Source organism: Dermacentor andersoni, chromosome 4, assembly GCF_023375885.2.
Source record: "Dermacentor andersoni chromosome 4, qqDerAnde1_hic_scaffold, whole genome shotgun sequence".
NCBI classification, from domain to species: Eukaryota; Metazoa; Arthropoda; class Arachnida; order Ixodida; family Ixodidae; genus Dermacentor; species Dermacentor andersoni.
The window spans coordinates 47,598,163-47,659,110 of NC_092817.1; the positions used below are offsets into that span (position 1 = coordinate 47,598,163).

General features: G+C 43.4%; 2 protein-coding genes across 3 annotated transcripts in view; both read left to right on the forward strand.

Moving 5' to 3' along the window:
• Positions 1–19,711, forward strand: part of LOC126537076 (cytochrome P450 3A14-like) — a 25,882-nt gene extending 6,171 nt beyond the window's left edge. Inside the window, exons 5-14 of one of the 2 annotated variants that reach the window (XM_050184214.2) lie at positions 548–673; positions 3,520–3,757; positions 4,448–4,578; positions 9,046–9,133; positions 10,747–10,816; positions 11,168–11,276; positions 11,970–12,061; positions 13,435–13,575; positions 18,223–18,385; positions 19,477–19,711. In XM_050184214.2, the coding sequence (XP_050040171.1) occupies positions 548–673; positions 3,520–3,757; positions 4,448–4,578; positions 9,046–9,133; positions 10,747–10,816; positions 11,168–11,276; positions 11,970–12,061; positions 13,435–13,575; positions 18,223–18,385; positions 19,477–19,566 (1,248 nt within the window). In that variant the 3' untranslated portion in view covers positions 19,567–19,711. The remainder of the gene's footprint in view (positions 1–547; positions 674–3,519; positions 3,758–4,447; positions 4,579–9,045; positions 9,134–10,746; positions 10,817–11,167; positions 11,277–11,969; positions 12,062–13,434; positions 13,576–18,222; positions 18,386–19,476) is intronic. The other variant, XM_072287817.1, reaches the window with a different exon arrangement.
• An 11,916-nt stretch (positions 19,712–31,627) lies between these two features.
• LOC129386305 (cytochrome P450 3A14-like) lies at positions 31,628–60,656 on the forward strand. The gene is made up of 12 exons (XM_055074130.2): positions 31,628–31,725; positions 38,195–38,291; positions 41,366–41,491; positions 44,323–44,560; positions 45,252–45,382; positions 50,125–50,212; positions 51,618–51,687; positions 52,039–52,147; positions 52,858–52,949; positions 54,326–54,466; positions 59,151–59,313; positions 60,427–60,656. The coding sequence occupies exons 1-12, from the start codon at positions 31,628–31,630 to the stop codon at positions 60,514–60,516; spliced, it is 1,443 nt and encodes a 480-aa protein (XP_054930105.2). The 3' UTR covers positions 60,517–60,656.
• The last annotated feature ends 292 nt before the right edge of the window (positions 60,657–60,948 follow it).

The window sequence follows — 60,948 nt, forward strand, 5'->3', positions numbered from 1 at the left end:
CTTGGGTTACTATAGACATTAAGGAGAAATAGACTTTGATTGTTTTTTCTGGTAGGTATTGACTTGATTAATATAATATCTACATCCGCAATGCCTGTATCATGCTGAACGACCGTGTAGGCACGTTTGACTAGAGTGCTGACAGCTCTCGTCTCCGCGTCGGCACTACAGAATGATCTATACCCGGATAATTTAGCCTTACAGTGTGGCTCCTGTAGCATTATGACATCAGGATGTTCCTTATTAATTGTGTTGACTCCTTAACATAACCTCTTGCCTTGAAAATCTTATGCCATAACAATATGTGTATGTTTTACAGTAACAGACGACTACGACGATGATGAGGATGGAGATGACTAGGGAGGCTACTTCCGGTTTTACTAGGGCGCTTCGTGGGTGCTGTTTAACAAGCTGAAGATATCTAATCAGTCATAATGCAGCAGGGGCAAGTAGTAGTAATAGATGCTGCCCTGGTTGGGTAATGCGTTCAAATAAAACGTTTCGTTCGACAATAACAGAGGTGTAACGAATGTTCTCGTTTTTACAGAACACAATGGTGACCGACAAAAATCACCCTGTGTTGAAGAACTCCATCTTGCACGCTGGCGGCCTCCCGTGGAAAAGTATCCGGTCATGTGTTGCGCAGGGCTTCAGTAGCAGCAAGCTGAAACAGGTGTCCTGTCAAGTTTTTCAGTAAACATTTTCGCTAGGTGTACAGATGTGTTTTCACAGACAGACATGTTACCTTGTGTGCCTCATTTATACTGTCACAGCCATCTAAAACAGCAACACTTAGGAGCTATCCCTCGTCAGTGAAATTTTCATTGGAATTTCGTGAAACTTCGATAGCTCTGTGGTTATTGCATTGCGCTGCTGAGGTCGAGGTCACGGTTGCCATCTCGGCAGCGGCAGGTGCATTGTGATGGAGGAAGAATGCAAAAACACTCTTGTACCGTGCATTGTATGCAAGTTAAGGAGCCACAGGCGGTCGCAAAAAGAATCCGGAATCCTCCGCTATGGAATGCCTCATAATCACACCACAGTTTGGTACGTAAAATCCTAGAAAGGTTATTTTTTTTATGAGATAAGTGATCGGAATGCAGCCGCCACAGCCGGGATTGAAGCTGCAATTAGTATCGAAACTACGACCTCGAACTCAGCAGTGCGATGCCATAGGCACTCAGCTACCGAGGCTAGTTGTTGATAGCATAGATATTGTAAGTGGATTGGGAATCTAATCTACCTGCAAAAAGGGTCCTTGGTACTCATCTCGTACGTACGGTTCATGTGCCTCTCACAGATACCTCTCTATGGATTTGGCGAAGCTTCAAGTTGAGTGGAAGGCAGTACGGGGCAATTTGTCAAACGTTGATTCAACTCAATTCCCTAAATTCCAACTCACGGTGAAAATAAGGGCGAACTTGATAAGCGAACGATGAAGCCATATCAGCAAACAGTTAACCTGCTCCTGAGATATTTCTCAGCGGACAAAGGGTCTATGCTGGATTATGCGAGGTGTCGCTGATGTTTTATGGCAACCATATATGGTAACCATTGCTTTTGTTATCAACGCACGTGGCTGTGAGTCACTGACGATACGCCTTTGGCCTGCGCTTCACCAAAGCACTGCGCTAAAGGTGTGTGGTGGCCGAAATATGTATACAGGATGGTAAATTAAACTAATCGAAATAGAAATCAGGGCCAATTTTTAAAGCAAACATGGCAAAACTATGAACTTAGAGCTTACGAGAATGTATAGAGTCGCGTGCGATATGACTTGCAACAGCCTTGTTCGTGGTCGAAGCGGCTCCAGGGCTGCACGGCCGCTCTGACGTGTGAAATAGCAGTTTCATAAATACCACTAATTGAAGCTGTGTTTCAGTATGGAACCTGCCCTGTGTCTGTGCAGCCGTACAGTCTTGGAGCCCCTTCAACCATGGGCGCCGATGTCGCATGTAGGGGAGTACAGCGTATACTAGTATAGTAAGTATAGAGGCTTTAGTTATAGGATAGCTGCTTCACGTAGTCTATTTTCGCCTCAGAAGCTAGAGAAAAACCGCAACCTTGATATTCCTTGTCGGATGTCGCGCATAGAAATACCGGATGTTTCACATATGTTGAATCAATATTTGAAACATGGTACATCTTAAGGGATTACCATTTGTCGTCGTGATTCACTCACAGTGTTTTTTTGAAGTGCTATAATACTTAACAAAGTGTATTAAACAAGGTTTTGAAAATCAGCTTTAAACGATAAGTTTGAATAAATATTTGTGGAGGAGAATCAGAAATTCACAATGAAGTTGTTTTCATGACGGATTTTTTTACGTGTTCGCCTTACCGGGCTCTTAAGAAAACTGAGGAATATGAAAAAAAAAAAAACGTATCTTCAGATTTGTGCGTTCGGTTTGCAGTACTTTCACCCTCGTTTCCAAAGAACGAAGTGCGCATGCCCGCATTAAGAGAAACGAAATCATTACGCTTCCAGGCCCTGTCAGCACTGGCCTATCGTTTTTCATTAGTACGATCGCGACGAGGGCTAGTTGGTTCATATATAGAACTGAGTTTGAACAGTGCGAATCAAACAAGGTGACGAAGATACAAATAGTCTGAGTTTCATAAATGCAATCAATACAAGGTCGGCTGGACAATACGTGTTAGGAATGTACATAGGTACATTCTGGTACAATGAAAGACTGAATGAATGAATCAAACCTTTATTTAAAGCAGTGACTTGTCAGTCGAGGTGGGAGGGTCCCTTATTCCAGGAACACTCTGGCTTGGATCACCCTTCGGGCCCGGGCGACGAGTTCGCGCTGGTGAACCAGGTCCGGCTTGGAGATCGCAGCCTCCCACGTTTCAGCGTGAAACGTGGGAGGCTGCGATCTGCAATGAAAGAGAGAACAGAAACAGCGCAACGGTATTGAGCCCGGTGTCAACACGCTTGTCTATGGTATTTATTTCTTTGTGTCCTTGTTTTAGTCGTTCTGTTCGACCTCAGCTATAAATATCGCTTGTCATTTTGGACCATGGCAGATCTATATATTTACAACTACGGACTGACTCATCCTGGCTGGTCATGGTCGACCGCTTCTTTCTACCGTGGAGACGCAGCCTTAGGACTTTTATTTTTTTGGAAACACAATTGAGAACGCTACAAAGTAGACGTGCAGGCCCGCTATTTCATGGAATTTCTTCAGAGCCAGCGCATAAGCTGGCATACGGAAAGAACTTCATGGCGCGTTTCAGAGCACGCGCGAAAGCTTTTCTATTCAAACGCGTGCCCTTAAACACATATTCAAAATTTTACATCAATAAACTCAGCTAACAATTTAAGTAAGCACCGCAATAAATATTCTGGGTAACTTAGCACGACTTGGAACGGTACGCCGTTTGTCTTAATGACTTATGGTGTGTCTCCTTCAAGTTCGGTTATCTTGATTACGAAGCCAAAACAAGTGCGCCATTCTAGATAAGTAGTGAATGCACCACATACAGTGCAAGCGTTCTCAACTCTAGATGATGCCACACATTGAAGAAGATGCAAGCATCTTCCTCAAGTCTCTTGAGCAGTACGCGGACACTGGAAAAGAGGTGCACATGCTTCGCAAGTTTGAAGAACTCTCCATGGACTACATAGCCCGAGGATCATTCGGCATCGACGAACGCTTTCAAGGGAAGCCTGACCATCCACTCATGGCCATCGCCAAGGGTACCCTAAGGGGTCTCATGAAGGGACCTTTTCATATCGTCGCACGTGAGTTCATACTTTGCCCAAGACAAATATTTACCCTTCTGCAATTCATTATGTATGACCAAGGTGTTGTGTAGTGTCACTTGGTGCCGTTTTTCGCACTATTTTACGCTTGACAATGGTACGCCAACTGGCCTACGCATCTACACTTCTGAAGGAATTCAGGATCACATATATTTATCGTTCAATTAACGGTCTGCAGTAGAACGTTCTCAAAATCGAAAGCCATTAGCTTGACTTTCGACGAAAAGGACGCTATCGCAGGGGCGAGTCTAAATGGTCGCGAGGGGCAGGGCACCCAAAATTTCTTCCAGCTCCCACCATCATCCCCTCCTAACGCTATAAATTGACAGTAACTAGAGGCCTGGAAAATCATGCTGAGTGAACTCCCCCACCCTATCCATTCAATAAAACAGTCTCTCGTATAACGCATCACTTTCCCATCCCCTCATACAGGGTAGCCCAACCGGAGAAAATCTCTGGTTAAACCTCGCCTTTCGCTTGCCTTGGTCTATCTGCGGCACTGCCCCTGCCATATCATGCTGCAGACACTGAGTTTCCCTGAAGGCTGATATATTAACCATTGTGTAGCAGGGATCTCAAATAAATGTTTACTAAAAAATTCCTCTGAATGAGCTGAACCGTTGTGAACACTCACTGGAACGCAGCTTTTCATAAATGTTTTCTCTTTAGAGAGCACGACCTCATTTGGGGCGCTCATGAAGCCTCTCTACTGGCTTTCACTTGCCCTTGGAGAATTTTCATTTGAAGACCTGAATGAACAGACAGCCAAGGTGATTCAGCTGAGAAAAAGTGATCCCTCGGTGAGTGCAAAGTTTGCGCCATTCGTGAATTAGGAATTGCATCTGTAGGTGGAAGGAATAATGTTGCCTACTCGTGTGCACCGTGTGTATCGGGTAACTAAAACGAGAATTTAAAATTCAAGTGATATACCTGATTAGACGAATGAGTCTAGCAGGATATTGTTTGCAGTTGTCTTGAGTTACGCAACATAATTTTTGAGGTGCTTTCACTTAACTTATTAGTCCCATTTTTGTCTGCAAAATTTTAAATATTCATTTTTTATTCATTTTTGGGCAGAAGTCGTATTTGAAAAGTCCTAGAGCGTGCTCAGAAACACTCAATAAAGTGGTTTTCATGACGTTACCTTTCACGCAGTTCTTTATTTTTTACGGGGCGCCCAAGAAAGCCCACGAAATATGTAGAATAATAACCTCACTGAGCGCTTGTGGATCTGGGTAGCACCGCTCTGTATCGTGTTTCAATGAAGCTACGGCCGGACGTCTATCAAAAGCCTACGAGTGTGTTAGCACCAAAGAGTTGCCTGCAATAAGTAATAGGGGGAAACATTGGTGGCGTGATCGTTAAGCCACCAAGAGAATGGTGGTTCGCGCATGGACTTCTGAAGTTCTTGCGGCTTCGTTTATTACGCTTTATATGGCTTCATTGACCTAAACTTCAATGCAATTTATGCTTTTCTTAAAATACAGAAGGCAATAAGACTCTGCGAGCAAGCATAACCGCTGCTAATTGCAGTGGTGCTGCTTGTGTATGGGTCCGTTCCGTATTGGTTTATATATCGGTATATTGTGCTACAGGTCCCGTTTTCGAATCCTGCTGTCGGACAGTTTCAATAATGTTTATTAATGCGCTAGCATTCTTTGTATTTTTCACGTTCTTTCCGATGGCGGTCTATCTATGTTTATATGTTGATATCTAACCGTTTTTTTCACCTACTTGAGTCACTGGGTATTCTGTTATCGAATGGGCAGCTCATTAGGCTGCTTTGTGGGTTCGTAAAGCAACCTTCATACGAACTTGGGTCCATGGGTATGTGGCACCATGCACACACGCGCCGCTCTTCGCCGAACATCTTTCCCACCGACATAGGTCACCGCAGACGCGGGGCTGGGTAGGTGCCCCTGTTCGAATAAAACTCTTTGCCGCCCACATGGAGCACTGGGTATGTACCAGTTGGTCAGTGCCAGTCGCCCATAAACTCCTTGAAAGCCAACCTGAGTCACTGGTTATCTGCCAGGAGGTGCGTGCCGTTCTTCATTAAAAGTTTTTGACGCCAAGTTGGCGAACTAGGTGTATGTGCCACTGGGAATGTCGCGCTCTACAATGACGGAAAAGATCGATTAAATTTCTCCAATGCTTAGCGGAAACGAGCCCACGTAAGAAGCGTTGCTCAAGGACAGCAACCCGATAAATTAGCAGGCTGCGCCGCAAATGCAATTCGTATGTTGGGCTTTGCAACGAACGCCTTGGATGGCAATGCTTTAGCGAACTGCGCCATGAATTCAATGGATATGTGCGGCTCTTCAATTAACCTCTTGCCAACTTGATCACTATGTGCCACTGTGTGTGCGGCAAGCGAGAGAACGATTCTCTGCGTTCGCACGCAGAGAATCATGCATTTAGGAGGCCACTTTGCAGGCTTTGCGGTGGCGGCGCTACATGGCGCTGAATGTTGTTAGAGATGCGTGAAATAAGGATCCCGCTGCAGTATGCGCCTAATATATAACTCGTCTCGATGGTGGCAGTACACCCGAATCGCTATATTGAATCCATGCTAACGCATTACCACCTACAGTCATCGTGTGATGGGTACTGCCGCAATTTATTAGTCATTTATGATGGAGTACTTTGTCGAAAATAATCCATATGCAAAGCAAGAAGGACGAAGTTTAGGCGAATCCATGTGCTAATCATTATTCCCATGCTGGCTGAACCACTCTACTTGCAGCTCCAGCAAGTGCTAGCGCTACAGTTGGCTCTATAGTTAATTGCATGGAACTCCATAGTTTGCGTCAGTGTTCGGCGCTGCCTTATCATTAGGTCGGTAGCGGATTTAGATCTTCACAACCATGGTCGGGATGTACACTGGACAACCTGACAAGTACTTTTCTTTTGCGATTGGCAAGCGGGCTTCGTTCTTTCGAAACACGATTGAGAGCGCTGCAATCCAGATGCGCAAGCACGCTCTGAAATGTTTTGACATTTTTCTTTATTTTTCATATTTCGTGGGCCCATATTCAGCACTCAGGAAAAAAAATACGTAAATTATAGCGTAACAGCCGGAACAACAGCTTCATTAGGTATTTCTGAGTACGCTCTACAACATTTCAAGTACAACCTGCGCTCTAAAACACGCTTGTAAAATTTTGCATGTATAAATGTAACTGATTAGATAACTCATTGCGTTTCAACAAATGGTTTGAGTAACTGAAGATGACTATAGACAATATACTGTCGGCATTTTTGTCAAACGCATATTACTACATATTTAAAGCTCGGTTCTAGCTACGCAAAATGGCCGTCGTATATTCATACTGCGTCCATTCGCAGGTGATAAACCAACTGTTGCGGCTAGTATAATTCCTCGCTGGGCTTATAGTGAAGCCAACATGAGCAAACCAGTGTGAAAATGGGGAAGGAAAAAATTGAAGCCATAGGAGCGTTCCGCAAGGGTGTTGTAATAGCGGCAAGGCATGTCGCTTCCCTTTTTGTTTCCAAATTTTAGCGCTGAATTTCGTCAACGCTAATATATGATAGAGAGCATGATGGGAAGATTAGCGGATAATAACGTTAGATTGTGATGCGCTTGATCATACTTGCACTTGAGAATGACCTCGTCAGTGTGTCTTAATAATTACTTTTGCTGGATAGCATGATACTTAACTTTACGAAAACAATACGTGGCTGTTAACGACTGCATCTCTGATACACTAGATGCACACTCAGGATCACCACAAGGGTCAGTGCTCGGTCCATTGCTGTTTTTGGTTTATATCAGTGATGTCTATTTATCAGTGCAACTACCTGTAAAGATCCTACTTTTTGCGGACGATTGTGTTCTTTATACCAGAATAAATGAACACGCTGATCAAGTCAGACTAAATGATGAATTGCATTCAACCAGTGCATAGTGGAGTCAATGGGGCTAGAAGCTCAATACTTCGAAAACGGCAAGCATAACATTTAGTAACAAAAACGAACCTTTAGTATTTGCTTACACCATTGAAAATGCTGAAGTTAAAAAAAGAACTAGGCAGGTGAATTGTTTGAGCATTACACTGACTAGTAATTTAAGTTGAGAAAATGATTTACATAATATGTGTAGTAACGCACTGAAAAAGCTGGCATTTTTAAAAGAAAGACTGCGTCATGTGTCACCTGCTGTAAAGTTAACTCAGATAAAAAGTTCTCATTAGGCCAAAATTAGAATATGCGGACCTAATTTGGAGTCCGTATCAACAATATTTAATTTAAAAAAATATAAAAAGGGTGCAGAACTTGGCCTTGAGATTCATCTATTCTACCTATTCGCATTTCTCGAGCGTATCAGTTCTTCGTGATAGGGCAAAGATGAAAAAACTCGATCATCGCAGCATGGTATTCAGATGAAACTTCATCTGTCAACTTAACCAAGACGGCAATGCGCTTTGCGTACACAACAGAACAAAAGAGTCACGAAACCATTCGGTCAACTTAGCATGCATCGATATTCCCTGTTTCCTCTTGCTATTTCACTATGGAATAAATTACTACAAGAAGTAGTTAACGCTAATACAACACAATCGTTCGTTCATCTTGTGAATGGTTTTCCTTTCGATTAATAGCATCCTACACACAGGGAAGGAAATTAATTAATTCTCCTCTGGGCGTAGTACCAAAATGAGGTACAATGATGAATTTAGCCATCTGTTGTGTGTTCATGGTTTATCACTACTTTACTGTTGAGTTGCGAACTACAACTATTGTTCCTAATTCGTATTTATTGTTGATATATCTAAATTACAAAGGGTGATGTCCCTGTGTATAATCTTAAATTGTTTATTGTCCTGTATTTTCTATTTTTCGATTTCTAGCCTTGTTTATTACTATTGATGTAACCACTTCTGCTTGGGCCCGAATAGGGCCTGCAGTATTTGTAAATAAATAAATAAATTAATAAATTAAGAAATAATTTCTCCAATTATTACCTGAGAAGCCCATGTGCTGTCGGGCGTCCAGAAGCATGTGCTTTAATTCACTAGTGACCTGACGATCTGTTGAATTATTAAGATCTTAGATGCAATTAGTCCACCGCGTGTATCGAGAATTCAAGGAACGCCCCAGTAATACGTACAACAAAAAGCAGGCTTCACATTCTTTCTTCAGTGAAAGCAGCCAGATCACTGGCACCAAGCAAAAATTTTCAACGTGATCCGTTGCCTTGTGGAAAACGAGGTTATGCAAACTTTTTTTTTTCAATCCCATGACAGCTACGAAAGCATGACGTCTTGCAAAATCTCCTCGACGCGGAGTACATCGAGGCAGAAGAGGAACGTGACGATAACAAAGTTGCAAATGGTGACTCTGTAAATTCGTTTCCCTTTGATAGCCTGTTCTATCATTCTGCGTAACTGTTCAAATTGAGGAATATAAATAACGATGTCCTCAAGGGGAAATTTCAAGATAAAGCACGTATATATATATATATATATATATAGCTATAGTGACATTTCTGACATTTGCGTGTTGTCGAATAATATGCAGCATGCTGAGTACAAATGGTGCAAAACACAAACTTCCTCAGCCGCTCAGCAAGCTACATCTAGCATAAATTATGTAATCTTTGGAAGAGCTATAGTGGAAGAGGTAACAGAATACGACTGGGCATGAGAAAACACATTTCGCCATATACCAACGCAAATCTTTAATTAAATACTGTTCGTCAAAAGAGACTTAAAGGCGTTGTTCATAACACAAAACGTAAGGTCAATCATTAAAAAATGGTTTGCCTCAAGAAGGAAATGACTGATATGATATTAAAACCAGTATCTCAAGTGGTAGATAGTCGCGAAGCATTTGTTCTTAATAGGAACACAGGACGTTATGGAGCAAGAAAAATAACTTATAAAGCTGATTCTCAAACCACCTCTTGTAGCAACGGCACTTTTCGGGAACTGAAAATAACCTTTCACTCAAACTAATGTATAGAAATAGCTAAGCACATCTGGGGGTGCGAAGCGGGGTATTGTAGTGGCTATCAGATAGTCACGAATTTCACCGCACCTAACTCCATTAGGGATCAAGTGGTTTGAAGGATTATCGTGGTTTCTAATAGAGAAACCACGGTCATACAATTAGGTCATCAAAAATGTGTAGAAAACAAAGAATTTAAATTACTACATCACATGCGTATTAACCAGCATACTGTAATTCATTATATTCGAATTTTTCCTAATGCTTGAGGACCCTTGTCGCCCCTAACACTCGCAAAGTTATTCTGACTGTCGCAATACACAGAGCGCAGGACGAAATTCACCTGCAGCCTTCGCTGTACTTCAAGCAATCAACTTGTTACCTTCAGAAAATGCGTTGTCTATAACCAGGCTGAGAGGGCTGATGCTATTTAACAATTATTAGCTGGGACATAATACCACTGTCTGCTTGCCTAGGTGTCGAGCGCAAGTCGTTTTACTAGAACCATCTAGCTATTAAAAATGCAAGAAAATAAAAGGGATCACGATGTCCTCGCGATTGTCAGGGCTTACGATTGTGACCGTGAGGTGCTTGCGACTCCTAATAGAATCAATATTTTCATGGTTTGTACTCTTCTATTGTGAGTCTTCTCTGTAACGAACTGCCATTAAACAGTCCTGTGGCAGCCACTGTTGCGTGCGCTACGTTAGTTTCCTTGCATACACATTTATGAAATTCCAGAGACTCGTCTTCTCATATTTTAGATTTATTTATTTACTTATAGATACATCACAGGTTACAATCGGAGCACTGCTTGATGAGAGGGGAAGTACAGCAAAATTACATAAAGCATAAAAAGGGAAATAAGCGACGTCATTCATGACTGCAATAAATAGCACACAACATTGAACACAGAACTTTAAAAGAAGTGAGAGTATAAATTCTTTCGGAATGTTACGACGAACGGGTTAAAAGAAATTGTTCGTGCTCTCTTTCAGGAAGTGCCAGAAAGAGGGTGCTGACCACCGAAGAAATTATAACGAGCGCTGCAGTGCTTTTCATTGGCGGGTAAGAATTAAAAGCGCACCTGACGTTACGCGTAAAGAACGAGTAATTGAATTCCGGTTGCCACTCATGCTAATCACCATCATGAAAATTTACTTGTACAGATGTGGTTTCAAGACACAATCAAATCCTGAATTGAGAAATGCGGTGATGCCTAGATTAGTTCATAAAAAAGAATAAGCAACGTAGTTCGTAAAAAGAACGAGCGTCTGATATAGACTAACGCAAACACTTTGATTATAGATACAGCGCCAAGCAACATTGTGATTCAGCGTAGTTTCTTTGCAGAATGTAAATTTCCTGCGTTAAATGATGATACATTAGATGAAACTAACGCAGCTTGAATAAATGCAGGTTTGAAACTACAGCAACGGCCTTGAGTTACGTAGCCTACTGCCTCGCGAAACACCCGGATGTCCAAGAGAAGCTTCGGCGAGAAGTCGTCGATGCCATCGGTACAGACGTAAGTGACGCTGGTTTTATGACGAGATGGAGGTCGGGCTCTTCGATCTTCTTAAAGTTGGGGATAAAAAATACTTTTTTCGGACATGGAAATATATGTGCGTTTCTTATGTCAGAAAGGTGATCGCTTATTTTGAAACAAGATTTCGTTGTTTACAAAGTGATGAGATCCCGCGCAATGAAGTCACATTTCGGCTGGCTTTTCCAAGCATAAAGAACAGTCCACCTCTTTGAACAATCACCAAGTATCGCTGTGTTGACTTGATAAGCGGTGAGGAAAGTTAATGTGCGACCGATGCTGTATTCGTGCGGGGACGTACGCACACTTTTTCTCTCATTCCGCGCTATTTCCGAAGTGGGGACAAATATTTACTACTTTTTTTCTGAAAATTGTACTTAAAATAGCACCACTAATGGATGCTTTGAGATTGCTCCCAGACACTCACTGTTTTGCACTTAATTTGGACGCCAAGGATGCTTAGCTACTTAGTTTTTCTATCCGCCTTGCTGAGCACAGAAAATAAGGCTTTCAGCCAGAACTAAGTTAAATACTCTTCCTGACTGCCACCCATTATTCTATGTGAAGGTAAACGAAATGAAGTTTCGGTTCCAGATTAAGTTTTCAATGGTATAGTTATGTGATACTTGTGAAACCTTGAATACTGTGCGAAATTACTCATATTCTCGTTTTTAGGGCTCCCCGGACTATGAAACAATCATGAAAAAGTTGAAATACCTGGAACACGTAGTGGATGAAACACTACGACTTTATCCTCCATCAGTATCGTGAGTATACTCAGTGTGAAAAACTGCGAACAACTCATACCGACGAACTAGGTTTGGTATCAAATTACGCGCTTATTATCTGCTGAGCAGGATCCTAGACAGCAGCTTGATTAGTTGACTCAATGGTAACCCTCTACCGCTGGTTTGAAAAGCAAAATAATACACACCTACTCACAATATGGTCCGTTCTCTATAAATGGTGAGGAATTGTGTTATCCAGTTGGCCCTTGCATTAAAAAAAGAGAAATTCTGCAGTTTCAGGTGGCAAAACAAAAGAAATATTATGAAGATGCACGCCGTAGCGCAAGACTCCAGAACAATTTTTCGCTGCCTCGGTTTCATTAACGTGCACACAATGCACGGTACACGGACGTTTTCGCATTCAACCCCGTCACAATGCGGCGACTGTGGCCGGTGTTGAGCCCGCACCCGCAAGCTGAGCAGCGTAACGCCATAGGCACTCGGCTACCATGGTGGGCGTTGACCGTTGCACAAGTGCTTTCTGCTGAACCGCTGACACAAATGTTGCTTGCACCCGGAACAATAGCAAATCTCCAACAACTTTCCTGCATTTCATTCAGACCTCGTATTGAAAAGCTACTGTCAAAATATTTGCTTGACAGGAAAGATTTTCGTGTACATTACGTGTAAATATATTTGCATGTAAATAAATAGCTTGACTGAGGATCAACAGGGCAATAAAAACATGTGGTCCAATTCGACGTAAATACGTTTATGATGTGGCGGTTTTCTCAAATAGGACGATTAAATTGATCTGATTTTTTTACTAAAGCAGCGCATCGCTCAGAAGTAAAATAATAATGATTAATTGCAAAGAATTACGTTAAGCAATTTTTTAACCCAGTGACGGAGCGTTTTACAATCGTAGTATTGGACTGCGATGCCTTAGACTCCCTAGATCCCCAATGTTGCAACCACAGCTCACCTATTGTACGTAAACATAAGCACCTCGGTGAACCATTTCTGCAATTATTCAGCGACATCTTGTTTTGAATGCTAAATTTATTTCTGAGCTAAGTGTCGCAAAACTGGTAGCTTGCTCTGGTTAATGCATTTGTATCATAATACATTCCCTTCTATTGAATGAATAATAGTTCAGAACGGGTGTAAAAGCCCATGTCTCCTGACTTACGAAATAAAGTACGTTTTTACAATTTTAATAGTTGTTCAAGCTGTCAGAGCCTTTTTGAAGCATTGTTTATGCTGGTAACGGAGCTGGAAAATGATTCCCCAAGAAGTTACTTTATATAGTTAAAGACTTAGCGGTAAATTCATGATTCGTTTTTTCTGCAGAAAGGTACATGATATAAAGATCTACTGCATCTGTTATCCCATGAAATGTTCGTTTGCAGGGGTGTGAATCGACAGGCCAAAGAAGACTTCGAATACAATGGCATCAAGTACAAGGCAGGTACAAACGTCATGGCAGCGTTGTACCAGATACATAGAGACCCACGATATTTTTCGAACCCTCTGGAGTTTAATCCCGACAGGTGAGGGAACTTACTACTTACTCTTCTGACACTCCTTCTAAAGCAAGCTTGTGGACCGCATTCAATATATTGGCAAAGAAAGTGCACTACTCAGGGAATAAAGTTCAGAATAAGTGAAACACAATAAGTGATTTAATTGCTTATTTGAAAAAGAAGCGCATGCTACACTTTACCGCTTGAAAGGAACGAAAGCATTAGGGAGAAATTGAAACATTTTGATATTTCGAAGGAGACACGTTTTAAGCTTATTTAAGATAATAGTTTTTACATGAAACCAAGAATTGTCCTTTGGCTGCTCAGTTCGGAGCCAGAGGGGCTCAGAGTAAGGCTGTGTTCCAATATCCTTTTTTCCTATAGGCGTCTCAATATATGGTTAAGTGGACAGCGACCGTCTTGACTGAAACTGTAATTGTGACGAAATCGGCTAGAAAAGCAGCTTCCCGGAGAGAGCGTCGAGATAAAAAATAAAAATAAAGGAAGAAATGCAAGGCCATTCAGACCTTCGACGGTGGATGACTAGTGGAGCTGTAAACATCGTGGTTAGAAAAGTTTTGGTAAATGCTTTATCGCATGACTCATTCACACTTAGTGACAATGGTCCCAATGGCTTTGTGGTCGGTATGATATGCACTGATCGGTATGCTCGTAACAGTGGACACATTCTTTGATAATGTCAAATCGATGCACGCAAAATGAGTAGCCATGGACCTTTCGACACCGCATGTCGAAATCGATGAAACTTTTGCAGCTCTTCGCCACATTCTCCGATTCCCGACACACATCGTCCCGTCTTGCCTGCGCTTACGTTCACCCTCTCGGGCACGATCTTCGGCGGTGTTTGCCGAGTACCCCCGTCGATTGTGCTCTCATCTAAGTTAGCGTCGTTGCGCTTCGTAAGCGAGATGCTCTTCGGGAGTCCTAACCAAGCATGGCCTCCCCATGGCAACTCATACTCAACACTGCCAAACTAGGTTCTTTACAGAGTCGCAACAGAGCTTAGACGAGAACAAGCATTGTTTTCTCCGAGGCAGCCGATGGCAGTTTTCGACATTCTGTTCTGTATGCTGTTTGCGGGATTCGAAAGAATGTAAGCACTGTTCGCTTCACTTTGCTGAATTCTTGTAGCGTCTGCTTTAAGGGGCTATGAACCACACACTGTACGTGTGCTTACAAGGGTATGAGCCATCACTCACGATAGCTTTGTGTGCGGATACGAAAGTTCTATGGTACCCTATCCACATGCGCGTATGAGCAATTGATGATGATATTTTTTGTGTGCGGACAAGAACATTCTATGGTACCCTAGGTAGGCAGCATGTTACGCTGATGTAGCACGTGAAGACGAAAGCCTGCTGCCGATTTGGTAATGCATTAATTTATATGATCGGAGCGCTCAGACTAGTTGCGAGACATAACGAACGGCACTGTGAAGTAAATGTACGAGAAGTCGTTGTCTGCGAGCTTCGGCCTGCTCTCTACATGCCATCTCACGTCGTGTTGCTGCTTTCACAGCTCGCCTTCTTCGACTCGTTTTCGACCTTTAGTTGCGGCTTCGCGGGTTCGTATAGCGGGGTCAGACTCGTACCAAGGACGTTTCTCTTCGACTTTATGTTGCATCGCCTCAGAAGGGGAAAGCAGCACTCGCGGTCGAGCGCCTTGCTCCCGCCACTACGCACTGCTCACCTCGTTTCTCGATTGGCGGCCGTAGCGTACTTCCGAGAGGGGTATGCAATGTTTTATTGATGGTTCAGATGCTTGTTTTGGGCCTGTTCTTTATTGAAACGTATGCTGCTTTGCGTTGTGTATGGGTGAGTTCAACAAATGTATGCTCTGTTTGCTTCACCTAGCTGAGTGTTTGTACTCTGTGCCTTAAGGGGGTATGAGCCATTGCTGCTGATGATAATTTTTGTACCACTCGACTAGACACCGCGTTTTTTGGATATGAGCCATTGCAACGAGCAACTTCCTGTTCTCGCTTGAAAAGAACGAAGCGAGCTACTTTGGTGTCCGAACAAACCCCCATCGTGGGTAGGAGCCACACGTGATAGGCTACAACGCCAACAAGATGGCGGCGTCCCGGAATGCTTGGAAACTCGACGGGAAGGTAGCCTGTGCACAACAAAACGTATACTCACGCTTTTCACTGCGCTGATTGTAAATTACGTTCTTTTTTTCGAAGGTTTGCAGAAGCAAAGCCTTTAAATACAGCTGTGATATATGTATTTCTTAGGTCTTACTTGTCAACGCGAGGTGGCGCCTATAGTCGCAGAGACGTTTGCGAGATCACGCACCTATAAGCGAGATATAAGAAGGAAAAAGAAGCATGGGCTTGCTGTGGTAAAGCTAAGGAAACGACGGAGCACGTTTTATTAGAATGTGTAGATGTCTGCCCAGCGGTCGAATTAGGCACCACTGGCCTCCTTGAAGCCCTTGGGCTCAGCGTGAGCAAGGGGAAAGTAAACATGTACGAAATAGATATTAGTAAGAGGTGATTTGAAAATTGGAGGAAGAAAAGTAGGGAAAGGACAAAAAACGGAGACCTAGAAAAACAAAGTTCACAATTGGGGATCAGAAAATTTGGTTATGGGAATTCAGCGTCGTTTTGTTTCGTTTTCTTGTTTTTCTGCTTTAACCTAGGTATGACGTTAGGCAGCATAATTGCAAGAGATTGGTGGCGCAACCCACCGCCCCGTTCCAGAGGGGACGCTCATAACACACACACACACACACACACACACACACACACACACACACACACACACACACATGCCTGCATGCATGCATGCATGCATGCATACATACATACACACACACACACACACACACATACATACATACATACATACATACATACATACATACATACATACATACATACATACATACATACATACATACATACGTCCGTCCGTCCGTCCATCCATCCATCCATCCATCCATCCATCCATCCATCCATCCATCCATCCATCCATCCGTCCATCCATCTATCCATCCATCCATCCATCCATCCATCCATCCGTTTTCCAAACGCATTCCATTACTTGTAATCGAAGCTGTTTTCTTAGATATCAACTTAGACTACCTCCAGTGCTGGTCAAAATTAGAGCACACTCTAAAATGAAGAACAAGAGTTCCTTCTGTGTCACACAAACGTTACCTCCAGCCATATGATGGCTTTCTGAACACGTCTATGGGCTTTTGTAACTTTAAACCTAAAATGGCCTTGCAACGTTTTCCTCAGAACAATTGTTATTGTTTATAGGTTTATATATTTCATAATTCTTGACTGATTAAGATGCGTCCAACGCAGAAGTGATAATGCTTAAGAGAGGGCATAAACGGGCCTATCGAGAGAGAACAACGGTGATGTGTTGTTAGCGATGGCGCAATCATGACTGGAATGATGAGTGGATGTGACTGAATAAATTGAGTCAGTCCCTGCTTGGTAGAATAACTCCAACAAGTTAGGTTAGCCGAAGCACCCAGCTTCGTGCCTTATTAAAAGTGAGACTGCGATAAGAATACAGATTTTAAGTGCATTAATTTCACAAACACGCCTTTCCCAAACGATAAAGGCTTAGCTGTTTTGTTAGGTTCTTAATATAGCATTATAAAAGAATGGGGAAATTGATATGGCTTCATGAGAAAAAAAAAAAAAGCCAACTGGAAAATTTTGCACGGACTATAACTTCTAGCCCCACTACTAAGAAGTGCGCTTTTTAGTTTGTTGTGCTACGAACTTAAAACCGCCAGTGCAATCCAACGTATGGGACAAGTTCAAGCTACCTTTAAGAAATTGCAGGTACAAGACCTGATAAAATTGACCTAAGAAGGAAATGTCCTAGAAATATTACCTCGCTGTTATTTTCACTTTAGAGTCAGGTACCCCATTTAGGTGTACACAGATTGCTTGCACCAGAATGAAAGTTCCACATCCGCCTGATGCGCAGCCGGCACTTGGATTGTTAGCGCAAGGATGAAATGAAACAAAAAGAGTGAGAATGAGGATAACACAAAGATAGTGGACATGGTCAAGCGCTTACATCAAATGATTTAAGAGACAGAACGATGCAAGAAGACAACCAAATGCGCACGCGTGCAGCGCTTACGTCATAAACATAATGTCATGTCAGAAAACTAGAATTCACTACCAAAGAGATACACTTGTCACTAATATAATCCGTGCCTTTTTTTCACAATGTGATCAGCTTCCAAAATTTCCTGTCCCAACGTATCATCACTTGTGCCTGGTATTAGTCTTGTGAAGCAGTGGTTAACATTTGAAAACGCTTAAATGCCTTATGTCGGATGTAACTAACTCGTACAACTGCAAGTGTTATTCTACACAGCCACTATGATAGATCCAGAAGTGCTCAAATAACCTTACTGTACGTCTTCCCCGACCTTTCTTCTACGTTCTATCTTGTGGCTAGCTTTTTGAAGCAGGTCTATGTTTCTATGTATGGGCACCACTCATGACGCCAACGTGCCCTATACATATTGAACGAAATAAACAGAACACAAACAAAGAAACAAACAAACAAACAAACAAACAAACAAATAAAAGGACGTTGCTAAAAAATATGCAACGTTTGTAAACGTTACTTTGCAGCTTCATCGTGCACATTTTCGTTTCATGCCGCGCAGGTTTTCCCCGGGAAATGAAGCCTCGTTTACGAAAGCAGCATTCATGCCCTTTGGCGTGGGGCCTCGCAACTGCGTCGCAATGAGGCTGGCGTTGCTAAAAGTGAGGTACACTGTTGCCAAGATGGTGCAGAAGTACCGCATGGAACTAGGCCCCTCTCAGAAGGTGACGATCATTTCACTGCACTACCGAGACTGAGTCTGCCAACCTCACTGCTTCACCTTACTTTTATTATGTCAGTCAAGGGTTTATACGGAACTCTGCGTTTGTAGTTTTCGATCGACTTCAGTCGATGTTCAGCGTGAGACCAATATATACCGTCTACACTTGTACATTCTAGTCACTGAGTATGCACTGCATGGCGGGACTGAGGACGGGCAGTGCAACGGGGTTACGGTAGCATGGCTCAGCTTAGGAATTTGCCAGCTCGAGCTGTTTATCTATAGCGCGTTTAATGCGTGTGCTATTTGCCCCTTCGCGTCGCAAAGAGCAGGTAAACAAAAACGGCAGAACGCGGCCATTACTTATTTGTTTATGTATATATATATATATATATTAAATAATTTCAATATAGCTTACCGGCCTAATGAGGAGCATTGAGTAAGGAGGGCAAGACAGGTTGACACGTGTATACCGCAAACATGAGTAGGAATCATGGGCACAAGACAGGGTTACAGATAAAGAATATTCGGTAACGATCAAAGCATCTCATAAATTTTACTACGTACATTGCTCGCGCACGTAATGAAACGTCGTTTATAGCATGAAAAAAATACTAACAATCATTAGAATGAATGTTAAATCTCTACAGCTTTCACAATTGTAATAACTTCAGAAAGTCAGAAACCTCTTGATTAGTATAGGGCAAAGGCAGCATGACAAGTACTATTGAGCAATGTTGATTCACTGAAGCCCTCAAAGGTTGCCAAAGCAGTCTTTTGTAGGGTTCTTGCAGCTCCTTATCATTCACCTTCAAGAAGATTGTATCCGTACGGAGCTGCACATTGATAAAGATGCTAAAGAACTGGTAAAGAAAGCTACTGCTGAGTATGAGGCCACGTCTTTCGATTCAACGGGGCGGGCCACCACATTCCGATAGAGGTGGAGTGCGAAAACAAGCGCATACGATTTAGGAGCACGTTCGAAAGCGCAAGCTTGTTAGAATTAATTAGGAGCCCAAGCTGAGGTTTTTTTTTGTGTTGTGTTTGTGCTGTTTCCATAAAATGGTATGCGATGCCTATTCTACAACCTTTTAGGGAACCATGGAGCTGGGCCAATATGCGATGGTATCAACGCCAGCAAGAGGGCCCTGGATTGTCCTACACAGTTTGGCGAATGAACGCTGAGAAAATTCATTCTCTGAGTGGGCGTTCAGATGGCCTCCCCATGGCATACATATGGAGTTGTTCATTTCTATCCCTTGTCCTCACTACGTATGTGGCTTTGTCATGTGCATAATTATGAGCTCTCTAATAAATATTCTTGAGTGTGTGTTCTATATTCTTTATGGACCGCAGGAGTTGCCATACGGCATGTTATAAATAAATATTAGTGATGTGCGTTGCTTTAAAGTTGTGTGCGCTCAGGACTTGCGGCCAACCTAAATGTGCAGTAACACAAAATTTCCTCCTTCATGTTTTCTTTAATGCAGATGAAAGGCCGAGCGCTGAAGATAATTGAAAGATGCAGACAAACCGCGGTATATTGTTTTTCAAAAAAGTAGTACAGAACTTTGATTACGATAACATCATATGGACCAAAAAAGGGCGCTCAGCTTTCATGGTTATCATCGAAGCTACTTAGGAGGCGAGGAAGGATAATCGAGATGTATCGGGGCACAGGCCGAGAATAGACCAAAGGGTACCGGAAAGGGCTGGTAGAAGCGATCATGTCATTCGGCTCGTTTGGTTGCACCGTCCCTGTAAGCAAATGACTCACCCTCTTCTCTACCCGTAAGCGGTGTGAGTGGTGTAATCGCATAATGTCGTCGATACGGACAATGTCTCTTTACATGGGATTAGCTGGAAAACATGGCTGCAAACTCATCAACGATACGAAGAAGCCAGTCTCTCGACAGCGGGCATGCTTTAATTGGTCGTTTTGCGGAAATGAGTTTGTGGGGTTCTGGCTTCCCTTCAGTTGTACTACTTGTTCATCTCCATGCAGCCCGGTGTCATTATCAATATTATCAAACTTGATCTGACCCATACAAATTCTTATCGGTCGTCATCAAACAGATCAGAATAGAGCTGACGCCGATCAATCTTTATCATTTGTTATCGTCCTTATCGACTCAATGCACCCTTTATCAACGCTTACTGGTCTTCATCGACCTTATAAGAATTGCTCCGATCATTGTAAGCCCTTATGGCTCTTTAGCACCTTATCTATCCGCGTCGAACCATTGTCAACCGTGCTGAGGCTCATATAACTCATTCCTTTTTATCATCCTTATCAACTGATTGACTGCTTATCTCTGTGTGTCTCGCCCTCATCCGATCTCTGAGACCTTATAGATCAGTGGCGTTTCGACCGGTGGTAGGATGGCCCAATGGAACACCCCTACGGAACGTGTATCCTCCGACCACATCAACGCATTGAGGAGGTGGCGTGTTTGGTATTAAATTTTCGCTAAGTGGGAATTTTTCGGATGTCTACAATGCTCCAAGTCGGCTCTGCATGTGGTCCTACAGATGGCTTTTATTCTACCATCACAAAATCTTTAAACAAACTCTTCATAAGAAATCTTCTCCTTTGACATTTGATTTGTACCCCCGGCACAGCAAATTCATGTGGGTTAGATATATTCACCCTCTGCAAGCGTGGGACTTGAGCCCATTGTGTAAGACACTTAGCTTCTGAGCGCCTAGGGTCTTAAGTTCGAAACTCACTACGGCTAACGTATTTCCTTTCGGAATTTTTTTATACATTGATTTCTTTATCGTGATTCGTCTAATGTGACAGGCGAATGGACGGACGTGTTATCGCGTTGGACCGGCATAGACATGCTTACGCATTTAAAACCAATAGAACATGTTGTCTGCCTGTCTTGTCTACGTCTTTGTCCTTTCGTGCTTCAGCAAAATTCTTACTTTACCAACTCGCCTAACTTTCGCTCATGTTGCAATACCTATCCTTTTAGCCGATAAAATGGTCCAAGTTGACTACCAGCTTCGGCGACTAGCTAAGTGCTCGGGTCATGATGCTATCGTCATCGTTTTACTGTCGTTATTCCAGCTTCGTAATCTGACTCTCGTCATGCCGTCATCTTCACACCTGCTACGGCGACCCAGTGGCCCAAGTTGCCTTATTGCTTTGGTTACTAGGTATGTGATGGTCGAGATGCCGTCGTGGTGGTCGTATTGTCGTCATTCAAGCTTTTAACTGCGACATACTTCTTGGCAAGCTTTTACCACTTTAACAGTGTCTGTCTGTCTGTCTGTCTGTCTGTCTGTCTGTCTGTCTGTCTGTCTGTCTGTCTGTCTTGTGAATACTTGTGATCTTTCAAGATTTGAAAGCCAGATGCATTTCAATGCAAAAGAAGGTCTCTAAAACTTATGTTCATATCAGTGAGAAGCGCAATAAACCCTGTTGGTAAACATGTAGTGATAAATGTTGTTGTGGAGTTAATAAATAAATAAATAAATAGATAGACAAATAAATAAATAAATATGAGATTCTGTAAGCATATGTCGTAGGCTTTCACCAGTGTTATTATCCCGATGAAGCCATTTTTTGATATCAATGGGGTCCCCGCTAAAAAAAAAAAAAACATCTCAGTTTCATATTGCTTTCCGTGCCACTTGAACGGAAAGCACACTTGATTACTAGAATGTGTTATTTCTATACAAAAAGTACGATGCACGGTGTGTGACAGATGCTGCGTGTATGGGTCTCTCATTCGCGGACCTTGACACCTAGCACAATGCCTAATGCTTTGATCAAATCGTTCTCGCTTTAATATAGTGGTCAGGTCAACTCAATTTAGTGTAACTCGTTATCTCAAGACGTTTCCAGAAGTTATCTTTGGGAAAAAAGCATGTATCATGAATTCATAAGCTATTGAAAAAGAAAGCGAATAAGCAAACCATTGAGGAACTTCTGAAAAATAGAAAGAAAGTGCCCGAAGAAAAAGCAATTCTTTTGAACATACATGCGTGTGGAGTGCGGAAGAAGTCAATTTTTGTACGTAATTTGTTTGTAAGCAAATGGATTTGAAGAAACTACTATATTCATTGGTAATTCATTCGCCGAAATATATGAATCAACCGGACAACGAAGACATCAAAAGCACAGAGAACATTACCTGTCTCTTTTTTTTATTGAAATGTGTGAAATTCAAATGTAGTCAAAACAGCATCCCCCCACGTGCAGCAAGTTGTATTTTCCCCGCTCTTAATTCCCGTTTTCCGTACGATTTCTTGATATAAATGAGAAAAAGCATTTCATTTCCTTTGCCTTCTCTGTCTTATCGTCTATTTGGTTCCCGTGGTTGTAAAAAAAATTCAGTGCCCTTCCACTCTGTGAAGAAGGATTGCCAGCGAAACTGTGCATGTGGGCCCCTTAATGGCGAACTGCACTTCCGCAGCGCGTCGGCCCGCTCAAGCCCTACATACAGGGTCGGCCCACGTATGGGTTGTGCTTAAAGCCTACTTCACGTCAGCCGCGGCTCGACCCGGTATTGCACAATATTTGGGATCGGCCCACGTATGGGGAGTGCTTAACGGTTGCTTCACCTCCACCGCGGGTCAGCCCGGTAGTACAGTACTGTCACATGGTAGTGACGGTCAAGAAAGCAGTAGAAATAGCCAATGAGCGCTGGTGTACGCAGCTACTCGGACAGTCCTGAGCCAGTCCGGGACAACAAATCGAACAGCACCCACTGCGAATTATATTTGGAGGACATACGGTTAGAGGACGGGGACGTTTAAGGTGGTGGCAGCGGTAGGTCGCGACGTCTGCAAGCAGCTGTGTCGCTGGGGCAGCAGAAGCCGCCGTCATGTTGCGTAAGCAGAGACTGCGGGGGAGGCGGCCGTCGGCGCCACTGCCAATTCCTTGACCGCATTCTCGTGCAAGCTCACGCTGACGCTCGACCTGAGCGGATTCCATCCTTCGAAACGGCGCGCCTCACAGAAGCACTGGCCCATTACCTCTCCTTCTCGCGCCCTGCGCGGCCTCTCATCGGTTGCCTCCTGCTCTTTCTTTGTCGTCGCTTCACTTCTTCTTCGTGAGAGAGCACCTTCCTACACCTGCCATTCTTATCAGTGGATCGGACACTGATCCCGCCTGCACGCACCAATCCCCCACCAATCCGGCGCAGCCAATCCCCATTGCGCGCCTCCTCACACAAACACCTTTTGCCTCTCTATATCTCGCCTAGCCTTTCCTCCTCTCCACTACCCTCTGCACAGCAGCGCGGAGTTTCGAGCGGTCGCTGGGCACGGCTGGAACTCAAGCTTAATAGCTCCGCTATTAAAAATTGAGTTCCTTGGTCCCTGCTATTCTTCCCTCTCATGCGATGAAAAGGCAATACGGAAACGGTGAGCTTTAATTTGAAAGGTGCATCAATAATAATAATAATAATAATAATAATAATAATAATAATAATAATAATAATAATAATAATAATAATAATAATAATAATAATAATAATCTTAGGTTCCCAGGAAGGACGAACGCTTTTCCCTGCAATCTCCAGTTGCTCCTGCAGCGATCGCATTATCATCATCATCACCACCATAATCATCAGCGTATTCATGTCTACTGCAGGACGAAGGCCTCTCCCTGCGATCTCCAATTACCCCTGTGCTGCGCCAAGCGATTCCAAGTATCACCCGCAAATTTCCTAATTTCGTCACTCCATCTAGTCTTCTGCTGTCCTCTACTGCGCTTCCCTTCTCTTGGTGCCCATTCTGTTACCCTAATGGTCCAACGGTTATCTAATCGGCGCATTACATTACCTGCCCAGCGCCATTTTTTCTCTAATGTCTATTAGAATATCGTCCATGCGCGTTTGCTCTCTGATCCAAACTGCTTTCTTTCTGTCTCTTAAAGTTATGCCTAGCATTCTTCGTTCCATCGCTCTTTGCGCGGTCCTTAACTTGTTCTCAAGCTTCTTTGTCAGCCGCCAAGTCTCTGCGCCGTATGTCAGCACCGGTAAAATGCACTGATTGTATACCTTCTTTTTCAATGATAACGCTAAGCTCCCATTCAGGAGCTCACGAAGTCTGCCGTACGCGATCCAACGCATTTTTATTCTTCTGTGAATTTCCTTCTCATGGTCCGGGTTCCGTGTGATTAGTTGACCTAGGTAAACGTACTCCTCCAAAGACTCTTGAGGCTTACTTCCGATCTTGAACTCTTGTTCCCATGCCAGATTATTTATGATTATCTTTGTCTTCTGCATATTAACCTTCAATCCCACTGTTACACTCGCCCTGTTAAGGTCCTGAATCATTTGTTGTAACTCGTCTGCATTGTTGCTGAATAGAACAATGTCATCGGCAAACCGAAGGTTGTTCAGATATTCGCCGTCGGTCTTTACTCCTAAGCCTTCCCAGTTTAATGGCTTAAATACTTCTTCTAAGCACGCAGTGAATGACATTGGAGACATTGTGTCTCCTTGCCTGACCACTTTCTTTATAGGTATCTTTCCACTTTTCTTGTGTAGAATTAAGGTGACTGTGGAGTCTCTGTAGATATTTTCTAGGGTATTTACGTAAGCGGTCTGTACTTCTTGATTACGCAATGCCTCTATGACTGCTGGTATCTCTACTGGATCAAATGCTTTTTCCTAATCTATGAAAGCCATATAGACAGGTTTTTTGTACTCTGCAAATTTCTCGATAACCTGGTCAATGACATGGATGTGATTCATTGTAGAGTAACGTTTCCTGACGCCAGCCTGCTCCCTTGGTTGAATAAATTCCAGTGTTGTCCTCATTCTATTGGAGATTATTTTGGTAAATATTTTATATAATACTGGGAGTAAGCTAATGGGCCTATAACTTTTTAGTTCTTTAACGTCGCTCTTTTTGTGGATTAGTATGTTTGCATTCTTCCAGTTTTCTGGGACCTTTGCAGTCGATAGACACTTCGTATACAGAGCCGCCAGTTTTCCTAGCATTATGTCTCCTCCATCTTTGATTAAATCGACTGTTATTCCAACCTCTCCTGCCGCTTTTCCCCGTTTCATATCTTGCAAGGCATTTCTGACCTCATCTCTAGTTATAGGAAGATTTTCTGTATACTGTTCATTATTGTCTTGAATAGAGCGCTCCTGAGTCGTCTGGGTACTGTAAAGGTCAGTATAGAATTCTGCCGCTGCTTTTACTATATCTTCGAGATTGCTGATGTCATTGCCCTGCTTATCTTTTAGTGCATACATCTTGGTTTGTCCTATGCCCAGTTTCCTTCTCACTGATTTCAGGCTGCGTCCATCTTTACGGCTTCTGCAGTCTTCCTCACATTATAGTTTCGAACATCATTTATTTTCGCCTTGTTGATAAGTTTTGATAGTTACACGAATTCTATCTTATCTCTTTAGTTGGACACTTTCATTCTGTTGTTGCTTTATTAGGTCCTTTGTTATTTGGGAGAGCTTGCCTGCTGCTTGCCTTGGTGCCTTGCCTCCCAATTCAATTGTTGCCTCTGAAGCCAGCCTCGTTACGGTTTCATTCATTACCTCTATGTCATCATTATCATCTCTCTGTTCTAAGGCTGCATATTTGTTTGCAAGTACCAGCCTAAATTTGTCTGCTTTTACCCTTACTGCCTCTAAGTTGACTTGTTCTTTGTTGATCAATTTTATTCTTTCTCTGTTTAAATTCAGGTGGATCTTGGCCCTCATTAACCTATAATCACTACATTTTACCCTACCTATTACTTGAACATCCTGCAGTATGCTGGAATCGGCAGAAAGTATGAAATCAATTTCATTGCTTGTTTCACCATTAGGGCTTTTCCAGGTCCATTTTCTGTTGCTACGTTTCCTGAAAAAATTGTTCATTATTCTCAGCTTATTCCTTTCTGTGAATTCTATCAGCATCTCACCTCTAGCGTTTCTAGAATCGACACCGTAGTTGCCAATTGCCTGTTCACCGGCCTGCTTTTTTCCCACTTTTCCATTGAAGTCCCCCATTACTACTGCATACCACGTTTGCACTTTTCTGATCGCTAATTCAACATCTTCATAGAACTGATCTACTTCCTCATCGTCGTGACTGGAAGTCGGATCGTAGGTTTGTACTATCTTTAATCTATACCTTTTATTGAGTTTGATTACGACTACTGTTACCCTCTCGTTAATGCTGTAGAATTCGTCAATGTTGCCCGCTATGTCTTTATGGATCAGGAATCCTACCCCGTATTGCTTCTTATCCGGGAGACCTCTATAGCAGAGGACATGGCCGTTATTCAGCAATGAATAACGGCCATGTCCTCTGCTTTAGAGGTCTCCCGGATAAGAAGCAATACGGGGTAGGATTACTAATCCATAAAGACATAGCGGGCAACATTGATAAATTCCGTTTATTTTTATTTATTGTCATACTCTTGGTACCCGAGGGTATTACAGAGAGGAGTGTTCTAACAATAAATTGTTAATAGCAACTTAAAGGGCGGCAGGGTCTTCGATTGCAGCGACGCAGGCGGGAACGTGGTTCCTGTTACTACTTGTTTGTGGCAAAAAAGAGGCATGGGAAGTGTTAGTACGACATAAAGGAATCTTAACCTTGAGTTTCTGATTGATCCGAGAGGACACGTAATCTGGAGGATGGAAAAGCTCGTTTTTAAGTTTTGGGTTAGTGTAAACAATTTTGTGATAAAGATTTAAGTGGAAGCACATGCGGCGTCACCGAAGTGTCGGTAGACCTAAATTAGATTTCTATGAAGATATGCTGGCGTAGCAACAATAATTAGAGAGCAAATATAAGGCAGCACGGTTCTGAACGGATTCAATGGCGGTGATTAATGTGGAGCTAGATGGGTCCCAAATAGAGCAAGCATATTCTAATTTTGATCTAACCAGATTTGTGTATATTTTGTCTAATAATTGAAGGGAGGGGAGGAAAAATTACGCAGTAGAAATACAAGCATGCGATTAGCGTTGTTAATTAGATGTTCAACGTATATATTCCAAGAGACGTTGTGAGTTATATGCACGCCAAGATAGCGGTAACTGGTAACAGCGGTTAAAGCGGAGTTATGAAGGATATAAGCAAAGTTGTAATTAACTTTATTGTGATGCATTACTCTCATGACCTTACACTTTGAAATATTTAGCTTCATATGCCACTTGTCGCACCAGTTAGAACTAGCGTCAATGTCGGATTGCAAAATAGAAACTTCCTGTTGCTTATTGACTACACGATAAAGCACACAACCATCAGCAAAGAGCTTAATGCTAGAGTTACTACCGACAGGTAAGTCATTACAATAAATAAGAAAGGGTAATGGGCCCGACACCGATCTCTGTGGTACGCCTGAAGTAACAAGACTGGTAGGAGAGCTATAATCATTAACGTGAATGTACTGTAAGCGGGTAGTCAGAAAGCACTGAATACAGTCCAGGATACAAGGATCTATATTAAACTTGCTCATTTTTAGGAGCAGCCGATCGGCCGTTTACCCAGCAAAACCAGCCGTTCAGGGAGGAGGCAACAATGGTGAACGAACCTACAATCCCGTCAGGGCCATGTCCACAGTTGGGCTCCGCCAGGAAGGGGCAGTTTGCAAGGCGATGCATCTCCTCACATCACCAGACATCAGCCCAAACTGCCACGTCCGCGTCGGAGACGGGGTCATTGTGAATCCCCGTTTCTCTGTTCGTACACGGTGATGTGCGCGTGTTTAGGGCGAAGCTCTCCTCGGAGGAAAAGGGCTACCAACCTGCGGATTAGCGGGGGATGATTTCATTCACCTTCTGACGTCGGATAGAGGGAAGGCGATGGGAGAAGGACGAGAGAGGGTTTAAAAGAGGAGACGGATGCTCGGTGAAGGAACGGCAGGTGGAGGAAAAGGGCTACCAACCTGCGGATTAGCGGGGGATGATTTCATTCACCTTCTGACGTCGGATAGAGGGAAGGCGATGGGAGAAGGACGAGAGAGGGTTTAAAAGAGGAGACGGATGCTCGGTGAAGGAACGGCAGGTGGAGGAAAAGGGCTACCAACCTGCGGATTAGCGGGGGATGATTTCATTCACCTTCTGACGTCGGATAGAGGGAAGGCGATGGGAGAAGGACGAGAGAGGGTTTAAAAGAGGAGACGGATGCTCGGTGAAGGAACGGCAGGTGGAGGAAAAGGGCTACCAACCTGCGGATTAGCGGGGGATGATTTCATTCACCTTCTGACGTCGGATAGAGGGAAGGCGATGGGAGAAGGACGACAGAGGGTTTAAAAGAGGAGACGGATGCTCGGTGAAGGGATCGGCAGGTGGAGGAAAAGGGCTACCAACCTGCGGATTAGCGGGGGATGATTTCATTCACCTTCTGACGTCGGATAGAGGGAAGGCGATGGGAGAAGGACGACAGAGGGTTTAAAAGAGGAGACGGATGCTCGGTGAAGGGATCGGCAGGTGGAGGAAAAGGGCTACCAACCTGCGGATTAGCGGGGGATGATTTCATTCACCTTCTGACGTCGGATAGAGGGAAGGCGATGGGAGAAGGACGACAGAGGGTTTAAAAGAGGAGACGGATGCTCGGTGAAGGGATCGGCAGGTGGAGGAAAAGGGCTACCAACCTGCGGATTAGCGGGGGATGATTTCATTCCCCTTCTGACGTCGGATAGAGGGAAGGCGATGGGAGAAGGACGACAGAGGGTTTAAAAGAGGAGACGGATGCTCGGTGAAGGGATCGGCAGGTGAAACTCGAAGGGCAGGTGGAACTCTAAGAAACCAACTGGTATGTTTAAAAATAGCTCCGTAACAACAAAAAAAGACCGAAATAGTAAATGAACACTGACAGCTTTTGTACAGAATCAAAATAAAACAGGAAATTCTAGACATCGGCGGAGGTGTAAGTTCCCACACATACATTACTCCACGTGGCACCCTAGCTGTTTCTCCATGAAGTTCGAAGGTGCCGGCCTTTCAAACAAAGGCAGCTCAATCAGAAAACATTTTTATGGATTTGGACCCGTTTGCATGCGATGGAAAGCTGTTCGTCGCTGAGTTACGCAAACAAAATCCTACGTTTACGAGGTAGGAGCAATTTTAGTTATAGAATTGTGTGGTAATAGAACCCGCATATACCGCATGTAATATATTTGGGCGTGGCATATAGCATACAGATACTTAATACGTTGAGAGTCGCTTTAGCATACGCTAAAGAGGATGAAAGCAGAAGCCTGCCCGCACACGAAACATTCCTCACATTACTTGACATTTTCTTTCTAACACGTTGTTACTTCCTATTACTTGTTTTCTTCCCACCAAAGGCCATGTGTTCGAGGTCATGTGTTCATGTGTTGTTAATTCTACCTCAATCAACTGTGCCTTACTTAACTTCACTATAATTAACAGCAAAGCTCGAGGGTTCGGCTCCCACTACAGGGCGTGGGTTCGAGTGCCTTAACTATATCCTAATTAACCATACCCTAATTACTTGCCCTAAATAACACAAAAGGTAGTGCGTTCGACTCCGAGCAAATGTCGTGGCTTTGACTCTCGACCTTCACGATGTCTATTGGAACCAAATTTGGGGATATCGCCGGCTCGCCGGTATCTCCAAGTTGTTTGACTGTTAATAAATATGGTTGGTTCGAGCGCTTTATTTAAATTTATCCTTATTAACTGTGCCTTTATTTACTTCGCTTGAACACTAGATGTCGTTCGTTCGACTCCCACCTGCGGTCGTGGATTCAACTCTCGACGTTCGCGATGGCGATTGGAATCCAACTATGAGGTATGGCTGGTTCGCCTATATATTTAAGTGGGTTCGACTGCCGAAAAGGTCGTGGGTTCGAGTGGTCTTAAATAACTATCCCTTAATTAACACCACAGGTCGGGCTGACGCTTCTTCGCCTCGGCTTCACGCTTTCTTATAAAGAAATTGATAGCCTACTTTGCCTTAACTGACACCAAAGGTCGAGGTCTCGACTCCCACCAAAGGATGTAGGGTATAATCAATTTCGCCTGAATTAACACCACAAGCAGTGGGTTCGACTAACACGAACGGACCAGGGTTCGACTCTCTTGAATTTTGGTGCCATAACGCCGGATAGCGTAACGCCGGACATCGGATTTTTTGTCCCTTGAGCAGTCTAACGCTTTCGCCCGAATAACAACGGCACGTTTAACAGAACAACAAGTGAGAAAACGACTACTTTCACTATAGTGCACAAAGTAAACTAATCTCCACTACGCTAGATACACTTGACGATGGCTGAATAACTGAGGAGACATCACTGAGAGACTGGTCTAGAGGGCCATCAGCACCGAAAGAATTAAGGGGACGTCTTCGCTTCCTGAGTATCTACGTACCTTGTGACATACGTCGAGTGCGCGTGCTGTGTTGCGTTGTGTGGACAATTTTCCATTTTTTTTCTCTGTCTTCCATTTTTTCTCTCTTTACTCTCAGATATCCCTTACCAATCTACGATGTAGCTAGTCAGTTTTATACAAGGGAGATTCAGAAATATGTTTCCCCTATTGTTTATTCACTACAATTACCACATTAGCTACAGTACACTAGCTAAAATAAGGTACATACAAGTAACAACAAATATACGTACTATTCTACGTACCTTACACTATTTTCCCACATAGTCCCCACACCGGTTGAGACATTTGCCCCATCGCAGCGCTAAATTTGAGATGGCCCTGTGGTAGAACCACAATGGGGCTGCTATCTTGTCTTCATCGTTGCTCGTGAATCGCTGTCCTGCCAGGAACCTCTTCACCGGACAGAAAACGTGGTAATCACTAGAGACGAGGTCCGGACTGCATCGTGGGTCGTCCAGACACTCCCAGTGAAATGAGTGGAGCTTATCGGTGGCTCTGATTGCCACATGTGGCCTCGCATTATCGTGAAGCACAACCGCCATTTTCAACAACTGACAGCAGCGCCGTGCCGCGGAGCTAACGGCCCATAAGCCAGGGCTGGTCCGAGAAAGGTCCACCGCTGGGAATGGATGAGTTGACTTCCCATTGACGGCCGTAATTTGGCTAACCAAAAAAAAAAAAAAAAAGTCGGGGCAAAGAATTTCTGAGTCACCCTCATACTTTCCCTCCCTTTGTCCTCCTCCTACAAGAAAACACTCTCTCATACTCGAACGGCCTGATGGTATCTCGTCTGCTTTCGTTGTCCTCTGACTTATAGTAGTTTACTGCCTTTTTACCACTGCCGAAACATAGGATGTTATAACGTTAGTTGCCTTGCGTTTCATTCACCAAGTCTCGTATCATCCGCAATGAGGTGGCTGGCAGCCACGCCAGATTCACACGTACCCATGCCGAGGTCATCAGATACCTCCTCGGTGGCTATCAACGCTCTGGTGCGGATTGGCAAGTGATGGGCGAAGTGCTTGGATAATTGGGCAATCTTGCCCGATCGGAACAAAACATTCTAGGTCACTGTTCGGTAAGAAACTCGCCGCTTAATGCAATATCTACACCACTCGAGATCTTGTTGTCAACGGATCTACACGATCGACTTTGAGAACGTTGCCTCGTCACTCTAAGCAGACAAGCCTTGTGTTGTTATTTCGGCTGAGACAAGGAAAGCATTGACGCTTTGGTTGCACGCGTACCGAGGTATTGTTGAACTTACCGGGCTGAGCTACAGCATAACCTGGTTCCACTCTTCCATGGAAGGCGGGGGCGCTTTTTTTCTCTCCAGATCTGTTATAAAGTCATCATTTTCTTCTCTTCAGAACTTAAAGTACAACAGCGCAATTTCATGACGGAGACTAAACTGAAGAATAGACGAGAACCGCGGTTGTCCTTGCTTGTTCTTGAGTTTCCTCCTTGTCGAAAAATCGTGTGAAAAAACTTCAGATATTGCAGAACCAACTAGCCCAAACTTTGACGTTACCAAGGGGGAATTTATTGACAAATCAGTGCTACAGCATCTCAATCATTACTTTAAAACGACTGGATATTTCTAAGAGGTTCTCGTGTCCATTGGAAAGCCATGCGACACCTTGCGGCTATACCTGTTGTGAAGCGGAAGAATAAATTTAGTGTAGGCACCTCACAACAGGCGCTACAGGGGTTACCTTTATTTACTTATTTTTAATAAATGTTTCTCCCTCTCTCGAAGTTGTTCTTTGTCGTGGCGGCAGCTTTTCGGGCACCGGTATGCGCAATGACAGCACAACTCTGCGCCAAATTAGGCCGAGAAGGCGGGCCTCACAAGTGCTTGAACGCTAACCGATAAATTGGCGTTCACTGATGGGCTCATAATGGCACGACGAAGTGGACGACGACTGTTGTTCGATGGGTTTAGAAGCCGGCGCTCTTTTGGGCGTTTGTATGGGTGCGTGTGAGTGTGTGCGTGTGTCGACTCGACAGACAACACGCATTTACTCCAGCGTGGATCACGTCCGCAAGAACTACGTCCATTCGCGCACGTGCCTGCTTGGGGCGGTAAACCTTTACGGCCAGCTGCAGTACATATCGCGTGTTTCCATACTATGCAGTGCCAGCTAGGGCGCCTCAATATCAGCGCCGCCTCCCGCCGTTCAGCGTGGTGCCATCATTCGACAGGGCCCGCGCCGCACCTCCGCCACATTTTGTCGGAGTTGTTAAAGCGGCCGTACAAGTGCGTGCATTAGTCAGTGTGGCTCTGTCGTGTTTGCCTGGTGTTTGTTATTTCAACAATGCTGAATTTCAACTAAATAGAATTTTCGGGCTCGCGACGTCAGAGGGGAGGTGCTTGACGATTTTATTGACAAAAATACTCCGTCATGCCCGTTTGCTGCGCACCTTTGTGCACCAACTCAACCGAAAAGTGACACCCACGTCATGTTTCCACGCGACCAAGAGCGCAGCAACAAAGTCGACATGAACTTTGTCCATCTAAGCCATGATGCTTAAATGTGTGTCTTCTTGTGAAACGACCTTCAAAAAATTTTCTGATGAACTAGGCGTTTCCTGTCTAAATTTAATCAAGGTGATGAGAAGACTGCTAAATATCAGTATGTGATTCCTAACAATCCCAACGCAATGAGCATAGAAATGTTAGGAAAATGCCCTCGAGGAGTTCTTGTTGCGGCTCAGGGTTTATAGTTGCACTGATCGTACCAGAGAGACGTCACGCGGGAGATGGAGTATGGAAGTAAAACCACCGCATGTGTAAATTTGAGCTGACCTCTTTCTATATTTATTACAAGCGTATAAACTTCAACCTCGCTTTGTCAACGCCCTCGCGTTTGTGTGCGTGGCTTTCTGTGGCTTCAGGCAGTCTGAACGTGTTGGCAAGCTGCCTTGAACTACATTTCTGTTTTCGGATTGTCTTCCGCTGGCTTGGCTCAAGTGACAGTTATTCGGGGTGACCATTTCTAAGTTTTCCGGAATTCTGAAAGATAACGCCTTGCAAATTTACCAGATAAATTCCTTTGAGCCCTTACGTGACTTTGAATTAAGAATTTAGTCAGTCCCTTCCTAATTATTTGAATTTGTGTTTTGATTTCTCGTGCAAGTAATGTCCGCGTATCTGAGTAATCCATCTCAATGACTAGAATCACGCTATCTGCTACAGGCTATGTTTAAACAACTCCAGAAAATTCACAGCATGGCGTAGCTAAAACATTAAGGGAAAAAGCTGCGTCCGACTTTTCGAAGGACAACCTCTAAACCTTCGGAGTACACCATATGCGTAAACTCTCTCTCTTTAAAAAAAAAAATGTTAGTGTAAGCGAAACAGCGGCAAAAAAGGATTAGTTGTCAGCTGGGCTCGAAACTCATTCTAGTATTGCTTTACAGGGAGCGTTAAACCTCTGTTTTAAACGTGAGATGTAAATAAATGCAATGCACGTAATTGTACAAACCGCGAAAATATGAATTTTTTACACTGTCAGCGAGCACAGATCCGTAATTCCCGCTGTCAGTCCTACCGCGCCTCTATGTGTTCCGATACAATATGGCGGCCCAAACAGACGTGTAACCAGCCTGTATGGAGAAGAGTGCCGTCGAAGAGCACCGTAGTGCCAGCCGCACAGCAGCGTTACCTTCTCTGCAGTGCTCACAGTATTGTTCGTCGTCGCGGCGCGTCAGTGAAGGAGAGATGGTGCACTGCAGAGCGGGAAAAAAAGAGACCTCCTCTCCCAGGTTTTCCTCTCGCCACCGGAGGCTATAGAAAGGCGCTTACCGCGGAGCTCGGGTTTTTCGCTGACGTGCTTGAATATGTTCGTCACGGGCGCACTGCTGTTTCTCTCGGCTGGGCTACTGGCAGCGCTCCTCATGTGAGTTGAGGGAGAGCTGGCGGGTGTGCTTAACTAGTAGGAGCGGTTGGATGTCGCGCTGGCAAGAATTGAATTTAGGCGCCGTAATCAGGGTTTATTATTGACAAGCAAAACAGTGCATGTAAGTATGCAGTACTATCGCGCTCTGTGTACGAGTGCAACAGCGGATCTTGCGGCACGAAGGGCCCCGAGACGGCAGTGCGGCATTAGAGAAGGGTTATAGCATAAAAGTGAAAACAGCATGAGCAAAACATGATTTTGGCGAGTTGGTTCATCTTGAATGTAAGCTGAAGCAGCGGGCCTTTTGCATATGCCTGTCATGGCAGATGGTCCTTGTTTTTGTTTTTCGACAGATTATAATTGACTGTTGCTTCTTCGAATAAAGTTCTATTGGGAGTAAGGGCTAGCAGGAATCGGTTGGCGCAGGACAAGCTTAATTGGAGATCGCAGGGAGAGGACTACGTACTGAAGTCGACATTAAGTAGGCTGATGATGATGATGTTAGCCCTGTTGTGTTTGTTTTCTTGTATTTCTTGTGCCAGTCCCATTGCGCAAGTCCAATTTGCATTCAACCTAAGTGTTTTAGATGATGTATACCATCAGCTTTCGCCGTTAACGTTAGTTTAGGGTGCTGTTAAGGAGGCCTAATACGCCCTATGTGGCTTGGCGAAGTAAAGAGAACGTGTCTATAAATTAATCGAGACAAGCACATACGCCTGTGCTCTGTCGCATGTTCATGAATATATTACACGTGTATCTACACTTGCTACTACAGGACAGGCAGTACCCACGTGGACAAGCGCAAATACTCTCTGCTTGTCTACGCGCCGGGCGAGCCTTTTACGTACGTTCTTGTGACCTCGAACATGTCGCATGTATTAACCTTAACGATAACCTCTCCACAAACTTATTTATAAAAGTGTAATGGACAGGGAAAAAACGCTGTCGTTCCCTGGGCCCAGATAAAGAGAGCGCAACAATATATTGGTTTGAAAAGCGTATGCGGAGACGCGAACGAGGGTGATATGAGAGCCCGTTAACTAAAAGGAAGTCAAGGCCGGCCAACAAGTCGAGTCTGATAGCAGTGCCAGCGCTTCGAGGTCACTGTCATCGTTGTAGTTTCCCGTCTTTCTTTCTTTCTTTCTTTTTGCACGTACGTACGCACAATAATTTTGGATTAAAGGTACACACAGATAGATTCTAAAGCGATATACCTAGGGAACATAGAAACAACGTCGACAAGAAGAATGGAGGCTTTCTTCGCCTTTACTGCAATATTTGTGACTGTCGAACATTCGTCGCTTTTGTTTTTGATAACTTAAGTTGTCGGGAAGAATTGTAACCAGCTAATCGGACAGAGCTGATATCAAAGGTATCGCACTATGAGAAAAATGACTTTAGAGAGAAAGCTTTTGGAGAAAATGAAATGTTAATGCCTGGCGCATGTGTGGTAGAATATGTGCATAAGAATAACCTGACGTCAATAAAAGTTTAGTTGAAAGTAAGTGCTACGTGGCGCTGCCTCCCTCTCTCTCTCTCTCTCCCTCCCTCCCTCCCTCCCTCCCTCTCTCTCTCTCTCTCTCTCTCTCTCTCTCCCTCCTTGCTTATTCTTTATTATACGCCACGTATGTGAAATTGAAGCGAAAAGCTGAGCTGTTAATGAAGGAAGCGTTTGCTCCGAAAGGAATATTTTGGTACGCAGGCGAAAGCAATCCCTGTATCCGTAACATGCGCATGCAGAAGCAACAATATAAAATTTAATTCTACTTCAACTTATTTTATATCCAATGCACTTTACCTTGTTATTATAATATTATGTGAATGATAAAAAGTAAGCCCGCGCCCAAAACAAAATAGGGAATTGCCGCGACCACTGAAAAAAAGAAGCATTTATATTAGTACTTAAAAGGAAGTTTCAAGTAAGGTATAGGCAAGCCATAGTAGCAGTGTTTCAATAACGATCATTGATGCAAAAAGAAAATGACATGCACATGTATAAAACACATAAACAAAATTAAGCAGAAATCAATGTATCCTTGAAATAAAATTTCTTTAATCATAATTTTGGAACTTTTGAAGCTTAAAAAGCTCGTAGCTTTATTTGCAACAATAGGCACCTAATTGTATTCAATATAGTACCGTCAATAGGTATCGCTAATGCGTGACATTGTTTTATTTTGTGCGCTGTGGAGGTATTGAGCACATTGAGACCTGAGTATGAAGTACTGCTTATTATTATAATATTTTTTTTGTCTGGAGAAGCAGACTGGGATAATAGATTTGGTTTTCTCTCTGTGTGGAGTTTTTCAAGAATAGCGGACCTCTGCTGTCGGATGCTGATTCCTCGATTACTTGTGTCGTTTTGAAAGCCCTCTAGCCAATCCAAGATAATTTCACTGTCGTTTTTTACCGGTGATCTTCGTGTAATTATCGATGACTTCAAGAAGAGGATCGGTACTTAAGTTGTTTTTCTTTGTTTCTAGATGGCGCCGGCGACATTTCTCTTACTTCGAGAGAATTGGCATCCCAGGACCGAAACCTAGCCTAATCTGGGGGAATATGCGGGAGTACCACTCAATGGTAAGATTAACGTGTGTTTAATCGGTGTTCATTCAATCATTCTCTTTACGCCCAAATTTAAGTCGTCTAACTAGGAACTTGCTGCTACAATTTCTGAGAATTGCGATTCAAGTTGTTATCACGTCCAAACGGTGTCAAAGAGGCTTATCATCGAGTTTCAACCGTATTTAAAAGATGCAGCAAGAAAATGAACAAGAGCGTTAGAGGAACGTCGCAGGGGCTCGTCCCCCCCCCCTCTTTTTTTAAATAAGTAACTAGCGCACCACGCTGTACATGGGACATGGTTTCATAGAACTGAATTAGCAGAGCAATCAAACAACGACTGATGCTTGACCAATAGCGTGAAGAAAAAGCATGAACAATCGCGGCTTTGTTTTATTCTATTGAAGAGTAAAAAAAACCAGTTTATTTAGGATGGAATGATACTTTTTAGCAGCCCTGATCAAGAATCCATCAAGCAATCATGTCAATAAATTGTACTAGAATAAGAAATATATACCAGGGGAAAGCTGAAGCTGATACTACAAGTGAGACCAAGTTTTAAAATATATGTGATAGAACTCTTATTCATTGACCTGATGCCTTCGCTAATAATATTTTCGCCGGTTCACCACAGATAGAGTAAACGCTAACCGAAGGCGACTATGAGTTGATTGCGATGGACGTAAAAGCGAATTTTTTTCGCCAGAAGTGAAAGGTGTCGACAATGGTGCGAACATAAACGAGGTGCCAGCCTAAATATTTTTTAGAGTGTGTGTGTTGTTTCTTCAGCAGCTCTCTCATGCTTTATTGGACTTATATTCCGACAGGAGATTTACAAGGTGATGGGAAAATGGCTTGACAAATACGGCGATATATATGGGTAAGTTTTTGTAGAAGATATTCTCGACCAACTAACCGTTTTCACACTACACTCGAGACAGCTTTCGTAGGCTTGCGCAAATGACGTAGCACTTCCAGGAGACTTGGTACAAATGCAATTTCACGACGCAGGTTCTACAACGGCGACGCTCCTTTTGTTGTGACCAGGGACATAAACTTCGTAGAGCACGTCTTTGTTCGCAACTTTCAGAACTTCGTCGATCGCGGTGTGAGTATTCTGTAATGACACTTTTCGTAACGTCTGGCTGCTGTGCTATTGCCGAGGTGCCATGTCGGTGGACGCGCATGATATTTCATTTTGCAGTTTAATATGAATAAAGTGGCACCAACTTGAATGGCGCGGAAGTATTTTGAAAACTAGAACTTATTCACTGTAAAGCAAAGTCTAGACATACAATATTAACCCCTTCGTTATTGCTACTTTTTTTGTTTCTGCATCAGCTTGCTTTTCTTCGTGTACCAAATTACTTATTTCTGTTTTACGTTGTACAGTCGCGTTTAATATCAATTGCGATGCGGTGCTCGTGAGTGAAGGCGCCCCAAGACCAAAGCACGTTGGTGGCCCTATTCATTAAAATTCATAGTAACACAGTGCAGCTTCACTGGACGTGAACAGAGAAGAATTTGAAACACACATACATCGCACTGTGTGAGTGTCAAATTGTTCTGTCCTCGTCCAGTTGTGTTACAATGTGTTATCACGAGCCACAAGACTGCTCGCAAGCGCCAACGTACAAAACATTGGAGATCTGAGCCTCATTCTGACTACTGGTATTTGCGAAATAATTTGTTTTTGTATGTGAGCGCCTCCGTGTAGTCCTGGGGTGAGTTCAGTCTCGCGCGCTGTGTTGCAGCTAATATTGCACGACTAGCTGCATTGGGTTTATGCCGCATAAAGTCTACGAGGACTGATGTTGTCTGCAGTACGTTACCTTGAATCGACTGATACTGGAACCGAAGACGAGCGTGTGGTTAATTTCTTTGCCCTTCCTCTCTAGTTTTTCCTTGCTTTATTGATGGAATTGCACGTGGGTAAAATTACTGCATTGATGTCGCATGTTTTTAACGTATTTATATTATGTGGGAAGGACGAACTGGCGTTGCTTCAAGGTAAATATTTGGAAACATGCTGTTCACCTTCAGTACAGCTGATTGAAAGAGAACTGAAAACGTGCCCCCTCCCATAAAAAATGTTCTCTACATGGACGAGTGGCATAACTTAAATTTCGAGTGAGTGGACTCCATTTGAACAATAAAAAGCTGCAACAACTGCCGCAGTCACTGTTAACGTCTGGTTGCGGAGCGGTCATGAACCGATATTCATTCATTCATTCATTCATTCATTCATTCATTCATTCATTCATTCATTCATATACCTTATTCAGTGCCCTGGGATTTGGTGGGGTCGGCCTGGACCCCGCCTAGGTTTCTGCCAAGGGTTGTTGGCCCTTGGTGGCTTCCTCGGCTCGGTGGACGGCTCAGAGTTGGTGCTGCAGGTCCAAGCTGAGCAACGCAGACTCCCAGCGAGCACGGAGGCAGTCGCTGTTTGAGGCTTTATCAGCTTTATCCTCTATTACAGCCGGACATTCCCATAGGATATGCTCCAGGGTGGCTCTAGAGTTGCAATGTCTGCACTTGTCCGTCGTGCACAGATCTGGGTGTATTGGGTGCATAATAGCTGGCCTCGGATAGGATCTGGTCTGTAACTGCCGCTATTCGACAGACTGGTTTTTGCTTAATTTTGGGTGCGGTGGCGGGAATGTACGTCTCTGCAATCTATGGTGTTGTTTAATTTCGTTAAACCTGGTTATTCGATCTTCCCACTCCCAATCATCGGTAGTCGGTGAGGCGGGGCTAACCGAGGCTCGGTCCGTAAACTCTCGAGTCATGCGGTGCGCAGCCTCATTGCTACCGTCTGGTAGTGTGTGAGCGGCTGTCCAGATGAGATCGACACTTTTGTCGCCGCGGTTATCAGCTAATTTTAGGAGTCGTAGTGCCTCTGGGGAGATTCGATCGTTGGCGAAGTTTCATAAGCCGTCTGGGAATCGCTGATGATTATGCTCGCTTGTGTTTGTGCTATGGCTAGAGCAATAGCTATTTCCTCTGCGGTTTCTGCGTGTAGCGTGTTGACTGTAGCGCTCGTCGTGCATTTCCCTCGTAATTTATCACCGCTGCTGTGTAGGCGCGCTTGTGTCTGAATCTAGCTGCGTCTGAAAATGTGGTGTCCTTGCTGTTATCAAATTTCTTCTGTATATTGCGTGCCCTGCTTTCCCGTCTACCCTGATGGTGGGTAGGATGCATATTCTTGGGTATTAGAGGGATGGTTATCATGTCTTTGACGTGTCTGGGCATATCTACTGTGACCCCATGTCTACCTTTGGGGTTTTCAAATTTGTATCCCTATGCCATATGTTGAGCATTGAAATCCCCCCTCCCCCTGACCCCCGTCAGTAAGGCTCTGCCTTTTGTGATAGTGAGAGTCTTGCGGAGTAGTAATCAGAAATTGGTACGTTTCTTTCTTGGGTTACTATAGACATTCAGGAGAAATAGATTTTGATTGTTTTTTCTGGTAGGTATTGACTTGATTAATATAATGTCTACATCCGAAATGCCTGTATCATCTTGAAAGACCGTGTAGGCACGTTTGACTAGAGTGCTGACAGCTCTCGTATCCGCGTCGGCACTACAGAATTATCTATACCCGGATAATTTGGCCTTACAGTGTGGCTCCTGTAGCATTATGACATCAGGATGTTCCTTATTAATTGTGCTGACTTTTTAACATAACCTCTTGCCTTGAAAACCTTATGCCATAGCAGTATGTGTATGTTTTACAGTAACAGAACCAGGAAGGAACAGTTAGGAAAGGTTACGAAACGTGTACCGAGAGAAAACCGCAGTCGAGGACGGCAGAGAATGGATGGTCTGACAAAATTAGAAAATTTGCTGGCATGAGGTGGGGGTCAGCTGGCGCAAGACAGGCGTAATTTGAGATAGCTGCATGGGTGTTGTCCTGGAGTGAGCAAAGGTAAGTTGATAAGAATGACGATTACGACGACGTCGACTACGACGATGATGATGATGGAGATGACTAGGAAGGCTACTTCCGGTTTTACTAGGGCGCTTCGTTGGTGCTGTTTAACAAGCTGAAGATATCTAATCAGTCATAATGCAGCAGCGGCAAGTAGTAGTCATAGATGCTGCCCTGGTAGGGTAATGCGTTGAGATAAAACGTTTCGTTCGACAATTACAGAGGTGTAACGAATGTTCTCGTTTTTACAGAACGCAATGGTGACCGACAAAAATCACCCTGTGTTGAAGAAGTCCATCTTGCACGCTGGCGGCCTCCCGTGGAAAAGTATCCGGTCATGTGTTGCGCAGGGCTTCAGTAACAGCAAGCTGAAACAGGTGCCCTGTCAAGTTTTTCAGTAAACATTTTCGCTAGGTATACAGATGTGTTTTCACAGACAGACATGCTACCTTGTGTGCCTCATTTATACTGTCACAGCCATCTAATACAGCAATCTCTCGTCAGTGAAATTTTCATTGGAATTTCATGAAACTTCGATAGCTCTGTGGCTTTTGCATTGCGCTGCTGAGCTCGAGGTCAGGGTTGCCATCTCGGCAGAGGCAGGTGCATTGTGATGGAGGAAGAATGCAAAAACACTCTTGTACCGTGCATTGTATGCAGGTTAAGGAGCCACAGGCGGTCGCAAAATTATCCGGAATACTCCGCTATGGAATGCCTCATAATCATACCACAGTTTGGTACGTAAAATCCTAGAAAGGTTTTTTTTTTTTGAGATAAGGGATCGGAATGCAGCCGCCACAGCCGGGATTGAAGCTGCAATTGGTATCGAAACTACGACCTCGAACTCAGCAGTGCGATGCCATAGGCACTCAGCTACCGAGGTTAGTTGTTGATAGCATAGATATAGTAAGTGCATTGGGAATCTAATCTACCTACAAAAAGGGTCCTTGGTACTCATCTAGTACGTACGGTTCACGTGCCTCTCACAGATACCTCCCTCTGGATTTGGCGAAGCTTCAAGATGAGTGGAAGGCAGGAAGGGGCAATTTGTCAAACGTTGATTCAACTCATTTCCCTAAATTCCAACTCACTGTGAAAATAAGGGCGAACTTGAGCGAACGATTAAGCCATTTCAGTAAACAGTTAACGTGCTCCTGAGGTATTTCTCAGCGAACAAAGGGTCTATGCTGGATTATGCGAGGTGTCGCTGATGCTTTATGGCAACCATATATAGTAACCATTGCTTTTGTTATCAACGCACGTGGCTGTGAGTCACTGACGATATGCCTTTGGCCTGCGCTTCACCAAAGCACTGCGCTAAAAGTGTGCGCTGGGCGAAATATGTATACAGGGTGGCAAACTAAACTAATCGAAATTGAAATCAGGGCAAATTTTTAAAGCAAACATGACAAAACTATGATTTTAGAACTTACGAGAATGTATAGAGTCGCATGCGATGTGACTTGCAACAGCCTTGTTCGTGGTCGAAGGGGCTCCAGGGCTGCGCGGCGGCTCTGACGTCTGAAATAGCAGTTTCATAAATACCATTAATCGAAGCTGTGTTTAAGTATGGAACCAGCCCTGTGTCTGTGCAGCCGTACAGTCTTGGAGCCCCTTCAACCACGGGCACCGGTGTTGCATGTAGGGGATTACAGCGTATACTAGTATAGTTAGTATACAGGCTTTCGTTATAGGATAGCTGCTGCACGTAGTCTATTTTCGTCTCAGAAGCTCGAGAAAAACCGAAACCTTGATATTCCTTGTCGGATGCCGTGCATATAAATACCGGATGTTTCACATATCTTGAATCAATATTTAAAACATGGTACGTGTTAAGGGAGTGCCATTTGTCGTCGTGATTCACTCACAGTGTTTTTTTTTTTTTGAAGTGCTTTAATACTTAACAAAGTTTATTAGGCAAGGTTTTGAAAATTAGTTTTAGACCAGAACTTTGAATAAATATTTGTGGAGGAGAATCAGAAATTCACAATGAAGTTGTTTCCATGACGGAGTTTTTTACGTGTTCGCCTTACCGGGCTCTTAAGAAAACTGAGGAATATATAAAAAAAGAACGTATATTCAGATTTGTGCGTTCGGTTTGCAGTACTTTCAACCTCGTTTCCAAAGAACGAAGTACGCATGCCCGCATTAAGAGAAAGGAAATCATTACGCTTCCAGGCCCTGTCAGCACTGGCCTATCGTTTTTCATTAGTACGCTCGCGAGGAGGGCTAGTTGGTTCATATATAGAACTCAGTTTGAACAGTGCGAATAAAACAAGGAAACGAAGAAACAAATAGTCTGAGTTTCATAAATGCAATCAATACAAGATCGGCTGGACTATACGTGTTAGGAATGTACATAGGTACATTCTGGTACTATGAAATAACGAATGAATGAATGAATCAAACCTTTATTTGAAGCAGTGACTTCTCAGTCGAGGTGGGAGGGGCCCTTATTCCAGGAACCCTCTGGCTTGGATCACCCTTCGGGCCCGGGCGACGAGTTCGCACTGGTCGACCAGGTCCGGCAGCCTCCCACGTTTCACGCTGAAGCGTGGGAGGCTGCGATCTCCAATAAAAGAAAGAACGGAAACAGCGCAACGATATTGAGCCCGGTGTCAACACGCTTGTCTATGGTATTTATTTCTTTGTGTCCTTCCTTGTTTTAGTCGTTCTGTTCAACCTCAGCTATAAATATCGCTTGTCATTTGGGACCATGGCAGATTTCTATATTTACAACTACGGACTGACTTATCCTGGCTGGTCATGGTCGACCGCTTCTTTCTACCGTGGAGGCGCAGCCTTAGGACTTTGATTTCTTTGGAAACACAATTGAGAACGCTACAAAGTAGACGTGCAGACCCGCTATTTCATGGAATTTCTTCAGAGCCTGCGCAAAAGCTGGCATACGGAAGGAACTTCATGGCGCGTTTCAGAGCACGCGCTTAAGCTTTTCTATTCAAACGCATGCCCTTAAACACATATTCAAAATTTTACATCAATAAACTCAGCTAACAATTTAAGTAATCACACCGCAATAAATATTCTGAGTAACTTAGCACGTCTTGGAACGGTACGCCGTTTGTCTTAATGACTTATGGTGTGTCTCCTTCAAGTTCGGTTATCTTGATTACGAAGCCAAAACAAGTGCGCCATTCTAGATAAGTAGTGAATGCACCACATACAGTGCAAGCGTTCTAAACTCTAGATGATGCCACACATTGAAGAAGATGCAAGCATCTTCATCAAGTCTCTTGAGCAGTACGCGGACACTGGAAAAGAGGTGCACATGCTTCGCAAGTTTGAAGAACTCTCCATGGACTACATAGCCCGAGGATCATTCGGCATCGACGAACGCTTTCAAGGGAAGCCTGAGCATCCACTCATCGCCATCGCCAAGGCTACCCTAAGGGGTCTCATGAAGGGACCTTCTCATATCGTCGCACGTGAGTCCATACTTTGCCCAAGACAAATATTTACCCTTCTTCAATTCATTATGTATGACCAAGGTGTTGTGTAGTGTCACTTGGTGCTGTTTTTCGCACTATTTTATGTTGACAATGGTACGCCAACTGGCCTACGCATCTACACTTCTGAAGGAATTCAGGATCACATATATTTATGGTTCAATTAACGGTCTGCAGTAGAACGTTCTTAAAATCGAAAGTTATTAGCTTGACTTTCGACGAAAAGGACGCTGTCGCAGGGGCGACTCTAAATGGTCGCGAGGGGCAGGGCACCCAAAATTTCTTCCAGCTCCCACCATCATCTCCTCCTAACGCTATAAAGTCACAGTAACTAGAGGCCTGGAAAATCATGCTGAGTGAACTCCCCCACCCTATCCATTCAATAAAACAGTCTCTCGTATAACGCATCACTTTTCCCATCCTCTCGTACAGGGTAGCCAACCGGAGAAAATCTCTGGTTAAACTTCTCGCCTTTCGCTTGCCTTGGTCTATCTGTAGCACCGCCCCTGCAATATCGTCCTGCAGACACTGAGTTTCCCTGAAGGCTGATATATTAACTATTGTGTAGCAGGGATTTCAAATAAATGTTTAGTAAAGAATTCCTCTGAATGAGCTGAACCGTTGTGAACACTCACTGGAACGCAGCTTTTCATAAATGTTTTCTCCTTAGAGAGCACGACCTCATTTGGGGCGCTCATGAAGCCTCTCTACTGGCTTTCACTTGCCCTTGGAGAATCTTCATTTGAAGACCTGAATGAACATATAGCCAAGGTCATTCAGCTGAGAAAGAGCGATCCCTCGGTGAGTGCAAAGTTTGCGCCATTCGTGAATTAGGAATTGCATCTGTAGATGGAAGGAATAATGTTGCCTACTCGTGTGCACCATGTGTATCGGGTAACTAAAACCAGAATTTAAAATTCAAGTGATATACCTGATTAGACGAATGAGTCTAGCAGGATATTGTTCGCAGTTGTCTTGAGTTGCGCAACATAATTTTTGAAGTGCTTCCACTTAACTTATTACTCCCATTTGTGTCTGCAAAATTTAGATATTCATCTTTGGGCAGAAGTCGTATTCGAACAGTTCTAGAGCGTGCTCAGAAACACTCAATAAAGTGGCTTTCATGACGTTACCTTTCACGCGGTTCTTTATTTTTTACGGGGCTCCCAAGAAAGCCCACGAAATATTTAGAATAATAACCTCAGTGAGTGCTTGTGGATCTGGGTAGCAGCGCTCTCTATCGTGTTTAAATGAAGCTACGGCCGGACGTCTATCAAAAGCCTACGAGTGTGTTTGCACCAAGGAGTTGCCAGCAATAAGTAATAGCGGAAACATTGGTGGTGCGATCGTTAAGCCACCAAGAGAATGGTGGTTCGCGCATGGACTTCTGAAGTTCTTGTGGCTTCGTTTATTACGCTTTATATGCCTTCATTGACCTAAACTGCAAGGCAATTTATGCTTTTCTTAATATACAGAAGGCAATAAGACTCTGCGAGCAAGCATAACCGCTGCTGATTGCAGTGGTGCTGCTTGTGTATGGGTCCGTTCTGTATTGGTTTATATATCGGTATATTGTGCTACAGGTCCTGTTTTCGAATCCTGCTGTCGGACAGTTTCAATAATGTTTATTAATGCGCTAGCATTCTTTGTATTTTTCACGTTCTTTCCGATGGCGGTCTATCTATGTTTGTATGTTGATATCTAACCGTTTTTTTCACCTACTTGAGTCACTGGGTATTCAGTTATCGAATGGGCAGCTCATTAGGCTGCTTTGTGGGTTCGTAAAGCAACCTTCATACGAACTTGGGTCCATGGGTATGTGGCACTGTGGACACACGCGCCGCTCTTCGCCGAACATCTTTCCCACCGACATAGGTCACCGTAGACGCGGGGCTGGGTAGGTTCCCCTGTTCCAATGAAACTATTTGACGCCTACTTGGAGCACTGGGTATGTACAAGTTGGTCAGTGCCAGTCGCCCATAAACTCCTTGAACGCCAACCTGAGTCACTGGTCATCTACCAGAAGGTGCGCGCCGTTCTTCATTAAAAGTTTTTGACGCCAAGTTGGCTAACTAGGTGTATGTGCCGCTCTACAATGACGGAAAAGATCGATTAAATTTCTCCAATGCTTAACGAAAACGAGCCCACGTAAGAAGCGTTGCTCAAGGACAGCAACCCGATAAATTAGCAGGCTGCGCCGCAAATGCAATTCATATGTTGGGCTTTGCAACGAACGCCTTGGATGCCAATGCTTTAGCGAACTGCGCCATGAATTCAATGGATATGTGCGGCTCTTCAATGAACCTCTCGCCAACTTGATCACTATGTGCCACTGTGTGTGCGGCAAGCGAGAGAACGATTCTCTGCGTTCGCACGCAGAGAATCATGCGTTTCGGAGGCCACTTTGCAGGCTTTGCGGTGGCGGCGCTACATGGCGCTGAATGTTGTTAGAGATGCGTGAAATAAGGATCCCGCTGCAATATACGCCTAATATATAACTCGTCTCGATGGTGGCAGTACACCCGAATCGCTATATTGAATCCATGCTAACGCATTACCACCTACAGTCATCGTGTGATGGGTCTTGCAGCAATTTATTACTTATTTATGATGGAGTACTTTGTCGAAAATATTCAATATGCAAAGCAAAAAGGACGAAGCTAGGCGAATCCATGTGCTAACCATTATTCCCATGCTGGCTGAACCACTCTACTTCCAGCTCCAGCAAGTGCTAGCACTACAGTTGGCTCTATAGTTAATTGTATGAAACTCCATAGTTTGCGTCATCAGTGTTCAGCGCTGCCTTATATTAGGTCGGTAGCGGATTTAGATCTTCACAACCATACCCGCCGTGGTTGCTCAGTGGCTATGGTGTTGGGCTGCTGAGCACAATGTCGCGGGATCGAATCCCGGCCACGGCGGCCGCATTTCGATGGGGGCGAAATGCGAAAACACCGCTGCACTTAGATTTAGGTGCACGTTAAAGAACCCCAGGTGGTCGAAATTTCCGGAGTCCTCCACTACGGCGTGCCTCATAATCAGAAAGTGGTTTTGGCACGTAAAACCCCATAATTAATTTATTTGATCTTCACAACCATGGTGGGGATGCAGACTGTACAACCTGACAAGTACTTTGCTTTCGCGATTGGCAAGCGGGCTTCGTTCTTTCGAAACACGATTGAGAGCGCTGCAATCCAGATGCGCAAGCACGCTCTGGAATGTTTTGACATCTTTCTTTATTTTTCATATTTTGTGGGTCATATTCAGCGCTCAGGAAAAAAAAAAACCACGTAAATTATAGCGTAACAGCCGGAACAACAGCTTCATTAGGTATTTCTGAGTACGTTCTACAACATTTCAAATACAACCTGCGCTCTAAAACACGCATGTAAAATTTTGCATGTATAAATGTAACTGATTAGATAACTCATTGCGTTTCAACAAATGGGTTGAGTAACTGAAGATGACTATAGACAATATACTGTCGGCAGTTTGGCAAACGCATATTACTACATATTTAAAGCTCGGTTCTAGCTGCGCGAAATGGCCGTCGTATATTCATATTGCGTCCATTCGCAGGTGATATACCAACTGTTGCGACTAGTATAATTCCTTGCTGGGCTCATAGTGAAACCAACATGAGCAAACCAGTGCGAAAATGGGGAAGGAAAAAATTGAAGCCATAGGAGCGTTCCGCAAGGGTGTTGTAATAGCGGCAAGGCATGTCGCTTCCCTTTTTGTTTCCAAATTTTAGCGCTGAATTTCGTCAACGCTAATATATGATAGAGAGCATGATGGGAAGATTAGCGGATAATAACGAGAGATTGTGATGCGCTTGGTCATACTTGCACTTGAGAATGACCTTATCAGTCTGTCTTAATAATTACTTAGGTTGCTGGATAGCATGATACTTAGCTTTACGAAAACAATACGTGTTTGTTAACGACTGCATCTCTGATACACTAGATGCACACTCATGATTACCACAAGGGTCGGTGCTTGGTCCATTGCTGTTTTTGGTTTATATCAGTGATGTCTATTTATCAGTGCAACTACCTGTAAAGATCCTACTTTTTGCGGACGATTGTGTTCTTTATACCAGATTAAATGAACACGCTGATCAAGTCAAACTAAATGATGCATTGCATTCAACCAGTGCATAGTGGAATCAATGGGGCTAGAAGCTCAATACTTCGAAAACGGCAAGCATAACATTTAGTAACAAAAACGAACCTTTAGTATTTGCTTACACCATTGAAAATGCTGAAGTTAAAAAAAAAAAAACTAGGCAGGTGAATTATTTGAGCATTACACTGACTAGTAAGTTAAGTTGAGAAAATGATTTACATAATATGTGTGGTAACGCACTGAAAAAGCTGGCATTTTTAAAAGAAAATTGCGTCATGTGTCACCTGCTGTAAAGTTAACTCGAATGAAACGCTCTCATTACGCCAAAATTAGAATATGCGGACCTAATTTGGAGTCCGTATCAACAATATTTAATTAAAAAATAAAAAGAGTGCAGAACTTGGCCTTGAGATTCATCTATTCTACCTATTCACATTTCTCGAGCGTATTAGTTCTTCGTGATCGGGCAAAGATGAAAAAACTCGATCATCGCAGCATGGTATCCAGATTAAACTTCATCTGTCAACTTTACCATGGTCACATAGAAATACCACGTGAACGTCCCTTAACCAAGCCGGCAATGCGCGTTGACCGTACACAACCGTGCACAACAGAACAAAACAGTCACGAAACCATTCGGTCACCTTAGCATGCATCGATATTCCCTGTTTCCTCTTGCTATTTCACTATGGAATAAATTACTACAAGAAGTAGTTAACGCTTATACAACACAATCGTTCGTTCATCTTGTGAGTCGTTTTTCTTTCGATTAATAGCATCCTGCACACACCGAAGGAAATTAATTAATTCTCGTCTGTGTGTAGTACAAAAATGAGGTACAATGATGAATTTAGCCATCTGTTGTGTGTTCATGGTTTATCACTACTTTACTGTTGAGTTGCGAACTACAACTATTGTTCCTAATTCGTATTTATTGTTGATATATCTAAATTACAAAGGGTGATGTCCCTGTGTATAATCTTAAATTGTTTATTGTCCTGTATTTTCTATTTTTCGATTTATAGCCTTGTTTATTACTATTGATGTAACCAGTTCTGCTTGGGCCCGAATAGGGCCTGCAATATTTGTAAATAAATAAATAAATAAATAAATTAACAAATAGTTGCTCCAATTATTACCTGAGAAGCCCATGTGCTGTCGGGCGTCCAGAAGCCTGTGCTTTAATGCACTAGTGACCTGACAATCTGTTGAATTATTAAGATCTTAGATGCCATTAGTCCACCGCGTGTATCGAGAATTCAAGGAACGCCCCAGTAATACAGCAAAAAGCAGGCTTCACATTCTTTCTTGAGTGAAAGCAGCCAGACCACTGGCGCTAAGCGAAAATTTTCAACGTGATCTGTTGCCTTGTGGAAAACGAGGTTATGCAAATTTTTTTTTCAATCCCGTGACAGCTGCGAAAGCACGACGTCTTGCAAAATCTCCTCGACGCGGAGTACATCGAGGCAGAAGAGGAAAGTGGCGATAACAAACTTGCAAATGGTGACTCCGTAAATTCGTTTCCCTTTGATAGCCTTTTGTATCATGCTGCGTAACTGTTCAAACTGAGGAATATAACTAACGATGCCCTCACGGTGAAATTTCAAAAAGAGCACGTATACATATATATATATAAATGACATTTGCGTGTTGTCGAATAATATGCAGCATGCTGAGTACAAATGGTGCAAAACACAAACTTCCTCAGCTGCTCAGCAAGCTACATTTAGCATAAATTGAGTAATCTTTGGAAGAGCTATAGTGGAAGAGGCAACAGAATACGACTGGGCATGAGAAAACACATTTCGCAATATACCAACGCAAATCTTTAATTAAATACTGTTCGTCAAAAGAGACTTAAAGGCGTTGTTCATAACACAAAACGTAAGGTCAATCATTAAAAAATGGTTGGCCTCAAGAAGGAAACGACTGATAAGGTGATATTAAAACCAGTATCTTAAGGGGTAGATAGTCGCGAAGCATTTGTCCGTAATAGGAACACAGGACATTATGGAGCAAGAAAAACAACCTCTTATAAAGCTGATTCTCAAACCACCTCTTGTAGCAACGGCACTTTTCGGGAACTGAAAATAACCTTTCACTCAAACTAATATATAGAAATAGCTAAGCAATTCGTGACTATCAGATTGTCACGAATTTCACCGTACCTAACTCCATTAGGGATCAAGTGATTTGAAGGATTATCGTGGTTTCCAATAGAGAAACCACGGCTATAGGATTAGGTCATCAAAAATATCTAGAAAACAAAGAATTTAAATTACTACATCAAATGCGTATTAAATAGCATACTGTAATTCATTATATTCGAATTTTTCCTAATGCTTGAGGACCCTTGTCGCCCCAAACAATCGCAAAATTATTCTGTCTGTCACAATGCACAGAGCGCAGGACTAAATTCACCTGCAGCCTTCGCTGTACTTCAAGCAATCAACCTGTTACCTTCAGAAAATGTGTTGTCTATAACCAGGTTGAGAGGGCTGATGCTATTTATCAATTCTCAGCTGGGACATAATACCACTATCTGCTTGCCTATATATAGATGTCGAGCGCAAGTCGTTTTACTAGAACCATGTAGCTATTAAAATGCATGAAATATAATGGAGCACGATGTCCTCGCGATTGTCAGGGCTTACGATTGTGACCGTGAGGTGCTTGCGACTCCTAATAGAATATTTTCATGGTTTGTACTCTTCTATTGTGAGTCTTCTCTGTAACGAACTGCCATTAAACAGTCCTGTGGCAGCCACTGTTGCGTGCGCTACGTTAGTTTCCTTGCATACACATTTATGAAATTCCAGAGACTGGTCTTTTCATATTTTAGAGTTATTTATTTACTTAACTTATTTACTTATTTACTTAAAAAGAAATTGTTCGTGCTCTCTTTCAGGAAGTGCCAGAAAGAGGGTGCTGACCACCGAAGAAATTATAACGAGCGCTGCAGTGCTCTTTATTGGCGGGTAAGAATTAAAAACGCACCTGACGTTATGCGTAAAGAACGAGTAATTGAATTCTGGTTGCCTCTCATGCTAATCACCATCATGAAAATTTACTTGTACAGATGTGGTTTCAAGACACAATCAAATCCTGAATTGAGAAATGCGGTGATGCCTAGATTAGTTCATAAAAAAGAATAAGCAACGTAGTTCGTAAAAAGAACGAGCGTCTGATACAGACTAACGCAAACACTTTGATTATAGATACAGCGCCAAGCAACATTGTGATTCAGCGTAGTTTCTTTGCAGAATGTAAATTTCCTGCGTTGAATGATGATACATTAGATGAAACTAACGCAGCTTGAATAAATGCAGGTTTGAACCTACAGCAACGGCCTTGAGTTACGTAGCCTACTGCCTCGCGAAACACCCGGATGTCCAAGAGAAGCTTCGGCGAGAAGTCGTCGATGCCATCGGTACAGACGTAAGTGACGCTGGTTTCATGACGAGATGGAGGTCGGGCTCTTCGATCTTCCTGAAGCTGAGGATCTAAAATACTTGTTGCGGACACAGAAATATATGTGCATTTTCTATGTCAGAAAAGGTGATCGCTTTATTTTGAAACAAGATTTCGTTCTTTACAAAGTGATGAGATCCCGCGAAATGAAGTCGCATTTCGGCTGGCTATTCCAAGCATAAAGAACAGTCCACCTCTTTGAACAATCACCAAGTATTGCAGTGTTGACTTGATAAGCGGTGAGGAAAGTTAATGTGAGGCCGATGCTGTATTCGTGCGGGGACGTATGCACACTTTGTCTCTCATTCCACGCTATTTCCGAAGTGGGGACAAAGATTTACTACTTTTTTCTCGTCAGGTTAAGTCTGAAAAATGTACTTAACGTACCACCACTAATGGATGCTTTGAACTTGCTCCCAGACACTCACCGTTTGGCGCTTAATTTGGACACCGTGGATGCTTAGCTACTTAGTTTTTCTATCCGGCTTGGTGAGCACAGAAAACGAGGTTTTCAGCCCGAACCAACTTAAAAAATCTTCCTTACTGCCACACATTATTCTATGTGAATGTAGATGGTAATAAAGTTTCGGTTCCAGATTAAGTTTTCAATGATATAGTTATGTGATACTTGTGAAACCTTGAATACTGTACGAAATTACTTATATTCTCGTTTTTAGGGCTCCCCGGACTATGAAACAATCATGAAAAAGTTGAAATACCTGGAACACGTAGTGGATGAAACACTACGACTTTATCCTCCATCAATATCGTGAGTATACTCAGTGTGAAAAATTGAGAACAACTCATACCGACGAACTAGGCTCGGTATCAAATTGCGCGCTTATTATCTGCTGAGCAGGACCCTCAGCAGCAGCTTGATTAGTTGACTCAATAGTAACCTTGTACAGTTGGTTGGAAAAGCAAAATAATGCACACCTACTAACAAAACGGTCCGTTCTCTATAAATGGCGAGGAATTGTGTGATGCAGTTGGCCCTTGCATTAAAAAAAGAGAACTTCTGCAGTTTCAGGTGGCAAAACAAAAGCAAAATATTATGCAGATGCACGCCGTAGCGCAAGACTCCAGAATAATTTTTCGCTGCCTCGGTTTCATCAACGTGCACACAATGCACGATACATGGACGTTTTCGCATTCAACCCCGTCACAATGCGGCGGCCGTGGCGGGTGTTGAGCCCACGCCCGCAAGCTGAGCAGCGTAACGCCATCGGCACTCGGCTACCATGGTGGGCGTTGACCGTTGCACAAGTGCTTTCTGCTGAACCGCTGACACAAATGTTGCTTGCACCCGGAACAATAGCAAATCTCCAACAACTTTCATGCATTTCATTCAGACTTCGTATTGAAAAGCTGCTGTGAAAATATTTGCGTGACAGGAAAGATTTTCGTTTACATTACATGTAAATATATTTACATGTAAATAAATAGCTTGACCGAGGATCAACAGGGCAATAAAAACATGTGGTCCAATTCGACGTAAAGACGTTTATGATGTACCGGTTTTCTCAAATAAGACGATTAAATTGATCTGATCTTTTTACTAAAGCAGCGCATCGCTCAGAAGTAAAATAATAATGATTAATTGCAAAGAATTACGTTCAGCAATTCTTTAGCCTAGTGACGGAGCGTTTTACAATCGTAGCATTGGATTGCGATGCCTTAGACTCCCTAGATCCCCAATGTTGCAACCACAGCTCACCTATTGTACGTAAACATAAGCACCTCGGTGAACCATTTCTGCAATTATTCAGCGACATCTTGTTTTGAATGCTGAATTTATTTCTAAGCTAAGTGTGGCAAAACTGCTAGCTTGCTCTGGTTAATGCATTTGTATCATAATACATTCCCTTCTATTGAATAAATAATAGTTCACAACGGGTGTAGAGGCCCATGTCTCCTGACTTACGAAATAAAGTACGTTTTTACAATTTTAATAGTTGTTCAAGCTGTCAGAGCCTTTTTGAAGCATTGTTTATGCTGGTAACGGAACTGGAAAATGATTCCCCATGAAGTTACCTTATATAGTTAAACGACTTAGCGGTAAATTCATGATTCGTTTTTTCTGCAGAAAGGTACATGATATAAAGATCTACTGCATCTGTTATCCCATAAAATGTTCGTTTGCAGGGGTGTGAATCGACAGGCCAAAGAAGACTTCGAATACAATGGCATCAAGTACAAGGCAGGTACAAACGTCATGGCAGCGTTGTACCAGATACATAGAGACCCACGATATTTTTCGAACCCTCTGGAGTTTAATCCCGACAGGTGAGGGAACTTACTACTTACTCTACTGACACTCCTTCTAACGCAAGCTTGTGGACCGCATTCAATATATTGGCAAAGGAAGTGCACTACTCAGGGAATAAAGTTCAGAATAAGTGAAACACAATAAGTAATTTATTGCTTATTTGAAAAAGAAGCGTATGCTACACTTACCGCTTGAAAGGAACGAAAGCATTAGGGAGAAATTGAAACATTTTGATATTTCGAAGGAGACATGTTTTAAGCTTATTTCAGATAATAGTTTTTACATGAAACTGAGAATGATCCTTTGGCTGCTCAGTTCGGAGCCAGAGGGGCTCCGAGTAAGGCTGTGTTCCAATATCCTTATTTCGTATAGCCGGCTCAATATATGGTTAAGTGGACAGCGACCATCTTGACTGAAGCTGTAATTGTGACGAAGTCGGCTAGAAAAGCAGCTTCCCGGAGAGAGCGTCGAGATAAAAAAATAAAAATAAAGGAAGAAATGCAAGGCCATTCAGACCTTCGACGGTGGATGACTAGTGGAGCTGTAAACATCGTGGTTAGAAAAGTTTTGGTAAATGCTTTATCGCATGACTCATTCACAATTAGTGACAATGGTCCCAATGGCTTTGTGGTCGGTATGATATGCACTGATCGGTATGCTCGTAACAGTGGACACATTTTTTGATAATGTCAAATCGATGCACGCAAAATGAGTAGCCATGGACCATTCGACACCGCATGTCGAAATCGATGAAAGTTTTGCAGCTCTTCGCCACATTCTCCGATTCCCGACACACGTCGTCCCGTCTTGCCTGCGCTTACGTTCACCCTCTCGAGCACGAGCTTCGGCGGTGTTTGCCGAGTACTCCCGTCGATTGTACTCTCATCTAAGTTAGCGTCGTTGCGCTTCGTAAGCGAGATGCTCTTCGGGAGTCCTAACCACGCATGGCCTCCCCATGGTAACTCATACTCAATACTGCCCAACTAGGTCCTTTACAGAGTCGCAACAGAGCTTAGACGAGAACAAGCATTGTTTTCTCCGAGGCAGCCGATGGCAGTTTTCGACATTCTGTTCTGTATGCTGTTTGCGTGATTCTAAAGAATTTAAGCACTGTTCGCTTCACTTTTCTGAATTCTTGCAACGTCTGCTTGAAGGGGCTATGAACCACTGTACGTGTGCTTACAAGGATATGAGCCATCACTGACGATAGCTTTGTGTGCGGATATGAAAGTTCTATGGCACCCATTCCACACGCGGGTATGAGCAATTAATGATGATAGTTTTGTGTGCGGACAAGAACATTCTATGGTACCCTAGTTAGGCAGCATGTTACGATGTTGTAGCACGTGAAGACGAAAGCCTGCTGCCAATTTGGTAATGCGTTAAGTTATATGATCGGAGGGCTCAGACTAGTTGCGAGACATAACGAACGGCACTGTGAAGTAAGCGCACGACAAGTCGTTGTCGCGAGCTTTTGCCTGCTTTCTACATGCCACCTCTCATCGTCGAGTTGCTGCTTTCACAGTTCGCCTTCGACTCGTTTTCGACCTTTAGCTGCGGCTTCGTGTGTTCGTATAGCGGGGTCAGACTCGTATCAAGGACGTTTCTCTTCGACTTTATGTTGCATCATCTCAGAAGGGGAAAGCAGCACTCGCGGTCGAGCGCCTTGCTCCCGCCACTACGCACTGCTCACCTCGTTTCTCGATTGGCGAGCATCCTAGGCCGTCGCGTACTTCCGAGAGGGGTATGCAATGTTTTATTGATAGTTCAGATGCTTGTTTTGAGCCTGTTGTTTATTGAAACGTATGCTGCTCTGCGTTGTGTATGGGTGAGTTCAATAAATGTATGCTGTGTTTGCTTCACCTAGCTGAGTGTTTGTAGTCTCTGCCTTAAGGGGGTATGAGCGATTGCTGCTGATGATAATTTTTGTACCACTCGACTAGACACCGCGTTTTTTGGGTATGAGCCATTGCAACGAGCAACTTCCTGTTTTCGCTTGAAAAGAACGAAGCGAGCTACTTTGTTGTCCGAACAAACCCCCATCATGGTTAGGAGCCACACGTGATAGGCTACAAGACCAACAAGATGGCGGCTTGCCGGAATGCTTGGAAACTCGACGGGAAGGTAGCCTGCGCACAACGAAACGTATACTCAGGCTTTGCACTGCGCTTATTGTAAACTGCGTTCTGTTTTTCGAAGGTTTGCACAAGCAAAGCCTTTAAATACAGCTACGATATATGTATTTCTTAGGTCTTACTTGTCAACGCGAGGTGGCGCCTATAGTCGCAGAGAGGTTTGCGAGATCACGATGCCTTAAAACACGCACCTATAAAGCGAGATATAAGAAGGAAAAAGAAGCATGGGCTTGCTGCGGTAAAGCTAAGAAAACGATGGAGCACGTTTTATTAGAATGTGTAGATATCTGCCCAGCGGTCGATTTAGGCACCACTGGCCTCCTTGAAGCCCTAGGGCTCAGCGTGAGCAGGGGGAAAGTAAACATGTGCGAACTAGATATTAGTAAGAGGTGATTGGAAGATTGGAGGAAGAAAAGTAGGGAAACGACAAGAAACGGAAACCTAGAAAAACAAAGTTCAGAACTGGGTGTCGGAAAATTTGGTTATGAGAGTTCAGCGTCGTTTTGTTTCGTTTTCTTGTTTTTCTTCTTTAACCTAGCTAGGACGTTAGGCAGCACAATAGCAAGAGATTGGTGGTGCAACCCACCGCCCCGTTCCACAGGGGACGCTCATACATACATACATACATACATACATACATACATACATACATACATACATACATACATACATACATACATACATACATACATACATACATACATACATACATACATACATACATACATCCGTCCGTCCGTCCGTCCGTCCGTCCGACCGTCCGCCCATCCATCCATCCATCCATCCATCCATCCATCCATCCATCCATCCATTCATCCATCCATCCATCCATCCATCCATCCATCCATCCATCCATCCATCCATCCATCCATCCATCCATCCATCCATCCATCCATCCATCCATCCATCCATCCATCCATCCATCCATCCATCCATCCATCCATCCATCCATCCATCCGTTTTCCAGACGCATTCCATTACTTGGAATCGAAGCTGTTTTCTTAGCTGTCAACTTAGATTTCCTCCAGTGCTGGTCAGAATTAGAGCACATTCTAAAATGGAGAAGAACAAGAGTTTCTTCTGTGTCACACAGATGTTACCTACAGCCATATGATGCCTTTCTGAACACGTCTATGGGCTTTTGTGACTTTCAACCTAAAATGGCCTTGCAACGTTTTCCTCAGAACAATTGTTATTGTTTATAGGTTTATATATTTCATAATTCTTGACTGATTAAGATGCGTCCAACGCAGAAGTGATAATGCTTAAGAGAGGACATAAACGGGCCTATCGAGAGAGAACAACGGTGATGTGTTGTTAGCGATGGCGCAACCATGACTGGAATTGTGAGTGGATGTGACTGAATAAATTGAGTCAGTCCCTGCTTGGTAGAATAACTCCAACAAGTTAGGTTAGCCGAAGCACCAAGCTTTGTGACTTAGTAAAAGTGGGACTGCGATAAGAGTACAGATTTCAAGTGCATTGATTTCACAAACACGCCTTTCCCAAACGATAAAGGCGTAGTTGTTTTGTTAGGTTCTTAATACAGCATTATAGCAGAATGGGGAAATTGAGATGGCTTCATGGGAAAAACAAAAGCCAACCTGCAAATTTTGCTAAGACTATAACTTCTAGCACCACTACTAAGAAGTGCGCTTTAGTTTGCTGTGCTACGAACTTAAAATCGCCAGTGCAATCCAACGTATGGGACAAGTTCAAGCTACCTTTAAGAAATTGCAGGTACAAGACCTGATAAAATTGACCTAAGAAGGAAATGTCCTAGAAATATTACCTCGCTGTTATTTTCACTCTAGAGTCAGGTATCCCATTTAGGTGTACACAGATTGCTTGCACCAGAATGAAAGTTCCACATCCGCCTGATACACAGCCGGCACTTGGATTGTTAGCGTAAGGATGAAATGAAACAAAAGAAGTGAGAATGAGGATAACACAAAGATAGTGGACATGGTCAAGCGCTTACATCAACTGATTTATTTAAGAGACAGAACGATGCAAGAAGACAACCAAATGCGCACGCGTGCAGCGCTTACGTCATAAACATAATGTCATGTCAGAAAACTAGAATTCACTACGAAAGAGATGCACTTGTCACTAATATAATCCGTGCCTTTTTTTCACAATGAGATCAGCTACCAAAATTTTCTTTCCCAACGTATCATCACATGTGCCTTGTATTAGTCTTGTGAAGCCGTGGTTAACATTTGAAAACGCTAAAGTGCCTTATGTCGAATATAACCAACTCGTACAACTGCAAGTCTTATTCTACACAGCCATTATGATAGATCCAGGAGTGCTCAAATAACCTTACTGTACGTCTTCCACGACCTTTCTTCTACGTTCTATCTTGTGGCTAGCTTTTTGAAGCAGGCCTATGTTTATGTATGGGCACCACTCATGACGCCAACGTGCCCTATGCATATTGAACGAAATAAACAGAACACAAACAAACAAACAAAAAACTAAGGGACGTTGCTAAAAAATATGCAACGCTTGTAAACGTTACTTTGCAGCTTCATCGTGCACATTTTCGTTTCATGCCGCGCAGGTTTTCCCCGGGAAATGAAGCCTCGTTTACGAAAGCAGCATTCATGCCCTTTGGCGTCGGACCTCGCAACTGCGTCGCAATGAGGCTGGCGTTGCTAAAAGTGAGGTACACTGTTGCCAAGATGGTGCAGAAGTACCGCATGGAACTAGGCCCCTCTCAGAAGGTGACGATCATTTCACTGCACTACCGAGACTGAGTCTGCCAACTTCACTGCTTCACTTTGCTTTTATTATCTCAGTCAAGGGTTTATACGGAACTCTGCGTTTGTAGTTTTCGATCGACTTATCTAGTACAGAGTCGATATTCAGCGTAAAACAAATATATAGCGTCTATACTTGTACATTCCAGAGACTGAGTATGCGCTGCATGGCGGGACTGAGGACGGGCAGTGCAACGGGGTTACGGTAGCATGGCTCAGCTTAGGAATTTGCCAGCTCGAGCTGTTTATCTATAGCGCGTGTAATGCGTGTGCTATTTGCCCCTTCGCTTCGCAAAGAGCAGGTAAACAAACGCGGCAGAATGCGGTCATTATTTGTTTGTTTATATATATATATATATATATATATATATATATATAATACATTAGTTTAATATAGCTTACAGGCCTAATGAGGAGCATTGAGTAAGGAGGGCAAGACAGGTTGACACGTGTATACCGCAAAGATGAGTAGAAATCATGGGCACAAGACAGGGTTACAGATAAAGAATATTCGGTAACGATCAAAGCATCTCATAAATTTTACTACGTACATTGCTCGCGCACGTAATGAAACGTCGTTTATAGCATGAAAAAAAATACTAACAATCATTAGAATGAATGTTAAATCTCTACGGCTTTCACAATTGTAATAACTTCAGAAAGTCAGAAATTCTTGATTAGTATAGGGCAAAGGCAGCATGACAAGTACTACTGAGCAATGTTGATTCACTGAAGCCCTCAAAGGTTGCCAAAGCAATCTTTTGTAGGGTTCTTGCAGCTCTTTATCATTCACCTTCAAGAAGATTGTATCCGTAAGGAGCTGCACATTGATAAAGATGCTAAAGAACTGGTAAAGAAAGCTACTGCTGAGTATGAGGCCACGTCTTTCGATTCAACGTGGCGGGCTACCACATTCCGTTAGAGGTGGAGTGCGAACACAAGCGCATACGATTTAGGAGCACGTTCGAAAGCGCAAGCTTGTTAGAATTAATTGGGAGCCCAAGCTGAGTTTTTTTTTTGTTTTGTTTGTGCTGTTTCCATAAAATGGTATTCGATGCCTATTCTACAACCTTTTAGGGAACCATGGAGCTGGGCCAATATGCGATGGTATCAACGCCAGCAAGAGGGCCCTGGATTGTCCTACACAGTTTGGCGAATGAATGCTGAGACAATTCATTCTCTGAGTGGGTGTGTTAAATGGCCTCCCCATGGCATACATATGGAGTTGTTCATTTCTATCCCTTGTCATCACTACGTATGTGGCTTTGTCATGTGCATAATCATCAGTTCTCTAATAAATATTATTGAGTGTGTGTTCTATATTCTTTATTGATCGCAGGAGTTGCCATACGCATGTTATGAATAAATATTAGTGCTGTGCGTTGCTCTAAAGTTGTGTGCGCTAATGACTTGCGGCCAACCTAAATGTGCAGTAACAAAAATTTCCTCCTTCATGTTTTCTTTTATGCACATGAAAGGCCGAGCACTGAAGATAATTGAAAGATACAGATAAACCGCGGTATATTGTTTTTAAAAAAATAGTACAGAACTTTTATTACGATAACATTACATGGACCAAAAAAGGGCGCTCAGCGTTCA

What these genes read in the sequence shown, in the direction of transcription:
- LOC129386305 (XM_055074130.2), top strand. Translation starts at nt 31,628, where the DNA reads ATGAGGTGGCTGGCAGCCACGCCAGATTCACACGTACCCATGCCGAGG. An exon ending in GTAACAGCAAGCTGAAACAG is followed by an intron (nt 41,492 to 44,322) that starts GTGCCCTGTCAA and finishes TCTAAACTCTAG; the next exon opens with ATGATGCCACACATTGAAGA. An exon ending in AACTAGGCCCCTCTCAGAAG is followed by an intron (nt 59,314 to 60,426) that starts GTGACGATCATT and finishes ACAACCTTTTAG; the next exon opens with GGAACCATGGAGCTGGGCCA.